This window comes from Scomber japonicus, chromosome 9 (genome assembly GCF_027409825.1).
Source record: "Scomber japonicus isolate fScoJap1 chromosome 9, fScoJap1.pri, whole genome shotgun sequence".
Classification (NCBI taxonomy): Eukaryota; Metazoa; Chordata; class Actinopteri; order Scombriformes; family Scombridae; genus Scomber; species Scomber japonicus.
This window is the reverse complement of record NC_070586.1, coordinates 24669640-24741728: the sequence shown is the minus strand read 5'-3', so window position 1 is coordinate 24741728 and position 72089 is coordinate 24669640. Positions and strand designations below refer to the sequence as shown.

The following is a 72089-nucleotide window of genomic DNA, read 5'->3' as shown; positions in this document are numbered from 1 at the left end:
ATTTTCAATATGAAATGTTTAAATATCTATAATTTACATATACCTATAATATACTCTCAAAAATCCAACTTCACCTTTCTAAATTAACAAAGTTTCATATTGATATTTGGAAGTATGAAAAAGCTATGACCTTCAAATGATCTGTAAACCAGATCTGAAGGTCTTGGGTGAGGTTTGACTTGCTATTTGTGGCAAAGTGTAGAGGGTTGTGAAGACATTTGCACAAAGTTATTGCCAATTTGAAATTCTGCAGGTAAACCTAGCTATGGTAAATGCTACCTCTGTTTCCTTCTCCCACTATATAAATGTGCGTTTGCTTTCCTTTCCTTTGAGTGGATACATGTTAATTGTGATTTGCTCAAGAAGGGTTATTCAACATGTAAAGGTTACCTCTTGGTAAACGTATTCACACCCTGACTGTGTGTGTGTGTGTGTGTGTGTGCGTGTGTGCGTGTGTCTCTCTGCTGCAGTGATGGAGAAAAGGAGCTGTGGAGGACGGCAGGCAGCAGGAAGTAGAGGTCAATGCGAGATCTCTAAGATTTTGCTCTCCACTGGACCCACATGAGGTAAGCTTGGGTTGATAAACCAAAATGTGTGTGTGCCTCTGTGTATGTGTATTAGCCTATACGGGATAAATGTGCCCAAGTGCAACACCATGTCAATATTTAGTATTTACCTATTATCCATTTTTATATCCAGCAGAAACTACCCTAAGTTAGCGTAATCCTAAACCGTATTATTAGGTATTTGTGGGTTTACTGTGACCTCTGGTAATTCAAGGACAAATCATTTAACTGAAACTCATAGTAAGCATTTTTTGCTTGCAGGTGATGATATTTTTCTTTTCAAATTCACAATTCAGAATCACTTAGCTCAGAATCATTTACTGAATACATGTCATGGTCTCTTGAAGCTTTTGGTAATTATCTAAAAGAAAAGAAAAAAAAACTCAAAGCATTGCAAATATTGTCAAAAACATCTAAATTTCTTTGTTAGTATGTGGTTTTTGACTGACTGTTTTTCCCCTCTGCACCCATCTCTGCTGATGTGTGAGTCTGTGTCTGTGTGTGTCTATTTGCCTGCAGCAAAGTTAGCCTATGTGTGTGTTGGATAAAGGCAGAGATGTTAGTAGTGGTCCAGAGGACACAGTAAACAGAATAACAGTGGTTTGAAGGGAGCTCAGGCGATGTGATCGTGGGCAATATCAAATCCCATGACCTATTCTTTGCCCTGTGGTCCATACCAAAGACAAGAAGAACAGAGGAAACAGAGGTTACTGTTCACTGTTCATCATCGCAACAACACACAACAACACACACACACGTAAGAGTAGCTACAACCAGGAAGTGATTTCAAAAATTTCCTCTAGCCATTGAAACCCATGCAGTAACACTAATTGCCCTTGGCCCTGGCATTGTTTGCGTTGCACGGAGAACATCTTGCGCTATCAATTAGACCTCCAGGCATTATTACATGTGACATTTTATATTATTGAAGAGAGACAAACATTTTAATGACCTGATCCTGCTCTCATGGCAAGGAAATGCTTATTATATTAGCTAGCAGCAGCAACTGATTTCCATCTGTGTATGCTTTACTTCAACTTTGACCCCATTTTTCTTACAACTAAGTGACCTCTGGAGAGGCTGAGGTCATGTAAAAGTGGAGGGATATTAGTTGCATACACTGTGCACAGCTAGCAACTATGATTGACACAATCACTGTACTATGGTGCCTATGCCATGTTTATTCTCCTGATGGTAAGAAACAATACCCAACAGTGGCACATGGTATGAAAAAAACAAAAAAACCAATGAAAATACTACAGTGAATACTACGGTGACTCTACATGTCCTGTGATGAAAGTTCTCAAAGTCAAAAGTTTATTTCTTGGTGATGCTACAAAAAAAAAAGAAAAAAAAAAGGGATTGAAGTGGTACGAGGTGGTATGTCAGCACCCATGGGCCTCAGTGTGCAATGGTGTTAATGATCCTAGTTACTCCCAATACTCACTCACATTTGGTGGGCTGCTCAGAAGGGCCAATTAGAAGGGCAGGGCAAGTCACTGGGTAGCAAAAGTCAGTGCTCAAATCTGTAGCCATCTTGAATATAAAGAATAAAATCGCAAATTATATTTTGTATAAAATTAACACATTTAATACCTTAAAAAGTGCTTCAAATTGAATATCTTTTAACTTAAACATTGGTGTTTTTCTGCATTTAAAGTATATATTATGTTATTCATTCCAGCTAAGCCTTTAGGAATTGCTGCATTATTGGTGATAGGTCATATTGAGTATGGCCAGGATGTTGATAGTGTTAATCACGCTGACTAAAGAAGTCATGCATGTAGAAAAAAGTGAAAATTATTAACTTTGTGAAAGAGGAAGCTGTCACCTGAAAACTATGTCTGCATAATACAGATGGGCCAACACTTTGTTTAACAGTATTAAAAAGATAACATTTTGGGTTCAAAAACATCTTGTTTAATCAGTTTCAATGGTCTGAATTTGTACTGGATGATCCAACGAGAGACAGTAAACATATCTATGCAGCATCTATGTCAACATTTTCTATACAAACCTTACAGTAGGTAGACCTCACTCTCTCAGCTAAAAGCCCAGCCTTTAAATCATGTCAGGGTCAATGAACGCCTATATCTGATTTTGCATTATTTAGTTACAAAGGTGGACTTTTTTTTTTTTTTTTTTTTTACAAGTAACATCTAATTCCCCATCAGCCACTGCCTGTGTGTAAAGCATGACAGGGTCACTGGATTGAAGCTGAAACAGGACACCAGGAGAGATTTCTGTCCTCACAGATACTGATTTACTTTGACAATATAAGGAAATGTTCCCATTTGGAATGAGAGCAAGTGCTTTTTTTTTTTTTTTTTTGGAGGACAATATTATTATTTTTCTTTTACTTTCTCTTAATAGCACAATTTCTATGATCATGATTAGTATTTTTCTCTTCTCAGGCAAAACAAAAACATTTACACTGTACATTTTGACTTAGTACCATTTTTCAGAATATTAAGAAAACACTGATTGTTTACTATACAGTATAGTCTCTGTACATTGTATCGCCTCATTGCCTATTCTATACTCATAATCATCTATCAGACATGGATATTTGCAGTACAGCTGCTTACTATTAGGCTGACAGCAGGAGTAAGTATTTATAATGTTGTACCCGCATTTGTAAAGATAAACCCTCCAGTCCTGTAGCTCGGCTTCTGTATCATCAATGCTAGCCCACAGCGATTAATGAAGTCGTCTGCATGTGTCTGCATGATTAAGGAGCGCAAAAGCATCAGTGTGTGTGTGTGTGTGTGTGTGTGTGTGCACGCATGTTGTCTACACAGATAAAACAACAAAAGAGAACAAAAGATGCAAGCATACAGGAAGACTTTGCAGTAGGTCCTTTCCCAAACATCAAAATGAACAATTTCCATAGTATAGACAGCACCTTAAATACAAAGGTTTAATGCAATATGATCAGGTAATACAGTAGCAACCAATTAGAAAAATGTTTTCTAAAACCAGGGAGCAAACTGAGGGAGAAAATAGTGCCTTATTTATGAAAATATATGAAAGGTTTTTTTTTTTTTATTTCCAATGATTTAGTTTCCATCTATAATTTTTTCCTATTTTCTATTTGTCAAGTAATTCCATATTTCATGCTTGGATGCAATCCTTTCCCCATGCTATATATTGCCGATGCTCATGCCTTTTAGCGATAGCACAATGTCTTTTCCATGGTTGTGCAAAAATTCCACAAAACTAGAACATACCCTTTTTTTCCCCCTCATTCTAATGCACTACATTATCATTGGTCCACCAGGGGATGAGTCTGGTATTTGTGAAAATCTCCTCTTATCAATTTATAATTAAAACAGATAAAACTACAGGGTTCAAAAAAAAAAAAAAAAAAAGTAATATCCAAGTAGCTTTCAGTGGACTGTGTAATAGCGCTGCGTAGGGAGGGTTTCCTCTGCATCATCATACAGTCAGAACAAAGGATATGCACATCGTAAAATCATGCAAATGAATGCAAATCGCTGGCAGCAAGGAATAGGGCGGCAGAGAGGGGGAGTTTGTATAAGCAGAGAAGGATGCCAAGGACTTTGTATACAACACTTGCTGGACAATCTTATTAACTAAAAATGTATTGGTTTTGAATCTGATTTCAAATCTCTTCTTGCAGTGTTCGGCATAAATGTAAGACTTTAAATAGTATCCTTTGCTTATAAAGACTGGATGTGTCTATTTCATCACAATGCCTAAATAATATGAAGCTTTGTGTTTTTACTCTTTTATTTTACTGGATTTTTTTTTTCATGGTGCAACAAAATGCACCGTGTTCATTGAGGAGGCAATGCTAAAATGCAAATGAACATGCGTATGTGTGTTGGATGATGCAATAGTATGACGGTACCACCTCAGAGAAATGCAGAGCAGATATTAGTAACACCGACATTAATGAAACTTTCCTCCTCACCCTTACAGTAAACGCTTCAACTGCATCAAACGTGACATTTTCATGAGTGTGTTAAATAATAGGAGGATTTGCTGATGACAACCCATGTCAGTCTCCATTTTACTCGAGCCCTAAAAAGACAAAAACATGTTTGCATTTATTTTCCGGGATGTGTTTTGGTTCTCACCATCAATATTTAAAACACTAGTCAGGTTACCTGGAAATATTACAGAGGCATCAGCACAGAATGTGCAAAAAGAAATTTGTTTGCACACTTGTTAAAAATCACTGTTTCCATTCTAAATAATCTTCATTTATATAATTCATAATACAACACAGTGTTACACAATGATTAAAATGTGTTTCATCACAAATGAAACTTTTATTAAATCCTCATTTGTAGATAAATCCTAGTATTGTGTCATAAAATCCTGTAATAAATTTGTAATGAACGAAAATGGAATCATTTTCTATGCACGTTTTTTTGTCATGAGATTCATTTCTACAGTATCTCTTCCCTTGACAAAATGCTGATATTAATGTAGACATGATTTAACAGAGGCTTTCATACAACAATTTTTTTGTTTCAAGTTGATTACACAATATATTTAAATAATGCTGCCCTCTTTGAGACACCACACACGCACATACATATATGCACACACACACACACACAAGTGGGCTTACCCGCAGACGCAATATGGTGGAGGTGGTGGTGGTGGTGGTGCTGGGGGGGGGGGCACAGACAGACATTCACAATTGTGCATAATGATGTTAACATTCCTGCATGTCTAATGCAGAGGATATTGAGACAGACTCTAGCTGGTTGGCGGTCGTGCTGCATGTTGTGTGTGTTCACGGGTATAAACTGTAGCGGTGCATAATGATGTATTAATTGTGGCCTGCTCGTGCTCGTAGTGTTTGGGCTCCTTGCCGAGGTTACTACAGGGTCTTTGATGCCATCGTTAATCTTATCAAACATATGCAAGATCACACTGCACTTTATTTTCTCGTCTGCTCGCATTACATTGTATACGCACTGTAATATGTAGAGCAAAAAAGGGCTGTTGTTATTGCTTGCTACAAAATAGCAAGCAAGTCAAATGCTACATGGTAAGAAATGGCATTGCAACAAAAATTTAAAACAGCCTCACTCTCACTAATTGTTTTTACAAGTAGTGGCTTTAAGGGTTTGTCTTAATTTCAAAGGCAAGCACCATCAAGTGATCCTTCAATACTTTTTTTTTTCTATTCCCTCCCAAAGAGAGAGACGCAAACACGAAGGGAGGGGAAGTGAATATGAAAATGGAGCGCAGGCATCATAAAAGATGGAAACAAAGGGGGACAGACAGCATACACTGAGAAGGACAGGCAAAAGATGAAGCTCATTTTTCCGTGGGCACCCAGTGGCGTCTGCATTGCAGATCGCTGAAATCCCCCTCGAATGCGTCCCTGGGCTTAAGGGGGGTGGGGTGGGGAAGGATGAACAAGGGATGGGTTTATGCTATCTCTGCTTTGGTACACTTTGTTTTTTTTTCCTCCCCCCACCGAAATATATTTTTTCTGTCTGCATCAAATGTCAAGTTAATTTCCTGGGTGCTATGAGGGATGTGTCCTCCCCTTCGGTATGTGTGGCAGGGCGGTGGATTGTGGCAGGGTGCTGTGCGCGCCGGTGTGTGTGTGTGTGTGTGTGTATGTGTGTGTGTGTGTGTGTGTGTGTGTGTGTGTGTGTGTGTGTGTGTGTGTGTGTGTGTGTGCGTGTGTCTGTATGGGTGAATGGGGAAAAGGAAAGGGGCATGGCAAGGCAAAGAGAGAGACGAGAGGTGGTGGTGGTGGTGGGGGGGTTCACTACAGTGTCTATAAATTGGCTCTCTCTGAAGGGCTGGAGAGGTGTGTTGAAAGTGTGCATGCATATGTGAGCGTGTGTGCATGTGTGTCTGGTTGTATAAGAATATGATCCAGTTATTAATAGATGCTTTTGTCAGTATCCCTATGCCCATGTGCCTGTCCTTATTTGTGCATTCACATGTTCAGTTCCTTTGAAGGTTCATCTAAATTGAGTCCCAATGCCAAAAGAGGAAAAAAAACCATACATTATAATAGATGCTTAATAATTCAACATAAAAAAGCAGAAAATCTTGCTAGACTTTCAGGTATTTCTCAACAATATAATTTTGTTCCAACTCTCATCAGCTGTGCTGCACTTCCTGGTCGCCAACAACAATGTCTAAAGCTCATTACCAACTGATATCTAGTAACATATTATGATAAACATCCATGTGTATCGACCCTCTCTTAACCTTGTTGCTTGGCAATAACACTCTTTTATATCCGTCTGCCTTCTAAGGCTGGGCAATATTTTATTATTATTTGTATGTATTTCAGGTTTCCATTATTACGGAGTAATTGTGTGCTTCTAGTCTTCTGCTGTTAGAGTACTTTCTCCTATTTCCATAGTATGCACAAATTTACTTCAGCTATCTGTCTCTCTTTTGTTCTCTTATGTGTCGGATTTTTAAAAAACTGAGTTTGTAATCTGAGTTTAAACGCACAAATTTCCTTTAGTGTCATATACACAGTGATTTTTTTTTCCAGTGACAGCTTTTTCCTTTAATGCATATGCGTCAAACAGTGCATGTGTGTGCATGCGTGACTATGTAGATGCATGCCTCCATATATATATGTTTACCTGAATGATTTTGTGCATTTTTGCATGCAGCTGTTAAGTGTATGAAGGCAAACTGTATATTTTGTACTGTAAGTGTAAAATGCCTTATTGCGGAGAAAGGGATTATGCATTTGTCAGCCGTGCTTACGCTGATGTATGCTCCTGCCCCACAAATGTCACATCCCATAACCCAGAAAAATTACACCAGTCCCACCTAATTACGCATATTCATGATGCTGTTTTGCATAGTGCTGGTAGCATACTTCTGTTACAAGCCACAGAGCTGAGGGATGTGGTTGAGTGAAAAGGCTTTCAATCCACTGATTCAGTATGTCTCCGCCACAAGCATCAGCTTGATAACACTACCGCCATGCCAATTTTTTTTTTTATGATCTGAGACCATTATGGAAAGAGAGTTTTCCCTTATTTCTTGCAGTCAGTCATATTGCTACTGCCTGCAGCATGTTCTAACCTAGTGGAAATTTTTAATAAAGAAATTAGCCTCGTCCTAGATTATGAAGGTCATTTTGAAAATAGATCAGATTTGTCATTTATACTCCATCTCGTGTCTGTACCTTTTTTTCCTATGTATATGTTTATCTTCCTCTCTTTTATACTCTTCCTAGTAAATACAATTCTCCTGGTCACTGGTGATAAACTATATGTAAATAAGCAGGGGGACTGGAGCTGGAAGCAGGGATGAGGTACAGAAAGAGAGAATCTAAATGAAATTATGGCTCTAGAAGAAAGACAAGGGAGATAGTGTTGGAGAAGGAGATTGAGGGAGAGGAGAGGGAATGAGTCGTAGTCGCTGGCTCAGTAGTTTATTGTAGCACTCGTGGAACAGACTTAATCAGACTTGGCCCGGCTGTAATGAAGGAGAGGGTCCGGGCTGTGCCACTGGTTGGGTAAACAGCGATTGTTTCAGTCCAGGGTTCCCAAACATGGGCAACAATGGTACCATTGTCCCGCCTCCCCTCATTAAGAGGCAAACCAGAGATGGGGTGAGGAGGAGAAACAGGGAGGGGAGAAAGGGGCAAGAGGAAAGAAGGGGGGTAAAAAAGAAGAGGTGTGGGGAAGTGCAGAAGCAAGTGGGAACCTGACAGGAACAGAGGATGGGGATGGGAGGGGGAGATGGAGGAAAAAAAAACAGATGGATGGAGAGAAATGGGGAGAGGTGCTTCTCTGATCCCGATCTATCTGTTTTTTTCTCACTTTCATTTTATCTTATTTTCCCACCATCATCCTCCTGCGTCCATATCCTTCTATCTTCCCAGTGTTCATACCTTTTCCTTGTCTTTTCCCCTCATCCTCTCATCCATACTTCTTTATATCAGCATCTTCCGAGCCACCTACTCATACTTCTTCCATCTGTCCTTTGTTCCTCTTCGTTTTTGCATTCGGGATGGTAAGGGATTCTTTGCCTGTCATACCACCTTTGCATCACCTTTTCCTATCGAGTGTGAAAGAGAGGGGCAGGGAGAAAACGAGCGAGAAAGAAAGAGAGGATGGGGGGGGGTGAAAGGAGAAGGGAGGGTGTGTGTGTGTGTGTGTGTGTGTGTGTGTGTGTGTGTGTGTGTGTGTGTGTGTGTGTGTGTTGTGGGGGGGCAGGAGCAAGACAAAAAGCAAAGCTGCTTCCTGCCTTAATGAATATGGGCAAAGGATGATCACAATAGAATACATTATGCTCTTGTTAGTGGAGGCAATCAATTAGCAGGGAGCACACCATTGGCACACCATCTTTCCCGCTTGGGCACTGGCTCATTCACAACCCAAACGAGTGACCCAAGGAACCCCCTCGCCTCACCGTTTTTTCCCACCCTCAATGCGCAACGGCCACAAAAGATTTGATTTCATTCCTCAGTGTGAAAGGGGACCGTTGAATTTGCATTTCCGCCACATTCACTCCACGTTACTTGAAATATTAGTCAAGTTCCATGACAGTCAAAGGTCCTGGCTTAATGTAAAATGTGCGTGTTTGAATGTGTGTATGCTGTAAAAAGTATATATATATATATGTTAACCAAGGTTAGTCCCCCTAATTGCATTTAGTCCCCATCAAAAGCCATGTGATACTGATTGGACGTCCTCAATGGAAAATTGTCCCCTGACAAAACACAACCCAGTAAAGTTTGGCTTCACAAGAAGGGAATCAGACATGACACCATCTCTGTGACTGACACTGACAATTGCATACCAAATTGTCACTCAGGTCCCATCAGCAATTCATACAGCAGTTGGGTGAAATTCCTTCATCCTTTCCCCCTCCATGTTTTCTTCTTCTTTTGTGTCAGCTAGAGGAATAGCTCTAGATAATGGTAGCAATCTATATTGTGAAAGAATGAAGGAGTAGTTCTGCCTTAACACAGGCACAAATCACCACTGTCTGACTGAGGATCTGTAAAAGTGCTGGTGATGAGTAGAACACACTGCTTTCACTGAGGAACTTTGCTGTGATTCAAGGTAGAGGTTGAAAATGGGAAAAAACTAAGGGAAATGAAGGAACAGGAGGTGAAAATGTATTAAGTCAGGATGTAGGACTTTCTCTTTTTATTTATTTATTTATTTTCTGAAGATAGTTTGTGCCAAGAGGAAGATGGCCTTGGGTTGTGGATCAGGAAATCTGTTGTTGCTGTGTTTTTCCAGGGTATTCACACTCAATAGCCATCTGGAGATTGTGTGTGTGTGTGTGTGTGTGTGTGTGTGTGTGTGCGTGTGCGTGTGTTTCAATCACATTTCTCTTCATGCTATGGAAAAAAATGTAGTGTTGAACACAATCTGTTATATAATCAGTATACACATTTCCTCCTAAATGATGTAACATGTTAGATGATGATTTTTCAGTGTTTTAACCTTAAAGCATTTACTAGCACCCACAGTCTTGTAAAACAATTAATTCTGCTTCTGTTTTGCAATGATGTGTATAGTGGACAGCATTCACGTTTTCTTTTAAATGAAAAGTGCAATTTCAGGGTATTTTTCAACATGTGCTTACTTTGATAACAGAGCATATACTGTGATGTTTAGTGACATAGTTACTGGAGATTATGGAATTCATTTATTTTCATTTCCAAGTGATGTCCCCTTCACCTCTCACCTTACATGCAAAACACTGTCTCATGAAAACATAGAAACCTTCATAAATAGTAAAAAACACATGTGTGCCTTTGAATATCTGTGTTTGTTTATTCAATTTTCAAGATAAGTCCCACTTCACTGTTTGATTATATTGCACATGAAGTACAAGGCTCCTGGTTTTATTGTCCATATGCAATGTCTATAAGAGCCTTTTGGCTAATGCATGGGTGGATAGAAAATGCATCAAAATGTACATACGTTCTGTTGTTAGCTGAGGAGCTGTAAAGTGGAACTGATCTATTTTAACATTGAGTGCATGTGTAGAAGTGTTTTGTTGGTCTTCAAAGAGCCTCAGGAAGGTACAGGGTAACGTTTTGACCTTTCACAAAGAGAGAAATTTCCTCTAAAGCTTAGTGTATACTGTATGTGAGCTTGCATGTTTGTATCTGCTGTAACATTTAGGTGCAAGTGCAAAAATGGTTATAATGTATTCAGTGTTTTTAGGCTGCAGAGGTTATTGTGTTCTCTCTCTCCACTTTGAAAGTTGAAATGTTCAGCATCTAATGGATGGGGAGCAGGAACGGTAACATAGGGCATGAGAGGGAGGACAGCATACAAGTGTTGCGTCCATCTGAGTAATGCATCTGACTATTGGGGTGAGGGCTGGGGAAATATCCTGTGTTGAGATAAATGAAAAGAGCTTTGCTTTGATGAGTAAAGTCAGATCAATTAATATTCCATTAGTGTTAAAAGAAGTTAATGATAAAAAAAAAATCACCTGTTTGCCTGTTTTCTGAAATCATTTAGAAATCACACAAAATATATAAGATTAAAAGGCAACATGTTTTCTGCACTATAATATGTCTTTCAGCTAAAATAAAAAGACAATTGGTCTCATAATGTTTTCTGTACATTGCGTACCTTTGTTTGTTTTGGGCTGTAATGTCTATTCTTGTCCTTTTCTTGTTTCTCCTTGATCATCTCCTGTACTCTCACACTGCTGGGTCTCCATGTACAGGTAGTCATGCTGCTGACATTTGTGTCCAAGCAGAGCCCGGTGACATGGCCTTTACCACCCCTCGCTGGGTCTCCCTTCACCACCCATACCCCCTACTGCCACTGTTAACCCACCAAGTCCTCTTCATCAGCGTGCCCGTTTATGTGTGTCTGTTAGTGTGTGTATGTGTGTGCTGTGGGACCATCCTGTGTGTACAGTGTCTGTGTGTTTAAGCCATGTCCAGATCAGCCACGTTTATGCCTGCCTGTAACCTGTGTGCACAGTAGGGGACACGGTATGGAGTAAGCCTCTTTCTCTGCTGGATGCAGGGTGAGCAAATACAGCCATTGCATGCTGGGAGGTAGTGGGGTATACATGTTATAGTGGATAGCTTACACTGATGTGATAAGATGATACAAATACACAAGGTCTATCCTAATGAGGATAATAATCTGAAAATATATGTTTTGCTTTTGTCAAAAATGTCCACATAGAACACTGCATTTTTATACATTTATTGGCCATAAACCATAGCTTCATTATTCACTATAGAATATTTTGTTTCTGTTACTGAATTGTGTGCACAGACAAAGTGCAAAGCCTCATTGTTCTTCTTCCCAAATACACACACGCATGCAGAAACCTAGACATGCTCACCGTCCCTGCAGCCATGGGAATGGAGAACGCTGGGGTTCAAGGTCATTTCAAGTATTCAGCTGCCTGGGGCTTTCCATTGTCAAGCAGCACATCCTTTGCTCAGACATGCACTCAAATGCACCCACAGTGAAATGCACGCACAACACATTGTAGGTAGGCAAATATTCTACACACCACATCTCACTAACATTCACATCCGAGACAGTGAAGTGTCTGTCAGGTGAGAACATGACACTTGGTAAGTCCACTTACAAACACAAACAGTCGCAGGTGTGAATCTTCAATGGAGACACAATTATCCATGTTTGTTTCACTATCAAAAATAAAAGGTATGACACCTGGCAATTGCTATTTTCTGTCATCATTTAGCCATCCTGCAAGTCATTAATATTTTTTTGTCATAATGGTTTATTCTTCATCTCTATCTATCTATCTATCTATCTATCTATCTATCTATCTATCTATCTATCTATCTATCTATCTATCTATCTATCTATCTATCTATCTGGGTTAGGGTTAGATACGTATATACAGATACACACACACACACACACACACACACACACACACACACACACACACACACACACATACACATACACATACACATATATACATTTTTTTTTCTTAAGAAACAGAGTAAAGGTGAGGCAGAGAGAGAGAGCAGCAGTGGGTGTGATTAGCTCCTTTGTTGGAGGTCTGTTGAGCTTCATTGGCTCCAGAGAATAGGTTCCTAATGAACCCAGCCAAGCTTGGACCAAACTTTGTGCTGAAGACAAACTAAGTTATGGTGGTCTGGCAGAGCGCTGGGGGCGAGCTGACTGATATACAACGCCTGGACATATGGTCCCCCCATCAGGGCCTCTCCCAGCCACTTTCTCATGTCCTGGCTTCTGTGCGTGCGTACGTGCGTGTGTGTGCCTGTGTCGCAGGCGAAACACACAATAAGAATATTTATAATGTGAATTTTTATAGTTGTTTGATAATTCATTGGAACAAAGAAACAGAAAACTGGAAAAGAAACAGAGGGGGTGAGAGGAGGTGAAAGGGGGAGATAGAAAGAGAGGCCGGTTGATGCTTACTGAAAGCGACAGAGGAGAGAGGGCTCCAGGCTTTGTCTTTCCAGCTGACCCCAATACAGAATCCTTTCTGACACGTCCTACAAGACGTGGAGTAACTGAGTAAATCAGGCCAACCTGGTTGTGGTGTCACTGCCACAGCGCCATAACAGATGCAATGTAGCAGAGGACCACATGGTATCACCACAAACTCACAACATAGAGAAGAATACGAAAGACAAAACTTCTCAAATCTCATGTTGCAAAAGTGCTATTTAATTGCTGTGGGCAGCTAATTTTGTGTGTTTCTGTCGCACATCTGTCCATGCATGTAAAGAGGAGGCGCAGGTGAGCCTGAGTGCGGTTTGAGGCTAATTGTTTGGGTCAGGGTGGGAGCGTGGGGACGGATGGCTTTCGTGTCCCACCAACAAGGCTCTCGGTAACTGAGCCGGCAAGGGGGAGAATGGGCCCACTGCAGGGCCACACAGCAGGCTCAAACAACACTTATTCTACTGGCCAAACTGTCAGCCAGAACAACTTCATTGTGCCCAAAATTGGAGTTGAAAGCAAGGCAGAGACTTGGGAGGGGAGGGGGCAGTGGGAAGGTAAGGAGAAATAGGGGAGGATGCCGGGAGAGAAGGACAGAGGAAAGAGGGGGTCTGTGGGAAACCGGGGGACTGGAAAAGGGGGAGTCCCAGAGAAAGTGCAGTCTTGGGGATGAATAGGGTCAGACGGTGTGAGTTCATTTCAGTGAGGAGAATTCCCATAGATCCAACACGAGGGCCAGACGGCCAGAAGCAAGAATGGAAATGTATTAAAATACATTCTCTGAATAGTGGAGGAACTGTACTACTTATTTTAGTGTCTTTATTGTCACAATATTTTCCCATACTATTCAACCATGATAGACACAGGTCATACAAGAACTGCTAATGTAATATAGTACACTGATGTGCATAGTGTTGCCCTAAAGCTTAGTTTTTTACAAATTTGGATCATGTAGTCTTGTGTTGCCTATCGGTTTTGTCTTCCACTATCCCATGCCAATATTGGATTATATATCTGTGAAATGTCTCAAGCCTGTGTAATAAATAACTGTGCCACACACACAGGCTACCCACAAGCATTAGACACTTCCCTGCAGGATTTCCCTGGCTTGAACCCCAGCAGGGAGCCCAGCCAAGGGCTTTGAACTGTGATTTGTATATAGTGCAACAGCAAGCCCCTTTAGACTGACACTAAACCAGTCTAAATCAGTCCTACTGCCCTCGGTAACTACTGCAAAAGAGTGAAGAAGTTTACTTAGTCACACTGAGTTGAGGGAGATGAGGAAAGTATGTGATTTGATGTGTGTGTGTCTGTGTAGACCAAGGTGTGTGCCCACTCGTGTGTGTCAATGTGTGTTTGAGTATGTACGTGTGTGCGCGTAATGCAAGGAGGACACACACACGCACACGCACACGCACACACACACACACACACACACACACACGCACACACACACACACACACACACACACACGTGTTTGATCCAGAGTTAGCCCTGCAGCTCCCAGAGACTCAACAAAAGGCCTCCTCTATCCATTGTACGAGCTGTGTGTTTCCCAGGAGAGCTTGGGCTCAGTGAGAGAAGGGCCCCAGATCGCTTTCTCCTGACATGGATGTTTATTCGCTCTATGGTCCAGCAGAACACCCTCAAAAGGACTGGCCTTAGCATTTTGACGTGCATGACACATAGTTTTGGAAAAGAGGAAAAGGGCTGGAGGGTGTGAGAAAGAAAAAGAGACAGTGAGTGTCTTGACAGATGAACAGACATACAAGACAGACAAGATAGAGAACAGGTCCTGTCTATAAAGGTGTTCTCAGTGCACTCATATGAAAAGGAATATTCAGGCTGTTCTCTGTCATTTTATTTGCTCCTTGTCTTTACACTAGTCAGCTTTCTTGTCAACTTTGTTCATGAATGTAGATCCACCCAGTGGGTGGGTAAAGGTTCCCCCCTGATTTTGACAAGCTCTCCCATCCCTGACTGCATACTAATTCCTCCAGAACTACTGAACCAGTGCAAAACAAATACAAATTGCCAGGGCTGCTCTTCATTGCTTGAGAAGCAGGGTTTTACGTGTCCCTGATTAATCAGATTGTCTGCTGTGTACAGAGAAGCTTACGGAGACAGCTGTTATAGTTGGCTATATGATATCTTTAGGAATCTGTCAATATGTCTGAGTTTTAAATCCTGAGCTGATGAAAGGAAGTGTAGAAGACCAACGTATTCATTCGCCAGTCTATTAAAAGTCTATCAAATGTTTAATTTGATCAACGAGACAATAACTGATTCTGACAATGGCAGGTTCCAGAGACGTCTCAGTATTTCACTTTATAGACGATGGTCTGTCCTCAGCTCTCTCTCCTCACCACTATATCTTAAAGTTTTGAATGCTATCTATCATAGTACTTCACCTTCTCTGTCAATATCTAAAGGTTTCCTTGAGATTGAGAGTGCCTGCGGGGTTGACCATAGATCTCAGTAGAGCTGCAGATGCTGACGGTTGAAAACAAACATGGTAGGCCGATACCATCTAATCTGTTGAACACCATTATCGTCTAAGATATCGCTATACTCCCGCTCCATACCCCGCATGCACCCACCCTCCAAACCAGACTTACTTTCTCCCTCTACACCCTTTGAGGTGAAAGCTTGTCTGTTGAGGCAGAGAGTGAATGTAAGCCATTGTTACGGTGTAACTGGACTCTACAGCAGTTTGTTTGATCCTGTTTTGGGTCTGAAAAGCCTATTTTTTTACTTGAACCACCACATCAGCTGAGAGAGCCAGACAACAGACTCTATTTGTAGTCTTCTGTCTGTCTACTTCTTTTTTTATTCCTTTTTCATCCACAGTTTGTCTCTCTTTGTCAGACTAAATCTCTCATCCAGATTAAGTTTGAGTCCGGAGCTTTAATTACCATAAAGGGGAGCGTGTACTTGTTCACATACTATACTTAAACACAAATGTATGCTTTCAGGCACACGCTGTTGCTCTCAATTCATGCCTCTTTCTCGCTCCCTTTTTGCTCTGAACAGGATCTGTTTGTGCCTCTCCCTCTGCACAGACACTGGGATTATATTTCTCACTTGCACCTCTGGTACAGTAATAGCAGAAGAAAATGTTACTGGAAAGTGTTTAGATGACAAAAGCTTTAGTAAATTGTTTTGTTCGCCCACAATACTTCCCGCGATACATCCAAGGTCTTGTTGTGTTCCTGTTTACCCAGCATCATTTTATTATTTACATTACAACATAGAACTACGCCGCTGTATTGTCGAATGTTTTGGGCGCTGACTTGCACTTCTACGCCTTTGTTACTGTTTTGGCATTGTATTCTCAATTTATGATCTGTTTGGCGTTCAGTGTGGACAATGTGCATGCAAATATCCTCGTCCCATTATGCCGGCTGTCTTTGTACGTCAGCTTTCTTCTCTAAGAGGTATAGATGAAGAGTTGGCGGGGGGATGGAATGGCGCTGTATGTTTTTGCAGGGAGATTTGTGTATTTGTGTGCACACACACACACACACCCATCTGTGCCCCCAACCCATTTCAGACGTGAGAAACTGTACCCTCATTTGCATAAGAATAATTGACACTTCAAATTAGCCTTCCAATCAAAGAGGATTATTTTTTTCAGCATATGTGCAGGCAGTGAGCACTGCCATATTGGAGAATATGAAAAAGAGGGCAAAAGAGAGCACAAGAGGGGGCACGTCATAAAAGCTTAACCCTTTCATATCCTCATCTCAGAGAAGAGGATTTGATGTGCCTTTTTATTGCAAATATAACTTGATATACAGTAAAAACAGACTTTTGTAGGGAAAAAATAAATGATTTCTTCTCTAAATCAAGGGATCCAATGACTGCCTGGTGGAACAAAACGGTGTGTCTGATTGATAGGTATTTTACCTTTGATAGCTTTAGGTGCTCTAACTGGGTTATGTGCACATTTACACATCTATATTCACCTCAGTGGCATTGGGTGCAGGCCAAGAGGGTGAGTGCTATTTAGTAGAGTATGTGTGTGTGTGTGTGTGTGTGTGTGTGTGTCAGCGTGGATGTGTGTGTGTGGATTGAGGGTTTGCCCACATTAAACCATTAAAGCAAGTGCAATGTTGAATTATTGATAATGGCTAATGAAAAGGATCAGTTCAGGATGAACTACAGGCTTAACCAGAGCCCCGAGGCTAACACACACACACACACACACACACACACACACACACACACACACACACACACATATATACTAACTCACACACATACTCACTCACACACACGCACTCACACACACACGCACACAATGTAATTTATTTTCCCTGTTCAACATCTATTTTAGCTTTTTTCAGACAAGAATTAAACTGGCACTAGCGTCTTTTTCTCTGTCTATATCTTACCCTCCATTGTTCCATTATATTCCAATTACATTACAACCCTTTCTAGTTAGAAGCAAAGAAGGGCCCAACATTGGGATAAAATAGGTGCTGCATGCTTCTAGGCCTACCCGGTTGACAAGCAAATCACAGAGAGCCTTTTTGAGGCTGAGCTGGGTTTTGGGGGAAAATAGGGACAAGGATAAGGATTCAGTTTTGGGGGAAGGGGTAGAGAATGGGGGTTGAGGGTTTGGGGCAGAAGGGGAGGGAGGCCTCGGCGCCAGCCCCTCTGAAGCGCTCAGCATCCCCCCGCTTATGGGATGGCGGATGTGTCTGGGAGTATCCATGACAACACTGCTGCATGCCAGGGACATACCACGGCAACATGGCCAAGCAGAGTTGGTGTCAGTGTGTGTGTGTGTGTGTGTGTGTGTGTGTGTGTGTGTGTGGGTGTGTGTGTGTATGCGGATCCATTAAGGCCCACATCTCTCAGTGACATTAACAGTCACCCAGTCAGACACGCTCAGCCTCAATCAGTTTGCTGTTAGACAGGCGTGTATCTAAGACACATGTATTTCAGCCTTTGACTCGTTGGTCAACATGAATATGTCAGCTGCATACATACCCTCTGACTTACAAGTGGATGTAAGTCAGTTTCTGTAGTTTGACACAGTTGTCGAGGAAAACGCCTTCCTGCTAATGGTTCAGCATGGCACAGTTTTATGCTTGTACTATACAGTTTATACTTTCACAGACACAGAAGAGTGCACCCTCACATTCACTGAGGTCATGAAGCACAGGTCAGGGCTACCTTACTCTGACAAACATGCACACAAACTAACACACACTCTCTTACACATACACACGCACACATACACACACACACAGCTCTTGCACAGATCAAGCTGTGTTATAATAATCCCATCTGGGACGGCCTGGATTTTCACTCTGAAAGTACCCACATAATGATGCTCTGATGAGTTCCTGTGTGAGAGTGTGTGTTTGAGACAGAGAGAGAGGGAATGGAAGGTACTTTATGTGTCATGGGTTATAAACTGTTTTATATTTTAAACCCACATCCTTGCCCTCACACACGCGCACACACACACACACACACACACACACATGTAGAGTCAAATACAGATCCTGTGGGGGTGTATTTTTAACCCTGACAGCCTGTGCATTTGCTGAGGGGTTAAAGGGCCGAATGGTGAATCAAGTAAATAATTCACAATAGCTGAAACTCTTTCGATGTAACCTCAGAGTGAATGGGGGAGGGAGACCAAAGAGACTTAGTTACACAGTGGTACACTATAGTCCTGTACAATTGTACTTAACTGTACAAAAGTATAGAAAAACAAGTAGGTAAAAAAGCAGAAAACAGTAAGACATGACTCTCATGCTAATTAGCAGTTCTTGTTGCATCTGTAAAACGTATAGAGCCATATGTACACTTTTTAAGCTCATGTACTATTTGTGTGTATACGTCTACACACCAATCATTATGTCTTTCCTGTGTTTTTAGGTGGGGTGAAGACCTCCTGGATGGTGACCCAGAAACAAATGGTGTAATGACTGGAGTCTCCAGGCTAAAGACTTCAAGGATATTCAGCTGATTTCTCAGAGGTAACTGCGCTCTCTAAGCCTTACTGTTTCTGCCCTCTTCTTATATGGGCTATATTTCAAAAATTCCCTGCTATGGATTAGCAGTCTCTGCATCTTTTCTTTCTCAGAAAATTCTATATGAAAAGTGTCTGTAAGACATTTTGAGTGACATTGTTTTTGTCAAATAGCTGATTGAAGAAGACACAGAGATAAATGCTGTGCTAATGAAATCGTCTGACCCACATCCTTTAGTGCTATCCATTTCTCCAAAGACACAGAAAGGGCATTTATACAGGTAAACCATGACTGGTCCCTGAAGTGAAAGTGGGGTTTTTCAGAAGGAAGAGGAGCATCCATTATTTACTATACTGGGTTGCTAGACACTTAGGAGATAATGCAGTGCTTCAAGCATACAAAACATAGAGCCTCCTCGGTGCTGGCAAGGCCATTGTTGTGTTTTTTGAACATGTCTCTTTCCATCCATACTGACAGATGAAAAAGAATATATCTCCCTAAGGTTCAGAAGCATGGACAGAGATAGACAGAGAATGAAGGAGAGAGAGTCAAACTGTGGACAGATGTGTTGTGTTTGTTCATATATTTGTGTATGTTTGCTATTCATGTCTGTGCATTTTTTTTTTACATATGTGTATCTATTTATTGCCCTCAGACTGTTTGTTGGCATCTGTATGTACATTAGTATGTGTCCACATCTCAGATTTAGATTATATAATGCAATCACATGTTTTTACCACTGTCTGCAAGTGTATTCAGAATATTCCTCCTGCACAGTGTCTATGTAAGTAGTCTCTTCCAGTTCTGATAGGCTTTAGATGAGTCGTATTCTCTGCATATCAGCAGCAGCATCAGTTTCCTCCTCATGGGGAGAGGAGGTATCTGAATGCAGTCTACAGGGAGTAGTTAGTAAGGGGAGAGCAAGGTGTACAACTCATCCACACTGTTATCAGACTTAAGGCAACACCAGACACTACTTTTTGCCTTTGTCAATCTCCCAAGAGACACTCTGACATGAAATCTTTTTTAGTGGATGACTGGAGACAACTCCCAAAAATTCCAGTTTTTTCCCCACATAAATGCGCATTGTGATAGAGAGCATGACAACCATCCAAATTTGCAGATCTGGTTTGGGAAAATCTACTGGCAATAAAGAATTCCCAAGCATAGAATGAAAAAAATAGACTATACTATTTTTTTTCTTTTTCATTACATACAATTACATGGCTACTGGGTGCCACAAAAATAATGTAAAGCAAGGTGAACTGTAAAATGAGGTCACATATCATACTCCTTTTCAACAATTTAATATAGTCTCTATATAGTCTGTATATAGTCTCTAATAGTCTATGAGGTCCCCAAAACATGTCTTTGAAGTTTTTTTGCTGAAAATAGCACTGACATCATGCATTCTAGTGTGCCTCTAAACTCCTCTGTTTCAGTCCTGTTCTCCATGGGCTGCTTCTGTGTCTATGCAAATAAGCTGATACTCCCCCACGCCCCTGGGTGTGACTTTTTTTTGGTAAGATTATATGACTGCAACAGGAGAGACCAATAGCTCTGATGACAGCATTCATATTTATACTGGAACTGCAACAGAGCTGCAGATGTGACTTGACTTTACACACTGTAGTAGGCCGCTACAGCTTTATGGTCTGAGAAAGTAAGCCGTTGGATGCTAATCCATGTTACACAACATTGCAAAGGAATTCCCGCAGTTAAATAGTTTTTCTTTTCACATGTGCATCATTACCTTCATAGCATGTCTATCAAGTACATTTCTATAACTTTACAGCAGCAACATGCATACACCAGCTAGGATCACAGAGCAGAACGGGCTAACATGTAACAATAAAGCTAGCCGTCTACAAAAAGCAACATGAAATAACTATTACCACCATCAAACATACTTCAGCCTTGACGTTCATAGTTTTTCTTGACTGTCTTTCAATAATATTGGTCCAACATTATATATTATTAGCTGTGCAACATGATAACACCAAGTTCAACATGCTAACCTGCTAAATAAACAGTAAAACAGTGGTCAACCTATGTGAGCGGGACAACTATGTGAGCGGGACAACTATGTGAGCGGGACAACTATGTTAGCGTTTAGCATACCTTCTAGAAGTATTCAGATGGCTATCACCTGCATTTGCCCTGCTGTAGCCACCGCTTATGTTTGTTGGTCTTAATGTGATCTTTTTTGTCTGCATTTCCACCGTGCACGACCGAAAATGTCCTCTTGCAGTATATGGAGAACGCAACATTTTCATTGCTGGGTACTTCACGTTGGAAGGAGTAAGTCTCCTGGAGTGCTTTAGAAAAGACTGACTTTCTCTTCAGCATGATAGCTAACCATTAGTATTGTGGCAGATTATGTCAGAAAGAGCCATAAGTGTCATAGACTAGCAATAGCCTTGATAACGACACATTGATTGATTGACACACATATAGATCAATCACTGTTGAATTCAGACATGTGGTGCATTGTTAATGTTTTTTATTGGGTAAAGTAATAATGAAGGAGACAGAACATGATAAACGTGTAAGCACTGAAAACCAATATAATATTATAATTATATTAAATATGTAGTGAAAACTGAATGCTGAAAACCAGGACATTTTAGTGTTTCAAAGATACTCAGGACATCAAGCTTGAAATCAGGACAAAACAAACCAGGACGTCTCGTCACCATAAATTTACAGCTTCCAAATTTGAGGTTGGGTCAGTCACAGTCACTATGTAAGCCTGCTGGGAGGTCTATGTTCAGAAAAATAGAGAGGATGATCTTTTTTCATAGTCTGGGGGTCTCTACGTGGACCAGGGACACAATTGTATGTTGGAAAGACATGAGTGAATTTAGCATATTTGTTCTTTAAGGATTTTTTATTTTCCCATGTTTTGGCTATTGTTGCTATTGGTGATGACATTGGTAAGAATATATCTCTGCCAGTTCGATTGCACAGGCCCCAGGATTAAGACAAATCTCAGTACACAGTTTCTAGCAAAGCAAAAATGGGTGATCACCTAGTTTTGTACTACTAACTTGTTGAAGCCTATAGAAAGCAATGCAGTCCGTGAGGAGCCTGGTCAGCAGGCTTGAGGTAACGTTGACATGTAAACAGAAACAAAATGAAAGACAATACTATATTATAACTGAGAATGACTGTGTGAAGACGAGAAAAGGGTCTTTGAACAAAGATAGCAAATTGATTTTATGAAAATACCTTTTCCCTGCTTGCTTTAGAGTTTCAACTTCCAAAGATTAGTGTTGCAGTTATTTCAGTGTACCTTATAAACACCCAACGCTAATCTCTCTGTTCAGTTAGTGATGGTCAAAGGTTTTGTCTGATCTACCTAAAACATCATACATATTGAAAACCATCAGCGAGGCCCAGGACCTGCATGCATACACTCACACACTGCGGACATCATCCTTATATATAGGTATTAAACTGCAGTGTCAGCAGAGAGGATGAGGAGGATGCAGAGAGAGGCACATGTAGCTTTGACTAAGATCAGCTGCCACAGATAGACAGGCAGGCCAGGCAGGCAGCGTTTGCCCTTGAGGTGCTCTGAGCAGGCAGGGTGGTGCGCTTGAGTTGTCTGAATTCACCTCCCTTCATCTTTTGGAGTTGGGCTGTTGATGGCCCAGGGACCCCCTGCCAACCCTGAACTGTTCTGTACTGTCAGCCAAACATCAGAGAAATTTGTTGAAGAAGGCAGCCTGGCCAAAACGTTATTTTCATACATTCTGAATTCCTGGAAAACAACTGAGGGGAGTAGCTGACGTATAGCAACTTGCAAGGGACTTGTTCCAAGACATTTTAAGCATCTAACAAGATAAATCAGGGAACTTCATTTTGAGTACACCATTAGGAAACACCCCTGTTGAAATCATTTGATCCTAAAATGACGTATTATTCTGTCTTTGTTGTCTGATGCAGACAATGACACCATACATCAGAGATTTAACTGAGCCAGTCAGCCAGGCATCCTTATTGTCGATCTCATATGACCCCAGCTGTTCTGTTCAGCCTACACATTCATATTGGCCTCTAGAATACCTCCCGTGCTTGTCAACGACCTCTATAGTTTCGGGGAAATATAATACCATAATGTCTTTCTGGAGGAAGGGAGTGTCAGGTATGGTAGGAGTAACGGTGGAAGGGCTGGAGGTGCAGGTAACCCAGGTTAGGCGGGGTGTAAAGGGGATCCGATAAGGCGTTCCCCAGACCCTACAGTCTCCCAGTCTCCTCTATGAGAGAATAATAAGCAGCTGTAACCCTGAGACACTCCCAGGCCTGTGTCCTCAGCTACAAAAACCTTCATCGGGCATCTTATCAGGTTCTAAGGATATCATGTAAGACAATACATGTGAGAAGTGCAGGGGGAACAAAGGGAGGAAAGTGCAGTGTGATATGAGGGGGACTAATGTCAGCGGCTATTGTCGAAGGCTTTGTTGCCCTCAAGTACACCCGGAACTCACAGCTCACTGAACTCCTTTCATTCAAGGATCTTTCTTTGGGATGTGATGAAACTCTACAACAAGTGCTGTCCCTCATGCTTTTGCAATAACAAACTGTACACACAGAGGTTATGTGTTTGCTGTGTATGAACTGTAGCTAACAGGTTGCTGTAAGATCCCCTCTGGCTTGTAATGATGGATTAGTCTCAAATTTAAACTGAAGTTTCTGAATATTTGATGTTGGAAATGTTGTGTTATACAGGAAAAAATGCTAAAAAGGTTTCCAGTATTCCATTGCTCTAGTGTATTAATATGTAACCCAGTGTAAAGCTGATATTTCTGGAATATATTTTAATTGTTTTAATCATTTTCATTTTTCTCTTTTCAGGTGTATCATTCCTCCCGATCAACTCGATGTGAGGCTGGATTTTAGGAGGAGCTTGAAGTGAGAGCTGGAGGCTTGGACCTGCAGTCTGCTCTACTTTATCTCTGTATTAATGTCACATGGTTGGAAAATTGTATTCTCCACTATGATATGCAAATGGTAACTCCAACATTTATTGTTACCCTAAACTGATAAGCATCAATGTATCTATTTATTTTTTATTTTGGAGAATACTTCCCAAAGTAAGCTAAAAATATTCTACATATTCAAACTTATTTATTTCATGTAATAGATTGAGTCTAACAAGTACATTATTTGACAGCTAAATAAAAGATTTTTTTTTTGCTTTAAGTGATGTTTTAGTGTGAGTTATTTCCTCCTTTCTAAGCAGTGCTTTGGCACTCCAGGTAAAGAACAATGTGCTTGACATAATTGGGTCCTATTTGGTTATGAGAAGAGCGTGTGTGATGATAAAAGCTGGCAGGGTGATCAAAGCGCCACGTGTCCCGATCAAAATCATACACCTGACACGGTTGTAGTTTATCTGGAAAGACTTACGAAATGTAGAGAAACATCTCAGCCTCACTGTGTAAAATCAACTCTGTTCCCTGTTGTGTGCTGCACTACTCTGCATCTGTAAAATCAAATGTATCTGCATTTGTAAAAAATATAACTAGGATTATTCTGTGCTTATTTTCTACAGATTGTTGATACGTAGAAGCTAATTTCATTCACTTTTACTGTATGCTTCAGGTCAGGTTTATGTTTTTGAAATGTGAAGGATCAAAAGTAGGATCCATATCTTCTTCCAACAATTAGTTTTTTCTCAATTTTCTCTTCATTCATCATGATGTACCTCTCCATCTCCCCCTCTCCTCCTTAATCATATTAATTTTCTCCATCCCTCTCTACTTAACATTCATTCTCACCATTTTTCTCACGCTTGCCCTGTCTTCATTTCCTTTACCAGCATCACTCTTCCTTTCTTTCCTGCATCTTTCCCCTCTTCCTTCCCCACCCTTACTCATTCTCTTGCCACCTTTCTCTCTGTTTCTCTCTCTCTCTCTCGCTCTCTCCCTTGTCTTTCTCTCCCTCTCAGATGTCAGATCACAGTCTAGTCTTCCGCTTGCCATGTCATCACATTTTTCACACAACCCCATCCCATAATTGGCGCTTGTATCATCATATCATATCATGTAGAATACCTGATCACAGCAAGAGATGAAAGATGGCCTCCACCTATTCCCTCAGACAGACAGACAGACAGTCAGACACACGTGTACTGTAGAAACACGCACATCAGTGGTCGTATGGGACAGGAATCCAAGCTGATGGCTGTGTCTGTGTGCGTTTTTACACCTCATGTTTGCACCAAGTTGTCGATGTGATTGTTACAGTGTGACAGGTGAGATGGTGTGTATTCCAGCAGTGTCCAATGATGTTTGTATCAACTGCTGGTGGCTTTTGTGATGAGACAAAGGATGCCCTGGAGCCAGCGGTGTCACATCTACAGGTAACCAGCAAAATAAAGGAAACATCAACAAAAAAAAAAAAAAAAGTGTCTCAAGAGTGCTGAAATAGCTACAACATGTCTCTACATCAATTTGAAGGATGCAACATGAAATCTTAAGCGAACTATCCAGACATCCCAGTTGCTGAGGCAAAGTGCGAAATGCTGAGGCAAAAATGCAGTTAACCATACAATCATGCGTTTGTTTTATATTGTGCATCTTTTTTTCCAATGACCTCTTCCATCCAGATAGGTGGCAAAAGACATAGATTAGGCCGCACCTAAAAAGTGCAATGTAAAACTGAATCCATATCGACAAGCATATGGTGTGAGTATTTGCTTACAGGCCTTTTACAACTGCCACACATCTGCGCAATCTTAATTTCTTTTCTCTCACAGTCTCATATTGCAAACAAACCTAATTTTTGGCTGATGAGTTGTGTTAGCATTTTGTCACTTGCATTTAATTAAATCTTAATGATCATGTAATTGTGGAAGGGCAAATGTTCACACAACATACTTGTCAAATAATTACTAGAGCAGAGAAACGGTTAATGTTTAGTGAGTATTGTGTAGTGTGTAGTGTGGTCTGATATATAAACAGCAGTTACTGACTACAGCTGACCAAACCTTTATGTATGTAATGTAATAGAGCAGTGGTCCCTAACCTAATTCATTTGTAACCCTTTAATGTGAAGTGATATCTAACTGGTTTAACCAAAGAGTGACTGGGTTAATGTGAATCCTTTTTGGAGGCCTAAGGAGGCAAAACTTGAACTTTTCACTATTCAACAATGAAGAAGCAAAGATTAAAGAAAAGTGGGGGGAAAAAAGTGTCATCTTGTGATGATTGTGCCTTATCTTTTGTCTACATAATCTTGTTTTGCCAGTTGAGCCTCACACACACACACACACACACACACACACACACACACACAGACACAGGTGTTTATGGTTGCCCCTGTATTCACGTTTGTGTATATACATTGTGTCACTATGGGGATCTGAAGTTTTGAAAACAAATGCTTACATACTCAAAAGTAGATAGTGATCGTTGTGTATGCAAATGTTTTATTTAGGGTAGTATTTTTCACATACACTAGAATACACTGGTAAATACTATCTACACAATAACAAAGCTGCTGGAGCCTTGCTTTGAATATACTTGTTCACTCAAAAATGCTTAAGATCTTCTGTTACTGCATAGAAGTGGTGCACTAACTTTCATTCCAGAAAAGTCTGTGTCTCATAGTTTCCTCCATACTATAGATCACTCACATCAGCTGGGAGATATTGGTATATAGTGCCATGTGCAAACAAAACGTGTGTTATAATGTAAGTGTTTGTTGGATTGAGTTTTTTTTAACACATTTTTCAAATCCTTAAGCTGTATTTTGTACATTTCTACATAACATGCTAATAGTAGAGATGAACATTTTATAATGTATGCCAAGCATGTAATTTATTCACTCACTGTTCTCTAGGCTGCTAAAAATGGTTAGGATCATGTTCTGTTTACATCTTAATCAGAGCCTAAAATAAGATTCAAGCCTGTTTCTCCTAACATGATGACAATATCAATATTGTTTAAATTAGCCTATAGGTTCCAGCATCAAACTAAATGGGCTGAAAACATTATGCATGACAAAAAAAATGGTGACCATGAATTATTTTGTATTGGCTTGTGTATTAATGTCAAGGAAAATCAAATCTATTCTTCCTGGAATCATAATGCAGCTGTCGCAGAACAGTGTGATTGAGCCAGTAGCACTTGGAAACCACAAAGATCTCCACAAAGAACTCTACGCAGCACTTACTTGATCTTCTGAAGGCAGTAAAAAAATAAATGTAGGAATTCAACTATTGACACAAAGCTTTGAAAGAGAAAAAAACTTTATTCTACATTAAAGTGTTTTTTGGCCCAGGAACATGACCTTGGTAGCTGCTGGCGAGGAAAAGTAAAGAATGAAACTTCTAAACTCCATTATGTGATAGAACTTTTTTTTTCTTTTTTGCTCCTTTCTTTGTCTCTCTCCTCTTTTTTTCCACTAGACGGCACAGTATTTCACTTTTATCTACAGATAGCAGGACTTGGTGTTATCTTATTTTGTTTGGGAGAGGATTCACAAGTACTATCCGCCCCATGATCCCAACAGACGACAAGATACAGAACTCCAAGTCTGGAAACTTCACAGTGAGAAAAATGAGTTCTTATTGAAACTACCTTGGTGTATGTTTAACTCTGTGGTTATTCCTTCTGAAGATCTGAAAACCATAGCAGTTTCACAGTGTTATAGTATTATACAATGCATCACCAGGATGTGTGTAGCATGATTTAAGATCACTACTGAAATCTAATGCCAGAAAGTGAGTGTGATTGATTTATTCAAGGTTGGTGGAGGTTAAACAGATTTACTTTTCAAATACAAATGTAGTCACAAATAAAATTGTTTTCGCTGACTTTTCATTCCTCATCAGATACATAAAAATGAAATAAAGTGTTCTGCAACAGTTCCCAACCTTGTGTTCCAAATGTGTTCATTTGAACATACAACAATATGTGCTAGCTTTTCAATTACCTGAAGATATGTATTTTAATGAATTATCTTTTACCTTTAGCTATGTTGACCATTTACCCAATATTTTTAGCTGTTTCAATTGCTTATCCATTCATTTTATTAATCTGGTAGGCTACATATATCTATTTCAGCCATTAATCCACTGTCTTTAGTGTTCTAGTATGTTTAGCTAAGTATTTCAACTGTTTGACCAATATGTTATCACATGTATTCTACTTCAATCTATTTTAACCAATTACTCATTACAATTAGCTAGTACTTTACACCTCTCTTCTAATTAGTTTTCATGCTCTTGTAGTGTTATGGAATTACTGTTGACTGAAGATGTGGATATCTTTTTTTTTTTTTTTAAATCATAATGTAGATTTTTTTTCAAATGAAAATCAACAATGAAACTAGTAGGTCCAGGACTGGAATCTGTCATCTGCACGTCTACAGGCCCAGATTACCTGTGAGATGAGAAAGCACAGATAACTCCAGGGAAGAAGTTTAAGATATCCTCTATATTTGGCTGGATTATGGAATGAGTAGCTAATACAGTATCAGTGTGTCTTCTAAAGTTTGGGAAACATTAGTGGACTGATGTCCTCTCCTTTCCTCTGTGTTGGAATCACAAAGACTCACTATAACTCACTGCCATGACACTCTGAGGCTGCCTTGCTGAAAGCTGGACAGGGACAGAAGACATCGCCTGTAACATGTTGTGTGTGAATGTATGGTTTTTTGCGTGTGTGAGTGTGACCGTGTGTATGTGTGAACGAACGTGCATGTCTTTCTCTTTGTGCCCAGTCGAGAGTGATTGATTTTGAAGTGCAGAATCTTGACAGTGTTCGGCTATCCCAGGAGGCACGAGACCACAGGGCCGAAACAGACGAGGAGCCTTCACTTTCTTCTTCTCTCTCTCTTTCTTCTTACTCACTCTCTGTCTCTCTCTCTCTCTGTCTCTCTCTCTCTCCCACCTCTGCCCTCTCTCAATCCCAACATATATCCCCCCTTCAATATAACCCCTTTTCCTACCTGCTATTTCTACCCTCCTCTCTGATGGGTTTATTGATATGTAACATTGATATTTATTGCTGGCTAAAATGAGCTGCTGTCGTGCAGGTGGTGGGTGGGGATTCCTTATATGGGTCAATAAGAGACAGCCTTGCCTGGTGATTTGCTTTGAGGGAATTCACAGCTGCGGTAGCTTATACCACTGAGATATAGCCTTTGTCAAACTCTCATCCATATGAGGAAAAAAAAACAACAGAGATGTGAAATGGAAGGGTCTCAGGGAACATCACAGATTTTCAATATTGCTTAAATAGAATAGCTTATTCGCTCTCTCTACAACCTGTGCACTCAGCTATCACTTACTATCCAGAGCTATGTGTATTTACTGTATATAGAAGTACATGGAAGAGAGTATGGAAATAAAGAGGATCTATTACATGTGCAGTGGCAAATGAATCCATATGTGCTCCTTCTGCCCTTGTATCATGTATTTGTGGCAGCCTGAAAACTATATAAGAGATGAAAACATAGAATTCAATTTACACCATCCCTTATAAAGCCATCGAGGTTAAAAAATACAAATTAATTACTTCTCAAGCAGTAGTCCCAAATATAGATTTTTAAATGAGACTAATGATTGACTGTATAATTCTACAATGTAAGGAATATAACTCTGAACAATGAACCCGCACCCAGGAGAACCAACTCAATTCAACAGTGCAAACTTCAGATTTGGATTCTTGAATTGTACTGTGTGTAGTCATCTTCAACCTGCTGGTTGTAACAAGAACTGAGGGTAACAAAACAGAGCCAGTGTTCGTCTCTGCTCCGCCATTAGTGATGTCGTGTCACCCACTCCTGGGGCTCAGGCTTTGTTTTCCCATCATGCCCTTGCTGCCTGCTGGTTGGTTTAAACAAGAAGTATTCTTCTTCAGCCTTTCAATTATACCATGCCCCGCAGCAGCACCCTGCCCGACTCCACATACACCAAGATGGGAGCTAAGAGAGTGGGAGGATTGATTTGAATTTGGTGTTTAATGGGTGTTTTGGTGTTCCTGCGTATTGGTATTGTCAATGGTTGGTTTTAACTTCCTATGACTGAATATTTTCTGTATTTAGGAATTGTTTGGAGCGGTGCACCCATACAGATAAACTGGAATATTTTCAGGTAATACATTTTCAACTCGGTTTGCGATAAAGAGTTATCACAAATAGGCTGTGGGAAAAAAGTCCTCCAAATTAAATGACATCTTTGGTCTATGCACTCCAGAGCAACACATATATTTATGATATGACATCCCTGTTGGCGGGGTGAAATCATTTGTGTGTGCATCCAAAAAGTTACATATCACTGTTTAAAGTTTTGTAAGTTGGAACACAAAAACAATCTGGTTGGGTTTGGGGAATGATGATGGTTTAGGTTAAAATTAGCACTTTGTTAAGATTTGAGAAACATTATGGTTTAGGTTAAAATTACTACTTGGTTCGGTAATGGTTCGGGGGCCTTTGTTGTCATGGTTACAGTGATAAATACATTCAACGTTAACAGACGATTGGAATTTTTTTTTAAAAACCAATGTTGTCACAGTTGGCAGGGGAAACGGGGAAACCGCAAACTCCTGTTTCACGCCATAATTACTATGGCGACTAAAGGGCTTTGTCACTTGAACTAAACATTTTACGTTTTGGGGCGATCCCTGAAAAGACGACCGTTATTTTTCTGGCGGCAATGGCAGTCTTGTCCCAATGTCAGCCAGAGTGTTTACAAGTCTAGTATCTTACTTGGGATTTCACCGTTTCAGGTTTTAGTGCATAAAAAAATATTTTTTAAAAGTCAGCGTCTACGTTGCCAAAAGCATTCTACTTCTACTGCTGTCCCACTGCTGTCTCATCAGTCCATCTCTCCCTGTCCTGCTGTCTCTGACTCCCATGGCAGCTAGACACGGGTCAAGTTCTCCCATTGAAAGGGTGAGCAGGAGGGTGAAACTCTGCAACCACAGAAGCAAGCCGTCTAGACAAGGCCCCACAGTCCTGACCCCGGTTAGACTCTGTCTCCCAAGGGGCCTATAATACCTTTGTTTCCATGTTGATAAATTCTATTTCCTGTCGTACTAGGAGCACAACAAACACTGTGACATCCAAACTTAGAAACTTGGGACTACAGGCATGTGCATAGTAGTAAGTGACTCAGTGACTTTTCAAACTTTTCAAAAATTAGCGTGACAGTTTTCTTAGAATATTGTTGTTAATTAATCAAAAAAAGAATAAAACCCATTGAGCATTCTGCTTATTCAGTGTACAAACAATTTGGAAAAATGTGCTGTTGTTCGTATTTATTGTGTTATTTATTTATTGTTAAGCAATTTCTGGTTTAGATTAAGCTTCAGTTTGTTTTACTTTGGTTAACGGAGTAGATCTGTCTTGCTTTGGGTGAGATGAATATGTCTGGTGATATGTTGACTTAGGGTCCTTGGTTCCCACGGACAGCCCACATGTCTGGATTTTGGGTTTGGGGGTGCAGTCTGGTGATTTAGGCATGAATTATCATCTAGTCACACGGCGTAAATTAACATACAGCCTTAGACAGAATATACAAGAGTAGGCCACTTCTATTCAATGGCCCACAAGGGAGCACGGTCTGCTGGCCTGAACTCCTCATAGTGTCTGTTTCAGCACATGGCCTGCTGATGGCTAGATGTTATGCTAATTAGCTAGTATTTGCACGTACATGTGTGCAGTCTGCCAAGATACACCGCAACAATACGCTGCTTCCTTTTCTGCATGCCAGCACTGTTTTATCTGACCAGGAAAATGCAACATTTAAATCACAGGGCTGTGAACAAAATTAACGTCGGAAATATAAAATAAGACAACATTTGGGGGAGAAAGGGGGAGCCACAACATGTCGTCATTCAAAATCTGTGGAAATAGCTTTATGTTATTATTCACAGTTAGTTCCCTCTCCATGGTAGCTGGCGCCCTCTCGAATAACTGTCTCTAGTTTTTACAATAGATCTAATTATTATGTAGTTATGCAGCCATGAGGATGAATGAAAACAAAGAAGCATAGTATAGTCTTTAATCACCAAGCTGTAACAAATGGGTAAAACTGCATTCATATGTATGTATGTTTTTTTTTATTTTTTTGCCACTCCCTTCAGGTGACAATGATCGGCACGTAATAACAGACTGAGGTAGCCATGCTGCATTCTTAATCAATAAGTTTCACAAAAGCATCACCCAGCATTTCACCAAACATCGCATGGGAAACCCTACTTCCTGTTTATTGTCCTCCATTTTCTGCCAACATACCAGCTCCGAGCTTGGAGCTAAAATGTACACACTAACACTAGCAATGCAGGTCTTGCTAGCTTTCCTCTATTGTTGCCACAGACTTCTTGTCCTCTCCACTCCATCTTCTGCCTCCCGGCAGAGAGCCATGAGGTGTCTGAGTCATCCTCGATTACAGTATGTATTTATAGACAGTAGAGAGACCTGGGCCCTGTGTGTGTCTGTCTATATATGTGTGTGTAAGTGGGTGGATGGGTGTTTCCAACTCACGCCGCCTAAAACTAGGGCCTAGAGTCCGATGACTCACCTCAGCTACTGGATGCTGCCACCAGGGGAGCTGACGTCACTTGTCCTGAGACTAAGAGTTACTGTTCACAGTGACCTCACTCTCATCCAGGTTAGAGAGAGAAAGTGCCAGAGACTGTCTGTCATGTCAGAGCTCAGCGTCAAAGACACTGCCTCATTTCCCGTATTTTCAGAGCACAGGTCAAAGTAAATATTGTACTTGAACAAAGGTGGTGAAGCTCATATATGGAGCTGTGCATTACAGTTGTTATCTCTCGCCCACACACACACACACACAGACACACACACACACAGACACACACACACACACACACTCTCTTTCATTCAGTTACTCTGCGTGTATCAGTATATATGTGTGTCCAGATTTGCATGCATGAATGGTCTTTCATGGTCAAGTCTGCAGACAGAGGTGCGGCTCTCATCACTGCACATGCACGCAAACACATCTGCACACACGCACAAACACAGAGCTGAGGCCTTCATGTTGTTGATGTTTGAACATTTCAATTGAGGAGGCTATAAGACCTGCAGCTGCCTGTCTCGCCTGGTTGAATAGGGGAGCCTTTTTTGGGCGGGAAGGCGGGAAGGCGAGAAGGCGGTGAATGCTTTCCCGATGAGAGATGAGGCATATTGAAAACTATATTAAATTACCCTGATTAACAATTTAGCCACGATCAGGCTAGCCATGGGGGTGCTCTGTGGGGAGGCCCAGAGACTATTCATTCCCACAGCTCCAGGGTCGAAAGGTGCCCCAAGTTCACAGGCTCAGGCCCTTTGTTATGCTAACACCCTATCCCAAATCAGCTGCCTGCTCCATGGCTAGACACAAGCACTTCCCTGAGAACTTTCAGGGAGTCGTCATTCCACTGTTCATCTAAACCCCCACCCACCCCCACACACCCTCCACCAAATGCACACATACACATAGACGATCCCTATTGCTAGATTCCATGCACAATTCAACATTTCTTGTAAATGGAAACAAAAGGGGGGATGGGTCTATGTGTCCTCAAGATGGACATTAAAAGACATATTTTTATTAAATTTTTAATATTGTTTTAATGAAGTATACAAGACAAGGATTTTTTAAATGATACAAGAATTGGGAAATGTTATGTCTACAGCATTTCTTTGCAGGTGCATGAGAAAATAAACAGCAACTCACACTTTAGTATAAAGACAAAAAATGTTTCGGTTTTTCTGTCTCAAGGGAGCGATGGATGATCAATACACATTAACATGCCAGTTGATAAGACATGAATTAGAGGTCAAGAGTCAAATGCTGGTCAAACACCCTTGACCTAAGGTCAAAGTCTTTAGCGTGAACATGCCGTTGGTGCACATCACATATCTGTCAAATCTTAACTCATGACAACAGTGTATTTATTTGGATAAGAATGTATACAAACAGGTGAATGAAACAAGATTTTTATTGTGTTTTTTAAACATTTTCAATATAAGAATAATAAATCATATTACAATATTTTTTAGCCTCAAAACATTTAATACTCATTTTTTTTAAATTATTTAAATGTTTTTAAGACATTCTGATTTATAATAAAGTTTATAAATATATTCAATATTTATGGATAAAGCAAACACACATACTACACACACACAGTTCAACCCCTTCTTACACACACTTACAATCACTGACATTAACAACAAAATTAACACCAGCAGCAATGCTCTTATTATATCATATAACATTGAATACAATGGGTTTTTTTTAAAACATGCAGTATAATCATATACCACTGACTGGAAGACACTGATTGTGTACAGCCATAGTCCTGAGTTGTAGGCGTTTATAACTGCCCTCGTCTCTCACTCACTACCGCTGAGCCAAAACCTCAACCAGGAAAGAAAGAAAAAAAAATCCTCATCAATGCAAATTAGTGCCCAGAACCTAGGGAGCCTTGCTTGACTCACCGGTTCTCCAAAAAGTCAAAATCACAGGCTTTCACTTCCAAATCTTGTTGTCATACACGACTACCGATGCTCCATATTAACACAGGATAGTCAGTCATATCCATGGATTAGTCTGCAGTCACTTAAAAAAACGTCTCCACACTCAGGCTGCCACAAGAGAAAATAAGGACGCTTCTAATTCTGCCAGCATAATTGCCTGATTATAATGAGCTTCTCCCTCTCTCTCCCTCTCTGGCTCTGCCTTTATTTCTCTGTGTGTCTGTTGCTGCTTTATGCGCACACACTCACACACACTGTAGCCTAATTCTGATATAAATCAGTCTTCAATTGAAAAGAGAGAAAAAAAAAAATCTGCATTAATTTTTTCCTGGTGCTGCAGCGGCACAATGCAGTGTTTGGTGAAACCTGCTATTTCTGATGACTTCAATGGGCAATAGAGTTTTACAGCAGGAAATGAAATATAGAATAAACAACAATATACAGTAAAATGACCCGAGGTGACACCCAGCATAACAATCAGACAATGAATTGATTTTGTGGCTTTCAGATAGATGATAACGCTGCCAAATGGGAGGCTAAAGTGATGGCAAGCTCATGCCAATGCCTTACAGTGTGTGTTGCATTGATAGTTTAGTGATTTTCTATGTGTGAGAGATAAAAGAAGAATAAAAATGATTTGAGGATAACTGCGGTAGGTAGGGGGTTGATCTGACTTAACGAACAACCACAGAACCCAGCTTAAGTCAAGAATCACACCCTCATTTGGGGCATTGCTGAGTAACCTAAAACACTATAGGTCAGTTAAATAAAATCAGTGGTACATTTTGGTACATCTTGAAATTATAATATTAAGTCAGTGTAAAGAGAAATATAAACTTAATCAATGTTTTAACGTCTCACCTGTCCCAAGTGTCATATTATAATTACATTTATAATTGTATCTTTCTAAAGGCCTGATAGCTCAAGATACTTTGAGTATGAAATATCAAAATACTACATTTAAGAGAGCAACCAAAAAGAGACATAACCATCCAAGTGTCTTGAGCCACTCTGACTTTTTGTAAGATTTTACCTCAGTTTACGAGGAGAAAATATGATTCAATTATGAGCTATTATTATCCAGTCAGACACCAGATTTTCAGTAAACACAATAAGTATTTTATATTTAAATAACCATGAACAGCTTGATTAAGTCTAATTGTATTGTAACACACTATTTTCAAACATATTCTATTTGAATTTTACAATAAGCTACAATGTGAGCAGTGTAATGTTTTATTCATCACAATATAGTCAACTATATATAAAAAGGGATTTGACTTGTGAAATAGGAGGATGGTCTACTCTGTTTATACACAAGCATCAAATGTTTAATAGCTACAAAAAAGAGAGAAATACATTTAAGGAATTTAAATTTCACATGTGAATAATTCTGTTTTTGTTATAATAAACCTGAGAATTCAAAGCTCATTGCTGCTGTCACAAAACACTTGCAATCCCATGTAAGCACATTACATTGTAAAGTCTTAGCAAAGTAATGCACAACAACAACAACAACAAAAGGACTTCCCATGACAAAAGTGACAAAAGTATCGGCTTGGTATATGGTGCAAGCTACATAATGTTCTGGGGAGGGGGGGGCATACAAAACTTTTGGAGTAGTTGTTATTCTATCTGCAGTGTTTTTACTTTGGCTATAGCATACATTGCCTTGTTCCACCAGGATTTGTTCTTCCATCCCTCTAAAGCTGTCTAAGCCCAGTCGCAGGCTAAATGAGCATGCCCACTCATGAATGCTGTTGCTTAATTACAATCCCTGATGGGAAAACCACTGAGGGAGAAGCCTGACAAAGCCACGTGTAAGGATAGAACCAGGAGCTTTTTTTTTTTCTTTTCTCTAAACAAAAAAAAAAAAAAAAAAGGATAAAAACGTATGTGCTCAAGTGTATATGAATGTCATTAAGCGTAATAACTGTAATTTTCCCAGCCGTCCTGCATGTGCTTCAATTTACTTTACAGAAAATTAGATTGATGTATTGAACAGGAATCGTGAAAGGTTTTATTAGTGTGTTGGAAGCAAAAGCACTGTAATATGTGAGAATGGGATCTAATGTCAACAGTGGTTTGGACTGACATTTACATACAGTATATAGGAGGCACTTAAATATCAGATGCCATGAACAGGGGAATAAATTAATGTTGAAAATGAAAAATAATAATTCAACCACTGTTGGCTATAACCCACAGTAACTTCAGGTGGAATTTAAACAGTTTGCTGGTGCAGTTTTGTCTAGCCAGAGCAGAACCAATTACAGATCAACACAATGTAATGTTTTAACTAGTAGGGCAAAGACATGTCTGTTGATTGATGTGTCCAGAGCTTGACTTTGTCTGAAATTTAGCAATATGGTAAACACATAGTACAAGGAGTTCTGTATTTGTGATAATGTGATTCAGAAATGGAAACTGTACATAAATATTCCTGCAAAACCTTAACAAAATTGTTGAGTTGAGTTTTACATAGCGAATTCCTCCGGTGTATTTCTGCAGTTAACCAAATGTCTGTTCCCAATACCACATTACTCTATTTAAGCAAAAAACCTCCCAGTTTCTGTAAAGGAACTCACGCTACACATACATTATTCAGTAGTATTTGCATTTGCATTGTAATTTTCATTCTTGTAGATTACAGAGAATGGAGAAGGAGGCGCTGCACCAAAGAGAATTACATTCTAAACCATTTTCCGTCTTACTGGTGAAGAGTTGACATGGATTTTTGTTCTATTTTCCTCCTCTGCTTCGAGGTATACTGCTGAGATCAGTGACACACATTTCAAACTGTTGTTTGATTAATAAAAGAAGGAAACGATGTATAATGCTCACCAGCACTCACGCACAAAAAGCCCTGCCATTAAAAATGAATTGTGACATTCAGCAATGAGTCTATTTGATTGACTAGGCTGAGATTTTTTACTGTAATCTTCTCATCATCTTTATTTATATTGTAAGGCTTGTGAGTTGAAACTCAAAAGAACCGGTAGGCACTGAGGAGATGTCATATGGATTAAACACTAGGAAGGGGTGTGAAACTCTCACAGTACACTGAAGATCCTGGCTATTATGTTTCATCTAGAAATAACAAGCCTGACTAAAAAGAACAGACAACACTGAATAGGAAAAGGGGGGAAAAACACAAGCTCCAGAGAGAATAAAGTTCAAACAGCAGCAGTGATAGTGCTGAGTGTGATATGGAATACAACGTGGAGAATATACAGTATGAGACTTCCTTCAATTATAAATGAAAAGGACATCAGTGTGAAATGTATGGAATAACCCAGATACTGTAATAAAACATTGTCAGTGTCTCTAGAGCCATTTTAGAAAACCACATTCAGATTTTGAAATAGTAAAGATTTCATGTGTCTTAATAATCTTTCTTTCTCTCATGTGAAATACTGCATGGCTTTAGCTTAATTGCATTCATAGCTGACATCATTATTAGTAAACAGCGATCTTTGCAGAGATGCCTCATAGGCCTCGGGGCAGAATGGTATTTTTTTTTTTAACAGGGGAAATGTGCAATAGGGTAAATTGAGACAGGATGGAGGCACGCTCCTGCAGTGTGTGTGTGCGCATCTACGTGGCATGAGAGGCTGGTAGGATGCATTATGGGGGTGGGGTGGGTATCCCTGCAATAAGAGAGGAGGGCTTAGCCAATGTATGCGCATGTGCAAATACAGTCTAGCCCTTATATAGCCACGTTAGTGAACATGCCACACCGTGTACAAGCTTGCAGGTGGAAACACAAACATGTGTAATCGGTGTTTGAAGATGATGCATTTGATCAATTTAAAAGTCATTTAAGTCATTTTTGACACTGGATGTTCCTCACTTCCAAATAAATACAGTATGTGAAGAGCAAAAACTCACATCCAAAGCTAAATGGAAAAGAGAAAAGCCTCCTTTTTCATCAGGAGAGCTGTCAAAATATCACCTCTAACAGCAAATTGTTGTTGAACTTCAAGCTAATTCTTTATTCAGGTTCATTTTATTGGGATCTCCACAAATTTACCACCTCAGCACATTATGAAGAAGTTCCAATCTTATCTTAAGTGGAGGAAAAAGTTTATCTAATGGAAACGTATAATAAGTAAAAAGACTTGCACTGAAAAGTTAAGCTAAATGTATTTAGTATACATGGATCTGATATAAAGTACTGTATATTAAGTATCTAAAGAATTTCACTGAATTCACTTTTAATTAATTTAATAATAATTTATTATAGAGAAAATGATTTATTGATTCATTCAGGTTCTTATGCTGTATGTGGTGCAGACAGCACTATGCCACACTGTAGCCTACACATCTTGCTCTTTGACATTTCTTACCATTGATTTGACATGTAAATGCTGTCTTCTAGCAGGTTGCAGACTACTAGGTGATCTTCAATGTCAAACAAGAAGAAACTATTTATATAAATTAAATAGTCTTACAAAACATCACAATATGAAGCTGGTTACAGTACAGGAGGAAAACCAACCCACAGCATTATCTTATTTTACACTAGCTTACTGTGAATGTGAAATGTATCTATGTTGGCACTTTTGTATGACTGAGTATGTATGTGTATGGTTGCGTGTGTAGTATATGTATTTTATCTCACCCTATACAATGACAATAAAGGTTTTTTTTATTATTATTATTATTATTATTATTACACTAGCTGACAACTACTTATCTCTACTTTCTATGTTCAAGTTATGTTATGTTTAAATGCATGCTGTGCATAAACCTTTAGAGGGGCAGGTACTCAAAGTTAAAAAGGAGCACATGGGACAAGATTTTGAAACACCAAACACAAACATAATTTACAGCATAACCTGTTGAATTATAGCAACATGGACTACAACAACAAATAGCATTACACTACATCATTTTCCCCACCCAATGATATCAAAGGGGGACAATTTTATATGTCAATAAAAAACAAAAAACCCTGAATGGTGGTCTTTATAGACATTTAGCATACATATTTTTCCTAAAGAAAGAAGCACTCATTTTAGCTCTGGAGAGGTTCAGATGTCTCATTTTACCAAAGTTAAACAAAGTTAACTTCAAATTAATAGTATTGTACTACTGTGACAACAAGATTTATGTTCTCAACAGAAACAGACAACATATCACATGATTTACACGTTTCCTATGTGTTTTCTTACTGTATAGAAATATGTCAAGTACCACAAAGTTTATAATCTGATACAGATAAGTGACTGAACAGTAAAAAAAACAGATCTAAAGGTTTAGGTTCACATCAAAGAGTATTAATGCATGTATCAAATACATGACTTACACACACTTATCTAAATACACAAGAACAAACAGTGGAGAAACGGTCACAATCAAGCAGCCAGACCTCCTGCACACAATATCAACAGGTGACCCAACAAGCACAACTTCAAATGAATCAGACTCTTTCCATGTGAGTCCAGGCAGCTCACTAACAGTCTGGCACATTATATGATCTCTTTGCTGCACTCTTGTTCAGGAGATAACAGCCACAGCCACAGCCACAGAGCAGACATTTAACCATCAGAGAAAAAATTACAAAGAGAAAATATAACTTAGTAGACTCACGCTATCTGGTGTCTTCTTCTTTCTGTCATGGAGATGTGGTGATTGAAGCTAACTCTCCCGGTTGACTAGCCGCCATATTCCCGCCATCGGTCCAGCCCGGACAGCGTAGGTAGGGAGGCCGAGCTCTCAAGCCGCTCCCCGGCGGCGTCCTGCTAAATGTTGTTGACTGACACAAGTAGCTTTGGTATCCACTGCGCAACAAAACCGGAAACAAGGTAACTGCTAAATCTGATGCAGTAGTTGAGACTTGAAGGTGAAATTTGTTAACTGTCATTGGACCAACGCAAATGTCAATACTGTATTCTGGTTGTTGTTGAAAACAATAAAGCAAATTAAACTGATATAAGAGATTCCGCCAGTCTTCCTCTGCTTTCCTCTTACTGCTTGTCCCAAAAGGTATCCCAATATAGGGATTCTACCTAGTTTTCAGGGAGCTGCCATTTTGCTTGTCTGGAGCCGGAGTCTGCGCAGTAGAGTCGGTAGCGGCATTTCTTTTTTTTTTTTCAGCTTCAATATCGCATACAAATTATATGGTAAATGGAGTAATGAAACAGGAATAAAAATCATCAAACTAAAAAATATACAATGCCAGAGATTACAGATAAATATTAAATTAAAATGATGAAGTTAAAAAATATATATATATAATAAGCTTAACAAGTAGCCTATAGGCGACCTATGGAGCACAAATTTAAAGTTTCCACAGCTTTTCTACTGCATGAGGTAGGCAATGTTTTAATATAGTGGCAATATTTTCTAATTTTCTCTCATAACTTGTTTAAACAAACAAAACAGAGTAGGGTCATAGATATAATCCGAAACAACAATTCACATAGTGTGTGTATTTAAAAAAGTACACCAATATCCTTCTTGAATCTTACTAAAAATGACTTGACGGCAAAACAGTAATGAATGATCTTAAAATAAATATCTTTAACTCTTTTAATCAGTAGATTGTTTTTTTCAACAAGTCCGAGCAAACGTATTCCATGTTGCAATTACATATGGGATGTTGGACAGCAAGGTGACAGCCGTGGGCATGGATGTATTAGAGCTGGATAGGGTGCATCACTGAGCCTTGCAGCTATTTTTTCCCAGTGGTCACTTGCAGTATTGCAGTGAAATTTCCCCCATGCAGCCCAAAAAGCATTTTCCCCATAGACCACCATTGGACACCTCCAACCGTAAACAAGGTAAATTATGGCTCTTTGTATTGTGATTTTTTGATCCGTCGAGGTTTTATGTTTATAAAACTTTCCTCAAGCTGAGAAAGGCGATTTAAAAATCCATGACATCATCCTAATATAATTTTTGGTCTGGTATCCAATACATCCATGAGTTGGATATGGCACCGCTGCTCAGTCTTGAAACCAATTTTTCCCAAAAAGTATTTTAACCATGAACCACCACTGTAAAAGAGACTTCAATAAAAACTGCTGACAGGACACCTACATCTGCAAACTGCAAACTTTTTTTGGTGCTATTGTTATAGGACTTAATGGGCACCATTTTTGGTCTGGTATCCACCTCATATAATACATTCATGAATGCTTCACACATACTGCTCTTTCCCCACTAGCCTGCCCTGCCATTGTCGCTGTTGAAACATTTTAATCAGAATTTCAAATGATACTGAGATTTGGTTATGGTTTATTTCAACCAATTACTCTTTTTTATATTTTGATCATCTCCTTCTTGCCTCTCAAAAATAGAGAAGGGGCAACCTCCTCTGCCTGCATGGAGGAGCCTCGTCTAATTCAGACACTACTGCTGTGAGGAAAAGCTCTGTTCTGTCCGTCTCTCTTTCACTGAACTGTCAGTCTGCTCCGATCGACATGTGAAGGGTTCAACTGAACCAACTGGTCCAAAATTTTTTTTTTTTTATTTATTATTTGTTTTTGTCACTTGCTCAAAATAGTAAAATGATCATTGTTGTAGACTGCTTAAATGTAACCACCTGTCTGACTGTATGATAGTTTATTCTTTAAAAAGACAAACAATGGGGTAATAAAACCATAACTTTATTCCCCCTAAAGAAATAATGGAGATGCATTTGCACCACTTTGCCTGACCAATACTGGACTTTTTGGGAAAATGCCAACATCAATAGTACGGAGTAAAAAAAGTCCAATATCTATATGTCAGCTGATAATTATATGTATGTAAAGAACATACACATACTTTTTTTTTTTTGCAATGATCCCTTAGATGTAATTATCAAACATTAGTGACAAAGATATGTAATGAAGGCCTTGATAATTTACAGTTTGACAATAAACTTTAGGCCTATTGTATAAAATGACATTAATGCAGTAAAACAGTGAACTTCACTAGGAATTTGATAATTATAACTAACTAAACTAATTAAATACCAAAAAAAAAACCCCAAACATATATATTTAACCCGAATTAAGAAAAAGGATCAAATATACATTATACTGCCTACATATCAAAAAAAAAAAAAAAATCAAAAAATCCATATTCAAAAAATATCAGCACACATCGGGCAACATATATTCCCATAACAGTACATCTGTGAATGGCCAATATTGACCTTTATATCGGTTGGGCTCTAGCACCACAGACATACATTTGTATATGTCTGCTTCTAGCACTACTTGCTCCATTGCTCAGGCACCTATGTTGGTGACTTTTCTTTAAAACTTTATTAACAGCACAGTGATATTACAATACAAACAATACAGTACAGGGAGTATTGTAGAAAAACCACATAAGCTAAACGTGTACAATGTAATAAGATGCATAATACAGAAATACACACAATAAATAAATATAACTTTAATTGAAAAAGCAATATTGCAAACCAGCATAAATCATGTGGTAATATTGTCCACATTTGTTTCTCATGAGTGGCTCTTCCGGCTGTGGAGGTCCTAGTGTTCACTTTTAGTAGCCCTTAACTAATCCTGTGCAAAATTGGACAGTCAGTTTCATTTTTCTAAAGTAAAATTTAAAGCCTAAAGGCTTTATCTTTACGCTGTATTTCTTTTGTAACGGTAGTTGTGTTTATAATTGTTGCGAGTGTGAATAATTAAATCCTCGTATTTTATTTTACTGTCACCGCACAGGCATATCTGAAGACCCCGTTTATACACAGAGCTTTAGCGTGACCTCTACTGCAGTTGAAAATACTTGGGAGCGGAGGTTGAATCCATTGATTTTTGACGATGTAAGTCATCTCTGGAAGGATTCGGTGACAAATTTGAATGAGAAGCTCCTTCTTTTTTGTGTATAACCATCGCAAGAAGGGCTTATGTGCTCCTCGCCGCTAAATTTCCGACTCGGGGTGCTCAGTGTTGTCGGGGTTGAGTCCGTTTCAGCTGCACTGCATCAACATGGTGAGTGAGATTTGTCGCACTTCATTGATAAAACATCAGCTGGCAACATCAAATATCATGTAAATATGTACTGCGACTTTGTTGACATGTTTTAATTCAAAACGACGTTTGTGTTTGCAGTGAAATGATTGCTTTATCTGTGAGCCACGGCAGGTGCTTTGCTAATGTTAGCTGCAATAGGCTCATCAGCTAGGTGAGCAGTGGTGCTGAGAATATTCAAATAGTCTTGATTAAAGCGGTGTTCACGTACGTAGTGTTTTCAGTTTATATTAAATGGTGTTTTAGGGTACATACTGAAGAGAAGTTTTAATTTATCAGCCTGTATCATTTAGTTTTAGCAGTTAGCATCCCATTTAGCTGACAGCAGGACACCTTTTTTTGAGAAGTCAAGGTGTGTTCACCTACCTGAATGTGCTCAGTTTGACCTCAGGGTGCCCTCAAAGGAACGGTGGAGTAACATTATTGTAAAATGTCACTATTCTTAATCTATTCATAACTTCACAAGTAACTGTTGAACACTATCACATTTAAATTTCATTTCTGACAAAGAATTTTTAACATATGTAATTTACATCATTTAAATTTACAGAGGGGAATCACACCTGTACATATATTTACAGTTCTGATTGCATCCATTATAGTGTTAGTAAAATGATATATCATTTTGTCTTACACCCCAATAATTTCCACAGTTTCTAAGACTGTTTTTATCTTGAATCTCAACTTAACTGGCAACATTTTAATTTGACAATATCAACAGTAACCTGGGATGAAATTTAATCATGTGCATGCTCCAATTCAACTTAATTATTGTTGATGTAATCTTTGGGATTTTTGTAAATGTCGGTTTTGTTCAGTTGATTTGTATTTCATGCTGCACATCATGCGGTCAACATTTTCACACTCTGCCAAATGTTATCCTGTGTTACAGCAGCAGCTATGACAGGTAAATAATGATTCATTTGTTTAATTAGTGTCAGTAATGGGAAAATGATTGGCAGGCGGGTAGATATATTAATTCCTCAAAGAGGGAGGGAGGGAGGGCTGATGGGTGAGTTCATTAACTGTGGCAAAGAGAACACAAAAAAGCCAATATCTTACCATAATAATGACAAAAATCGTATTGCTTATTATATGATCATATTGCAGTATTTGTATTAAACATGATGCACATTATACATCTCTAGCAGCAACTACAGCTGCAATATTGCAATGAAAAAGTCTTAGATGTCCTACTCTCAACAGTTTACAGCTAGATAAACAGACCCGAGAGCAGTCAAGATGAATAAAAAGGGAGAGCATGGATCAAAAAGAGGTTTCAAAGTTAGTTTCATGGGCAAAATAGTAGTGAGATGTTTGAGCTCTTATGGATGGTGGTTATCACTGCAGCTCCCACTCCTCGCCCCCCACAGATTTCATTTGGTTGTTGGGTGGAGGGGGTCAAGCAGACTGGGCAAGATAAGGGAGTCCATGCTGGCTCAATTTCCCCCAGGCCTGAGATCCTTGCAGGTTTCCCACAGAGAATGGTCAGCACCCACCAAACCGAGGATGTATGCTTTTGACCTATATAGCATGACCATTACACACATGGAGAAATGTCTTGAGTCAGAGAGGTTGTGTTTGGCCACGCTTCACATCTGAGCAAGGATAATTGCCAAGTTGATGGCACCCACTCTCCTCTCTGTGGCTCCAGAAGAGGTATTGACTTCTGCTTTTTGGAGCTTACACCATGCTGGGTGACACAGGGGATCCCCATGACCAATTCCAAATCTAGGTCTAGTGTACATGTCTGGCCTCATCACCTCTCCTGTCATCCTCATCCTCCTTCCGTAGCTTCTGCTCTCTGAAATAGCTTTAACCACCACTCGAAAACATGTTTACTAGTGTTAAGTACATGGGTTAATTATTGTGATGAATGTTTTCTATGTGAGCAGAATATGTGTGAGGTAAGGTTAGCTTGTTCAACTACCTATTGTGCAGTGTAGATGAAAACATTATTGCTTACTGGGTAAAATGTTCAAATATGGGAATATCAGTGAAAACCCTAACACAACTTGTATGTTTTAAGCTATTTTGAATTGAGCTTATAGATGCACCTGTTAAAAACTTAAACAAAATAGCTAAAGGTTTCACCAACAATATAGACTCTCAAAATCAACACCATGACACACTTTAGAAAATTAGCTCTTCAATTGTATATTTAAGAATTGAGTGATGGCAGAGAGTTTTGTTTATCCTGATATTGATATTTAGACTGCAGTTATACTGCATGAGGGTAATGCACCTCGCCTATAATCAAATGGACTGGGTTATAATTATTTGTCCTCTTAGAAATGGACTGAAATGCCATGATGTTTGATTAATCTCTTGTTTCCTTTCCTTCGCCATGAATCAACTGATGCAAAGCAGTCTGTATTCAACTTGTAGTAAATCACTTCCCCATACACTGTATATGGAATGGTGAGAACATAAAGAAGGTGGCAGGATTTAGTTTTGTATATCCAGGTGATGAGTTTGCATGTGTTAACTCACTGCTACTACTGACTTTTGTCAGAGAAGCAAATATATTTTATTGGAGATCAGTTAGCTAATTGGTTCTTTTTGCTCAAGTGTGTGCAGGCCCAGATACCAATGATTCCTACTGATTGCCAAAGAGATAGGCCAAGCTGCAGAATTTACCCTACAGTGAGTGGATAAAAGCACAGCATGATGGGAATGATTCTGGGCTCTTAAGCCTAAGTGAATATTGATCTAAGTGTGCCAGGTTGATATTGAGCTCCTTATGTTGCTAAATCTTTGGGTACCAACCACAGGAGTGCTGGCTGTTCATTCTCTTGGGCGCTTGGAAATCTGACATAGTGATTGATATTGCAGGCAGCGTGTCATTTAGTGAACATACTATTCACACTAATTGACTCATATAACTTAAGTTGGTTAATGTATTTAAAATAGTTATTATTTATTGTTATTAATTATTGTTATCAAGGTAAATGTGGCATTTTTTGTTTTGATGAGGTGAGTGATGTATTACAATGTACTATATGTAGTTTTAAGCCATTTTCACATATGAGCCTGGGAACATTTCCGGAGAATCACGTCCAGACATTTCCAGACATGTTCCAGAGTTGCTCTTTCACACATGTAGCACTCAGCAGTAGATTGTCCATGACAGATGCATTCTCATCTACTGGATATACTACATTTGGTTGAGGCGAGGGGATGCGCTTGGGTAGAGCATGCATGATGCAAAAAGTGCACTGCAGCTTAATTTGATTCATTTAAGCTTGTCACCGGAAATAAAACCACTCTTATGAGAAACCACAGGAAGTCCCATGTCCCATTAGCGCTAGCTTCACAGCAGAGCATTCAGGCCCAGTCAAAACAACGCAGCTTAGCTGGCCTGCTGCGTTTCTCCAGTGCCAGCTACATTAAAGAACTGTCATCAACACACTCAGTTGCTCACTATGAATTCTCCACAAAATGACATGCTGTATTCAGACATTGGCTCAATTGAACATTACACAGACTTTGTACTAGGGAACTAGCATGGTAATTTGTTATTTAATGTCAGGTCAGACTGATTCATTTGCATTCACACTTACATCTCCTCTGGATAATATCTGGAAAATTTCAGTGGCATTGCATGTGTAAAAAGAGGCTCTAGGTACAGCAGCCACACATAGTACGTTTTCTGGAAATGTGTACAATAAACCTTTAATAGATTTTATATCTGGCTAATTTAGTGAATCAAATACCTGCAAAAATATCAATCCTCCAGTATTGCCATTAAGCAGTCCTGGTCTTTGTTTTGCAGATATGCCTACAATAGCTTAATACAATGCCTTTAATTTGATAAAACATAATAGAACAATCTCTTCTGGTTAGCTCATATGTTGTTATGTCTCCTAGCACTTCTTAATTGTAATCTTGTAATCTTTAGCTGGTCAGGTAAGTAGGGAGTACTAGGCATTTAAACATTCACAGTGTTATTAACCATGATGTCACATGAGAGTTGTTAGGATCATTTGATGAAGTAATTGAGAGCCACATGAATTAAGCTGTGAATGATGTTCAGGGACTTGGAAAGGGATGTCAAGGTGGCATTGTAAGTCATCTGATAGCCTAAATGTGACAGAGGTCCTGGGTTCAAATCGATGTACGCCACAGTAACAGTTAGTAGTTAGTAGTGAGGAAGTTTTAAGCTTTACAAAGTGCACTCCTTACCTTTGTTTACAGTAAAACGAAGGTAATTCTGTGTTTGAGCTCTGTTTCTTAATCAAGGTCGTAGACGCTAATCTTTCAACAGGTCGTACAGTATTTACTAAGAAAACATCCTGTCCTGTAGTGATTGGCTGAAAGCATCTACCTTATGCCGTGTCATTGGCTGCATTATAAATCAAACATGTGACCTAGGAAAGGGCCATGTAGTCCTTCACATCAAAATGATTGATTTTCTTTGGATCATTGAAATAGTCAGAAAATTTCATGATAATTGTTTATTCATGTAACTCTTTCTTTCTTTTTTTCACTCAAAAACACAAATTTGTTCGTTCCAGGCTGTCAAATGTGGCTTTGCTGCTTTTCTTGGGTCTGTCATTATAGTAAATTTACTATTTGGAGGTTTTGGTCTGTTTGTCAGACAAATAACAGCATTAGAAGACATCACCTTGTGCTCTACAATAATCATTTTTTGTAATCATCAGTTTTCTGATGTTTAAAGGTTGTATGTGTTACTATTACGAAGCTATTCACATTTATTTATTGCCAATGAATAAAATGATTTTAACATAACTTAAAAAAATGATATCTGACTTATCGTGGCGCCCCAGGCCAGAAACTCTGAAATTAAAAAAATCAAACAGATGTGATATTTTTCACAATAGTAACGTCAACAGACAACCGGCATGATGACACAACACAACAAAAATGCTGCTATCTGACTAAAAACACCCAGCAGATATTAGCTCTCCAGCTAATGAGACAGCTAGCTGCCCCTGTTGACACCAACACATTTCCTAACAAAGGACAGCCCACTCCCATGCACACACAGATAAAACATTATTTATTAAACAAAGGACTAGAAAACAAGCCCCAAAGCAAAAGAACATAACTTACCCCATTTTGTATTTTTCTGTTGGTAGTCCAAAGGTGGTAATAAGCTCACATTTCATAACAAAACTGCAGCAAGTTGCTCCCTGGCCACAGCCTGTAGCTTCTCAGCCACAGCGTGTCACTTCACCTTCAATAGTCTCCCACTACAAGCTTAAAGTCCACAGGTGTAACTATATAAAAGGGATTTTTGATTTCTACATACAGAACCTTTTTAAAAGAGTAAACAGTTAATGGAGGAAATGATTGCTAGATAAGTAGATAATGTAAATAATTGTTAGTTGCAGCTTTAAATATTACATCATATAGGCATTAAAGAACATCTCTCGGATATAATACATAGCTAGCTCCAGGAAGCTGTTCAGAATAAGTCATATTTTATTGTAGTTAACTTCAAATACAGATGTCTTAATGAGATGCACAGATGTTTGAGAAATTGTCATGAAGATAAGGAGCTCAAGTTGGTAAAATTTTGAGTTTATTGAAAAGTTTGTTTTAGCAATGTCTGTCGTTCTAAATCTTTAAAAAACACTGTGGCTTCTATATCAACTGGGTTGTGGGACACCTTTTGCCTCCTAAAAGGTGCAACAAAAATAATGCAAATACTTTCAAAAAAGAGATGGGAGTTACATCTAGAATGCATTCAGCTGATATAGTACATAGTTATTCCAAACTATGAATCTTTATCCATTCATATAAACCTGTAGTTCTTATGTATAACTGCTTTACGTCTCGTGTAATTACTATTTAAATGTGATTTTAACCCCCCCCCCTTTTTCTATTTCCACAGGGTGTGATCGGTGTGCAGCTGGTGGTTACCATGGTAATGGCCAGTGTAATTCAAAAAATCATACCTCATTATTCCTTCGCAAGATGGCTACTCTGCAGTGGCAGGTAATTTATAATCCTGTACATCCTGTTTCACATTGCTTTCAGAGCACCACGGTTTCATTTCTTCAGTTCACTCGCATTCTGAGAAGTTGATTTCATGTAGCGTCAAGAACAATGGAGATCAAAATGTTTACTCAGACTGTTCAAAAGGGTTTGGATAGTAGAAGAAAAAGAATTATTAAGTCATACTGCAAAGACCAAAAGGCATCAAAATATTTGGAATGACCCAAGAGGACGGTGCATAAAAATAAAGTGCTTGCCTCCTTTCCTCTAATTAGTGCCACATATGGGTTTTTTTTTTGTTGCTTTTTTTATGCTTCTTGGAACACATTTAATAATTAATTATTTTTTCTTTTTAGGGCACTGTTGAAACATTTTTTGAAAACTTTTACCCTAAGTAGGTGGCCTGCAGTATATTTTGTAATTAATTTTCCATAGAAAATAAATATACAAATGAAAAACAAGATGTGCTGCGGCTCCTTCTATCCTCCTCTAACCCACAGAGGCTGACAAGAGGCTTCCTGAACAAAGTTAAGGAGGTTCAAAATGATGCTCCTGTTGTTAAGCCTCTCACAAGTGCTTTTTAGATGTATATCAGAGTAACTGATGCAAAGTAAAGCTTGAGAAATGTATTTCTGCAACTGTTATTCAGGGGTTAATCATAATGCTCCCAGCTGTTATAAGTTGTTGCTTTGAGTCATGTTCATAGAACTAAGACATAATGTCACTGCTTTCAAAAGCATTTTTCAGTAAGATTTTATACATTATTTTTTCATATGAGAAATCTAAATGGAGAAATGTAAAAGTACACTTGTAACAGTAAGTGAAATTCACTTCACTCTCACCAGCAATTTAAGTGAACAGACAAGAAATTATACAATATGTCTCTTGTTTAAAGCCAAATCAAAGCCTAACCCTAACCTACTCTTTCCATACCTCAGAGTAATCATAATAAATATGTTATTTTATCTAACAGTTGCACCGTGGGGCAGTAAATCTAGCTTTAGTCTGTGTCCTCTTTTTCACTTGTTCCTCCCCTGTACATGTCTTTGCCTGATTCCACACATCTCTCTCCTTCTCTTTGTTCACAGTCTGCGGTGGTATCAGCACCCCACGGAAGATGAGTTGAGGAGCTTAGCTGGGAAACAAAAAGGACAGAAGAGGAAAGACAGGTAGGTGTTGGTGGGGGTGGGGGGTTGTGGAGTGGAGCGGGGCTATGGTTTGGGGGGTTGGGGAAAATGCAATGGCACAGAGGAGGTACGGAAGGCAGTCCTTTCATCAGAGAGGGAAGAAAAGATGAGAAGCAGACATTTGAGATGGATGGAGACCACAGGCATGTCGGCTAAGAGATGAAGCTGATATGTTTACGTGTTTATTGATGTTTTCTTCCTTTATGGCTCCTCATCTGGGCTCAGAGCAACTCAGCTTAGAAGTGGCCCTGTCTAGTGGATGTGAGGAAAGTTGGTTCTATTTTTTTTTTTTTTTTTTTTTTGGAGCCAATACTATTTTGGCTATTTTAGGGGATGACGGTTTAAAAGGATTGCATCCACTCTGAAATCAAAGTTTCCCAAACAGCAATATATCTTCAAAGTGGTCAGATGTCAAGCTTTGATTCTGGAAGATGATTTTTCTTCAAGACTACTATGCAATAAAAAAAATCTCTGACTTTTCAATTTTTCAGGGCTGCAGGTGGAGGTTGAACCATATGTCAGTCCAATGAATTTAGTGCCTTTTCTATTGTACCCTTCTTTTTAAATGTGTATTTAAATTAGAAGTCACAACTGAAAGTTAATCCATACTCTTCCACATGGTGTCCAGATCCTAACTTAAGGCGGTTTTGTAGAACAATCCTTTCTCTGACCCCCATATGAGCTAGGTCAATGCTCTCCAGCACCACATGTTCAGTAATCCCCCGAAGAAAAAGATGGACCACTGTCCTTTTGCCAGCTCGTGCCATGCAGCTCCTTTCCCTTTGTTAACAGTCTGACTCCCTCAGTCAGGGGTGAAGCTGAGCCCCCTTTTTCCTGTCAGGTGCCTCCGAGATGAAATCTGTCCGGGGCATGTTTGGCCCTAGAGTCTTGCAGTGGTATTGTCCTGTGAATTCAGCACACACACAGGGCTGAACAAACAAAGCTCAGAACTGAAGAGTCCCGTCAGAACAGCCATCTACCTGCTGTTTGTGACTTTGTGCTCCCTATGTTTTCCCTTTGGTCATGGAAAAGTACTGTAGTATTAGTGATAATAAAAGTTCACCAATGCCTCCTTATTAAAATTTGTATGACTGAGCTGCATTAAATGTAGCAAGAAAGAAAAGTTCATGAGGTGACATCTGCTTTACTGCACATTAATTAAGGTAGGATATTTGTGTACTTTGGTAAATATTCAGCAATAATGTAAAATACATAATTTAGTGTTTATAGGCCAGAACATTGAAACATCACTAGTATGCTCTTATAATTGAAGGACAGATCACCACCTCAGACTACCATCGTGCTAAACCTGCAATAGCGATCCTTGAAATGGTAAAAGAGTGAGGGTACATGTTTTGACTGCTATGCAATTTTCAATTTTTATAAAAGGTAAAATGAGACAAAAATGACTCTTTTCAGCTTAATCCTGGATGTTCTAATTTGTATTTCTACAGAGGTTGAAAAATGTCAGTGGTCTTGCATTTGCTGTTGCATTTTAGAGTTGCTTTTTTCTCAGTTTTCCTGACACTAGTTGTTTTGCTGCTCTGTCCTCTTTGCCCTAGGAAGTACAATGGTCACATAGACAATAAGCCGCTAACAGTTCCCAAGGACATAGACTTACAGCTGGAGACGAAATGCATCACAGAAGTCGACACATTAGGTATAAATCAAAGAGGACATATGTCTACTGAAGAAAGTTTCTTCTTGAATGTTTACTCATATGCTTTTATGTGCATATGCTGTAGAGTATCCATCAGGATTTAATTATACTCTTTATGCCCCCAGCGTTGCACTACTTCCCAGAGTTCCAGTGGCTGGTGGACTTCACAGTAGCAGCGACTGTGGTCTATCTGATAACAGAGCTCTACTATAGTGTGGCTCAGCCCTCAGGAGAGATGAACATCAGTGTGGTCTGGTGCCTACTAGTACTCGCCTTTGTCATGTATCCTTGAATCAGTCACTCATTGCATCTCACTTTGCCTTTTTTAGCAACGTCAACTGTTGTTTGAATTGGTAACACATCTGTGCTGCATGTCACATCTGTAGGTCGAACGACAGATGTGAACTAACCTGTTTTCTATGAAGTCTCTTCTGCTCACATGTCAATTATTTTCACTCACCATCATTCTATATATGCTGTGGGTTAAAATCTTTGTCTATAAGAGAGACCAAATCATTCCACCTTGATTGTATTGATGCAGCAGTGGCAGCGAGAGGCTATAAAATGACTCCTAAAGCTCCCACTGGCTTGACTTCCAGCACCTTTATGCTCCACCGCTACCTGCTATTTTGCTACACTGAATGATGGTTAAATAATATGCATTATCCTCGCCACCAACCACAGGAATCAATCTTTCCAGTGCTCCTGGTCAGGCCCAGCTCACCGTGGTTAGATGGTGTGTCATTTCCTGCCTACGTTGGGAGATTGGAGGTCCAATTTTCACAGCCCAACAGACTGATATGCTTGGGGAAAAGGACAGACCGGGGAAACAGATGAAATGGGACTATGAAGATGAGGGAACATGTTGGCTCAATATATGTGTTAATGGGACACTTGATTTCAGTTTTCCTATTTCAGCCATGATGACATGTTTTAAGACTCTCGCCCTTGAGATCAGCGCTACTGCTCTGTTAACCCTCTCTGATAATACTGGAGCAGCACACTCTTCAAGTAGTTGCATCTGATAGCACATCACCCCCCCTCCTCCTTGTTTACTGAAATACATAAATGTGACTGAATGTCCTAACCTTTGGCCAATTCTGACAGGCCAACACAGGGGTATATTAATTGTAGCCCACTACATGACGGCTGTATTGCATGGCTGTATTTCTCTTTTCAACCTCATGCTGGCTAGAGCTGGTCTGGTAAGTGTTTATACAGCTGTCTTCACAGTCCTTAAAAAAGGGTCAGAAAAGAAAGAAGACTCTTTTCGATTGAATACCATTCTTGAAAGGCAGTGAAATATTGGTATGTTGTCACATGAAATGTTGCAGAAACAGTTTCACCTCCATGGTAACCAGAGTTCACTCCAGAAACTTGCTCTGTCCATACCCTTCTGATCAGGGTGGACTGGGGCAGCCATAAAATACTATAACCTTGAAGGCATGCACCAGTGCCAAAAAAGCACACATTCAGCACCTGCACATATTGTGGCATTAAGTGTCCGAGGGTTCACACAGGGTCTTTAAGTATGCATAAGTTCTGTGTGCTTGTTTAAAGACGAAACATTTTGTGTGGTGAATAGAGTGTGCGTTACTGTGTTCAAACTGTTTTATATTGATTGATGTATAATTGATTCCTTTGTGTAAAAGGCATTGAAAATGTATCCGCAAAGCGATGCTTAATATACCAGTGTACTTCTGGAGATGTTTTTCCTTGACACTGTCACTGCAGAAAGACCCTTTATTCTCTAACGGCCCACTATTTCAAGCTGGAGGAAGGAGGAGAGCGCTCACTCTGCATTACTTTTGCTTTCTTCTTTTTTGTCAAAGCCATGGCCATTCTCATTGTCACTGAAAATTACCTGGAGTTTGGTCTGGAGACTGGTGAGTGCAGCACCATGCTTTTATGTCAAGAAACTTAAACTGACCCTGTTGATAACAAAATCTTTACACTTTTGGCCCTAGTTAGTGAGCAGAATATTTCTTTTTCTAGGTTTTTCAAATTTCTCTGACAGCGCTCTACACTTTCTGGAACACCAGGGCTTAGAGTCCCAGTAAGTACATTTATCAGTATTCCCTTAGTATCATCATTTTTGTTTTCTCTGCCTTCATGAATTCTTTATGACTCATGAACCTACACTAGTTTCTCACTGTGTATATCCTCTTTTACAGGGGTCCCATATCCAAACTCACCTTCAAGCTGATCCTGGCCCTACTCTGCTCTCTGATCGGGGCTTTTCTAACTTTCCCTGGTCTGCGGTTGGCCCAGATGCACCTTGATGCTCTCAATCTGACCACAGCCAGATTTACACAGTGAGTCGACTACAGTAATAGTCTTCAGATCTGTGTTCACTCATGTATTTTTCATCTAATATGTTTGATATCGTTCCTTATCCATAAAGTCTTCTGAGTTTGACATAGCACAGAAAAGTGTGTTGTTAACCACCCTGCCAAATTTGAATGATTAAAACAATCGCCAAATATATGAAATTCGGCTTCAAAGTTGTGTAAAACTCAGCCTTTTTCTCTGCTACCAAACGCTGTGGGAGTGTCTGCTGAAACCCCGCCCCCTACCAAGTGTCACCTGTCAATCAAAGTCACCACTTCTACCAGAAACATGGATGCTATGTCTGAGAGCTTTCTGCTGCTAACTCAGCTGTTAGCTCGGTGGCTAATTTGGCTACTACCTCGGCGGCTAACTCAGCTAACTGGCTAACTGGCTAACCGGCGGTGCTTGTCAGACTCGCCCACTAAATCCTGAACACAGAAATCTTGAAACACAGTTAGTGAAGCCTAGCTCCACAATTCAAATCTAAATAGTTGAAATGCTTTTTACACCTTTTTTAGAAATACATTTATGACCTATTTAATGTGTTTAGAAGAAAAAGAACATGATGGCTTTTGATAAAAAAGGGCACATTGTTTTCAAACAATAATGACTTGACAGTTTAACAACAGATAAAAGATGTACAAATCTCTTTACATATGCAGAAGTACTCCTCAAGACCTGTAAACAAAATTTGATATGTAAAATCAGTAGAGTTCCTGTTTTAGACTAGTTTCTGGTCAGGAACAATTGTAATGTCCTATTTTTTCACTTTTGCCAGTTGCACATGTTACACCTCACATATACTGTTGACACCATATCTCAGGTGAAAACTATATCTTCCATGTTATCTCATGTTTAATAAATTCATTTTTATTGGAATAGACTTGTGTCTTTGTATTATCAAGTGTGGTCTAGTGTGTCCTTGGTTCTAGGCTCGTTTAATATATGATGTGCTCAGATTGGCCTCAAACACAGCGCTCAAATATCTCACTATCCTTTCTTAGTATAAGCATAGCGCAGTTGTACGTGTCTCCTACTATTCAGAGTGTGTCAGATACGAGAGAGCACCCTGTCAGCCACATGAAGACTTGATCATTTGGGGCCGATTTCTATTTCAGAACTCACTGGGTGGCACGTCTATGACCATGATGGGGGGTGCAGTGCAGGGAGCACATTGCATCCAGATAATCCACTTTGGCATAGCAGACTCTCCAAAATGGCCTCCTCTTCCATTCCCCTCTTAACTGTCATGAGCTTACATCCTCAGACACTGTCACTAACGGGGATTATCTCCAAGCCCTTTAAAATCTATGCTGTGGTTATCTTCTCAGCCCTCTCTGAGAAAGTTGTTCTGATAATGTGGACCTTATTTTTCAGTGTGTTTACTTGAAATTCAGATTAAATAGCAGCTATTTTAGTGAGTTTAGTTTTCCTGAATATGTGGGACTCATCAATGGTTATTCTGAGTAAATATGTCTTTATAAATATATCTTATCTTTCACCTCTCCTTTCCTGTAGGACTCTGCTTCATATCAACTTCCTCTCCCCTCTTATCATGGTCCTGCTGTGGGTGAAGCCCATTACCAAGGACTACCTAATGAACCCCACTCTGGGAAAGGAGAGTGTGCCTTTGTAAGTAAAAGTAATTATCTGGTTCTGGCAATCCTTTTAACCTGATCCAGATGTGCCCTACACTGCAGGCTCCACAGCCAGAATGACTGCTATTATTTGTTAGCTGGTAGTTCATTCCAAGATCAGTTCCAACAATCTTCGATTTGTTACATAGGTTTCAATCCAGGCATGTCATATGACTGTGATAGCATCAAAGTCAAACATGAAGACTGGCACTTGTTACAGTCCCCCTTTTTAACCTTTTTATCTCTCAATTTCACACTCTTTTACTTTTTCTCCTGATTTGTGTATGACATCTTTTGCTCTTGCTATCTTTTCTTTCTGTCTCATTGTCTCTGTCTACCGTCTAAATGATGGAGCAGTTACATGATGTGTTGAGTTCGTGGGCCAGCAAAGCTGTCATCCCTTCATCTTTCTTCGTCTCTTACTCACTCCTGTCTTTCTATTAATATCAGGATGACTGAGCAGACGTATGATACGTTACGGTTATGGGCCATCATACTGATGTGTATGCTCCGGCTCACCATGATGAGACATCATTTGCAGGCCTACCTCAACCTGGCCCAGAAGGGTGTGGACCAGATGAAGAAGGAGGCGGGGCGGATAAGTACCGTTGACCTGCAGAAGATGGTAATTGAAATGATTTGCATAATAATCCTGATTATACCATCTGCAATTCTGTACAGCTTGACTGATTAAAGCTGTGATTCCATAGTAACCACTTAGATGGAGCCACCTTGCTGGCCTTGCAGAAGTGGAGAATTTTAGGATTAAGCCAATTCCCCCTTCTTAAAAGCAAATATAGACACATTTAGGGCCCTATCTTTGAATGAAGGAGCAAAGCACAAAACTCATCTATGCACAGAGCATGCATTATGCAGGAGGCACGCTGCACACCTGCAGTGCACTTTGAAATTGGATACAGTATCAGTGGTGGTTGATCACATCATAGTCTTTATAAGTCCCCCTAAACATGAAGCACTGTTTGGTCTAGTCCAGACTCTTGCAAGTGTGATTATGTAGCAGTCAGAATATATGGAGCTGAAAAGATTATGTCAAACGCAGGAAATGTCTTTTTGGTTATTTGAGTTCCATCTCTGGAGATGTTGAAAGTTATGTGCTACAACAGGAAAATATCAGACAGGGTTGATGAAGCAGGTGCACTTACTATTGTTACATGTCACAAAATCATGATGAAATATTTAATCACATGATGAAGCTTAAAATGTAGTCTCTTACTAATGTTACAGTTGTCAATAAGCCTTCTATATATTGTATTGCCACCTGAGATGATTTGCAAGATGTTTTTTTATTAGTTTGGTTTTTGTCAAATCAACCATAGTCTTATTAGCAGTTTGTGTAACAGTTCATAGTAATGGTGTTCTTCCTCTCTACTTTTACCCAGGTTGCACGTGTTTTTTACTACTTGTGTGTAATCGCACTACAGTATGTGGCACCACTGGTGATGTTGCTACATACAACTTTGCTGCTAAAAACTTTAGGTGAGTAATTCCTTCCTACGTAGAATATGTCAGTTTCTCTTTTAAGTTGCAGCTATTTCCTCACTCTCTTAACTATAGGTGGACACTCCTGGTGGGTTTATCCTGAAGAAGACCTGCCTTGCACCCATGAAATGAACTCTGATTCTGTAATGGAGGCAGTACCAACAGCAGCCCCCACACCAGCTTCAGTGATAGAAACAGGAGCACGGGCATCAGTAGCCCAGCTGTCGATGGCCCTGGGAGGCCTGCGGACTGTCTTCAGCCCCCTGCTTTTCCGGGGCCTGTTCTCCTTCTTTACTTGGTGGATTGCAGCCTGTCTGTTCTCCACCTCGCTCTTTGGCCTCTTCTACCATCAGTATCTCATGGCAGCATAGCATCACCAACCTGACGGCGTCACCCAGACTCCAGCAGGGCTGCAAGATGTTCGGCCTGATCAAAAAAGGACTGCGTGGGGCAGCAGAGGCCTATCGATGACTCTGCTCCACAACTCCTCCTTTCCTTTCTCCCTCTCTCATAATAACTGACCATATCATCAGAGCTCCTGGTTCAACTTCCAGTGCTTCCTCCACGGATGACTCTGTGAACTCTTGTCATTGTTTTTACTACTACGACCACTACCTTTTTTGTTTGGAGAGCAAGATTTATAAACTTTAATAACAGACTAAATTGTGAATTGGAATAATAATAATACGTCAGTGGGTTGGCACAATAATGAGAAATTGGTCCAGCTTGCCGTATGAAATTTGAATGGTACTATGAAGTAAAATACGGTGTCTCTGATGCTAACAACTAATTACACATGTTAAAATGTGGTGTGGTAGTTTTGCTCATTCCCACCAGTTTTAGGTGAGCCAATGGGGAGACTTAAACTGATGTTCTTGTTAATACGTGTTGACAGTTTTTCATATGGAATGACGTAAACTCATCAACAATTTCAGATTCTTGATATACTAGTGGTAGGTACTTCAGTAAGCCCTAAGTTGAGTAATTTAGTAATGTAATTTTCATCAGAACTTGAAACGTGGCAGGAGTCAGTTTTCGGACTGTTGCCTTTCAATTGAAATCCCTTTCATTAACAATGAACTCTTAAATAGTATTTGCATTGAATTATACCAGAAACTGATGAAGAAAAACCTTTGCATGAGTCCATACAAAGTTGTTTTGTTGGTATACATGTGCAGGGCCTGACATAAGAAGAGTCACACAACTATCTATATTCCTTTCTGTATTACAGTCCAACACGGTGCTAAATTGCTATAAAGGTGCATTGCAGCCTATAGAAGCTGCATTTGGGGCACAGAATTCAATCTGGAAATGTTTATGGAGGCTAATGTGTGACATTGAAGTCCCAAATCATCTTTACCCACTCAGAGTAGTTTATTCCTCACATTTTCAAATGCTTCAGGGAACTGATAAACCATTATTGTGGCTCCCTGTGTTTTTTGATCAGAAATAGTAAATTTGTGTGTCAATAGCCCATTAAATGCCCAAATTCCATTGTCCACGGGACAAAGGTGTCTGAGAGAGTCTTAAAATGGTCCAGCAAGGACCAGTGAATCTGTCTGTAGGAGGAGGAGGAGGAGGGAGTGGCAGCCTGTTGATATTCCCCTGAATGTTTTCTGGTGAGGGTTAGAGCATAGACAGTCCGGAGCAAGATAAGATGTTAACCTCATAAACATCTCATGGACTTGAAGGTGATTTGTCTAACAGAACTTGACATCAAGGACAAAACTAGGTTCTTAAAATAAAAGGCGTTCCAATAGACTTAGATTTTTAATTTGCATTGTAACTGAGCCATTTTTGAAGAGATGAGAGAGATATAAGCTGTTTTGGAGCGGGAATGATGCTTTAAAGGGAGGACAGCACTTATAGTTCAGTGAAGGTATGTGCTTGTGTCTAAGTGTGTGTCTGCATCTATAGGATCACTGCTGAAGGTCAGCTGTAATCTGAAAGGGCATTGTGATCAAGAGGAGATGTCAACTAATGTTGATAAGCTAACGCCTTTATGTTCTCCTTTCCTTTTTTTAACCATTACCCCATCCCCTTTTACTCTTAAACTCATTTGAGAACAATCTTTTATTTGTTTTTATTGTTTTTTTTCTAATGGATCAAATTGTGGGTTTGTAAAACTTGATTTTAAAAATGGTGCCAAGTGAGTCTGTTCCCCTGTCCCCAGTTGCTGTAGATTCAGTGTCTGCCAGTGTTTGAAACTAAAATTGGACACTGGTGGCCTTATGATTTCTGTAGATCCACATGAAAAAAGAGGGAATTAGCTCTGGTGCACAACACGACGTAACGGTATTTACAAGTCTCATTGCATACTGTAATTCTTTGGGGGGTAAATGTTTGCACAAGAAGTCATTGTGTTAATGAGGCACTGGGCCAATACGATTGTCTAGTCTATTCAAGAATGTAGGATACATGGTGGTACACAATCGCGCCGTTGTCTGGCATTTTGTTTGGTTATGACATTTGTTATATCATAGAGCTGTGATTTATGAATTCCAGCTCTATGAATTTTGTACAGAATACATTTTACAGAGTCGAGCAGCACCATATCACATTTTTCAGCTCCTGATGTCGAAAGTCTTAGCTTCAGTTTGTGTCTGTTTTTAAATTATGGGGAATATGCACATAATGAATGTATCAATCCTGCCTAATTTCTAGATTTTTTTTCAAGAAAATAATTTGTATGGTGAGTTGATTTAACACCCCCCCACCTCCACCCCTCCACCCCCCTGCCCTTCCCGAGCTCTTTACTTGTCTGCTACCATCTGTTAATCTGCCTTTCCCACAACTGTGTGTGGTTAGGTCAAACTAAATCTAATTTGTCCTAATGACTTTTTTTTAAATTGATTTTTGGTATTTATTATGTTGAGGCCTGTAAACATTTCTTATTTTAACATCAAACACTTTATTTTGTTATTCGAGTGCATGGTGACTTAAATCAGTTGTTTGACAAATCATTTGCAAATTAAGCTTTTTTAATACTCTGGTCTGGTCAGTCATGAATTAGCTGAGGTACTCTCAGAATTCATTGTTTCTTCTGTTTGTTACCACTGAAAGTGTTTATTATTCATTGTTGGATTCACAAACATTGTTCTTTCATGTATTTATTTCTGCTTTAGATTTTGTCTTAAATAAATTATGTTCTTTACTCTGTCCATTTTTTTGAGGTATCTTTAAATCACATACGTACATGACTCATTCACTAGCTTCATATATACAGTAGCCTTAACAGTGGCATAACAGGGACGATGGGTTTATCTTAGATACTGAACATGAGTTTGGCACTTCAGGTATGTTTTTATTTTTAAGTTGAAGCAAGATCTGTCCTCAAAAGTAAACATTTCTGCACATTGATGGATTTATTGATCACAGTCATTAGATGCTAGTAATTGTTCCCTCGATGGGGCCAAACTCAGTTTGAGAATTTAGTTAATCCATACTCGCCTCATTTTAGAATGAACTGCCAAAATAACAGCAAGTCAATATCTTCACTGAAGTTTCATGATACTCTGGCTAATACAAAATGACAGAAAATAGTCGGTTCACTGACTCCTTGTTGAACCTCTTTCAACATCATATAAACAGGAGTACCAGTTTTTGAAATTTAGTTGAGCACAACTTTTTGTTTTTCTTTTTTGGCATTTTGCAAAACTGTTCATCGATATTTTAGCTAGTTCTGTGCTTGAAAAAAAATAAGCTTTTTTTTTTTTTTTACTTTGTACCAAGTCAGCGTATGGAAAGCTCTTAAACAACTTCAATAAAGTGCTGTTTTGTTTTAAAAAATAATAATTTTCCTTATCTTTTTTTAACTTCCCTTTTTGTAGAATGGCCTTGGCATGAAATTCATGTTTCAATGTGCTTGAAGAAAATTATATGCCCTACTCAAATTCACAAATTGAATCCCAGGTTACAAAATATTCCCATGCAGCCTCAGTGCTCCATCTCTCTCCATCTGAAATTTGAAATAAGCACATATGGTCCTCTTTTGCAAAGCAATGCCACCATTGCATTGGACTTTAGAGCTAATGTGCAATTATAGTAGCTCCTTTTTTGGTCTTCAAGGTCTCACGCAATATTTAAAATTGTGTCTTTTTTACTCAACTCAATAATAATGTAATTGTGCTTTAGCATCACTACACTTATAAAGTGTGTCCTCGTGCAAACTGGCATTGATTCAGGCAGTCAATGGCCATCGATTTGCCATCGCCATTCTTGTGGGAAAGGTTAGTGGAGTAGATAGAGGGATGAAATGACAAACGCTTCCAAACTCCTCTTAATGCACGCTATTCTGTGGGAATAACATCGGGCCAGTTAATACAGGCCTTGAGTGCCATTGTCCACATGAGCGGGAAACTGGGCCGATGCATTCATTCATAGGTAGACAGATCAATAAGACAGCTTCCAAAACAAACCAGTGGAGAGGTTCTTTTATTCCTCTTGAGTGGGTCCTATTCATCGAGGTTCTTTCTCCATAGAGCGGTGTGGCGCTCCGCTTCAGGAACGGGAGCAGAGGACCCCCACCCCTCTGTCCCCAATGTAGCCAGAAGAACTGAGAACCTTCTGCAGGGGCAATGTTATAATAGTGGGCTTTCTGTGTGACAGAGAATGGTGATCCCATCCTCATGTTGATTGTGAGAAGCAGAAGCCCAGACTTCATGATTGACCTGACCTTGTACTGTGAATAGCCTAAAAGAGAGCACTTTACATAGCTTGAACTCCTCTAACCTGTTTTTAAATTTTACTTTTTTTTTCTTTTCTTTTTTTTCACAATGATACCTCCAAATTATGACAAAGATAAAAAAAACTGAAAAGGTGCCCCCACTGAATTGAGTGCCAATTACAGATTGGTTGACTGAGATCAGCATGTTGCAATCACCTCAAATGTAATACATGCAATTATCATCTTTTCATTACCATGACAACAGCAGAAAAGGAAGCACACAATATTTAAGTGTCTATAGCTGCAGCGAGCGAGTGGGCTTTTGAAAAATTGACGGTTTTATATATAGAATTGTTTATACATTCCACAAAGCTGCATAAGAAAAAACATAAATAATGACACAACTCAATATTTTATTGCTAATTTAGATATAAGTACAGTTTATTGACAAGTAGTACAAATACATGGAGAATTCACAATGTATTTATGCTGGTTTAACACAATACATTAAAAATATTATGAGGTGTGTGTGTCTGAGATTTAAATTAACAACATTTTAAAAATGAAGAAAGTAATACACACTAGATTACAAACTGTATTGCTGTTTTTGAGACTGTTGACTAGAAAGTGTATCATCCTGCAAGGTGTAAAAGTGGGTTTCTCTGTAGCAGAGGCAGAACATAATACAGCTGCAGTTTTAAATATCGATTCATCTGTCAATAAATTTCTTGATTCATGTAGTTCATGCTATACAATGACAGTAAATGGTGAAAAATGTTCATCATCATTAAGCAAAGCCTATGGTGCAACCTAAAATATCTTGATTTGTCCTGACCAATTGTCCAGTCTATCATAGAGGACATAAGGATATATTTACAGAAAACATTTACAATTAAGAAGCTGGAAGTACTGAATTTTTTTTTTTTTTTTTTTTAATGAATCCAATCAAAACAATGAATCCATTATCAAAAGTTGCCAATTAATTTTCTGTTGATTGACTAATTGTAATAATACTCTGCAACGCTGAAGGTGTCATAACATTGTGGCATTCTCTTTCATATTTTACACTGGTCCTCTATAAAGCTGTCTGTGTATATGACTTTAATTGAGTTAAACTTGCACCAGTTACCAGTGCAGAGTGGGGGAAATGGCAAGGAGAGAGAAAAAAGGAAACAAAGATACTGTAAGCCTCTCATCAGGCAAAGTAAATTTAAATCTCGTCATGGTTAAAATTTGAGGTCCACTGCCTCCTGCTAGAAATATGAAATGGCCGACTGCCCTCATGGTAATCACCGCTGCTCTTACATTAATTCTTCTTGAGATGAACATTGTTCCTTTGGGGTTTCCGTGCTTCATTGTTGTAGTCCTTTAATTAGCGGCCCCCTGATAGACACTATACTACCACAGACACAGCTCTACAATATAGCTGCTTCAAGAGTGTGTGTATACATGTATTTTGTGCTAAAATGAATTGAAACCAACAGTGACAATTTTCCTTTTTAATTTAAATGCATGTAGATTAAACTCAACTTTATTATTTCTAATTAATCTAGCCTTTTTTTCAATATTAAGGAGAATTCAACCAAAATGTGTTGCAAGTGCAGTTTAAGCGGCTTCAGAAAGCCTCACACACTGACTGAAGATGCATTTTTTTTAATTGTGTCAGAAATATTGCTCATTAACAGTTTTAGCACCAGCAAAGATCCCTTTATTAGAGTCAAATATCTCATGATGTACCATTAATATTGCACCTTACTCTGGTTTCACGTTCTCTGAGTAAGAAACATTCACCCTGCCAGACTACTGTATTTTATTAAGATGTGTCTGGTTCATATAATCCACATTTCACCACCAAACTGTTTAACATATTAATGGTACGTTCCTAATTAATTGGCAAATCAGTACCACTGTGCACAGCTTAATGTCTTTTTTAGTACTTCGACGGTCCAAAAGTAGAACATTAAACCCACAGAAGCCTAATAGATTTTTCAAATAATCAACATGAATGAATCAATTAATTATATATGTATATATATATATATATATATGTATATATTTTTTAAACCTTGCTCTGTCCCATTTCCTTTGATGAAAATCCTACTGTAGATGCCCCCTTAACAATAACAACCAACAGAGTGGACTGCCCCCTAGTGCCACCAACTGAGTGTGACAGTGCAGAGAGGGGGAGAGGGTAGAGCCTGCCTGCTTTGAGCATTAGCAGAATGCCAGCTTTTACAGCGCCATCCAATCAGAGAGCGCCTTGGTAACACGTTCATACATCCAGTGGAACTAGGTGGAGAATGCAAATGCTCTGAGATCAAGGTTTCTCCTTGGCAATGGTGTAGCACTTGTTTCTCCCCTTTCATGTCCAAATGATGATGGTGATAATAAGAGGGGAGGACAGGCCTCAGACTGAGCCAACGGGGGGAACTAGCGTCGATGAGATTTTTGATATGGAATGCTGCATCATATGATATTAGTGTCATTCATGGAGCAGTTTGATTGACAATTTATTAGAAAAAACTTGTGAGAAATGCACCATTGTCTTCATCCATTTTTCATGTTTGAATTGCTGACACTTTGATGCACTTTGGTGAATGTGGTGCTCAAACTAGGACAAAGGAGCTGTAGCCTACATAACTTTTTCTTCTCAGGGTTTTTCTCCTTTTCTATTCAGTAACAATAATAGAAATAATACAGTAACAAACACATTTCTGTAATTGCTTGCTTTGTGGTGCTACGCTCTAACAAACGCACTTATATAAACACACACGTATCAACATGTATGCGTGCAACTGAAACCTGCATCGTTTTGCTTTAGGGATCCTGTTGTTCTATGTGCTTAAGGTTCAACAGACTTAATTTTTTGGTGTTATGCTTTATTAGGCTGATGATGCACATTGCATTCACAGAGCACTTCAACCTCCAGGTCTTCCCACATTGCTTTAAAGCCAGCCTATGTTCTTAATTAAGATAATGTAACTCCACGCTGTTTTCAGGAAATGTGAAACTGATTGGAATGAAGGCAGCAAATTCTGAAACTCTGGATAAAGGAAGACATTTATTTAAGCCTGTCAATTAGCTTGTACCTTAAATATGATGAATGGCTGCTGCAGGATGGTGAATACTTTTCTTGCAGATAAGATCTGATTCTATTCAAATCATCATATACAATGCAGTGATATTTATTTAAGGAGATACAACAAAGACATGTTTCGAAATACATAAAATACTAGAACATACAAAACATAATAACATAGCATTGTGTTTGTGCCTCTGTGGCTGTCGATCACACATGGTGTGATATTAAAGGGGCATTTCAACAACATCTGAAAATATCTTTGTTCATCCTTTTCTATCCTCTAGTCTGCTGGATTTGTATTGTAAAGAGGAAAAATAACATTTATATTTACATTTATAGTGTATATAGTTGCAAAATATATTTACTTGTAAGTAGTGGTTTGTCCACTGTAATAGATATGACAAATTCAGACAACAAAATGCATTAGATCATTTCAATAAAAGTGTGTAATCTGGTCAATCCCTCATCCAAAAGACAATTCCAAACATGAACTTGTTCAGAGAGTTAATTTTCCCATTTGATCCTGTTTGAGAGGATCACATATTGACACCCTGTTGCTTTGAATGACCCCTGACCTCTTGCTGCAACCTGCTGCAGCGCATGTCAACCACCGAGGAGGGCAGCAGGTCAGTCATTGAGAGGAGTCCCGAGGGAAACTGGCCCCTGGACACTGGGGCCTCCAGCTTTTCTCCGTACAGGCACGCATACATACATGCCGTAGCTCAAGTGTCTTCTTCCGCACTGTCTGCTGTGGAGACATGGAAGTGTGAATGTAAAAAAAGAGAAATAGCTGTTTGAGACATGGAATACATATTTATGCTGTATATGCATCAAGAGTGGATGTTTTTGGATGTTTGCAAAAAATGTGTGGTATGTGTATGTCTGTCTGTGTGTGTGTGTGTGTGTATGTGTGTGTGTGTGTGTGTGTGTGTGTGTGTGTGTGTGTGCGCGAACCCCTTTTTTAAGTTCCATATACACTCAGAAGACATACCTATGGGGAAAAAAAGCTGAAAAAAGGCTTGCAATATTTCACCCTGGAATATGAAAGAGGTACAGCTATAGAAAAATCTAGCACACTTTCATCATTATCAATTTTGCTTCTAATGAAAGACTGAGAATTATATATCACTTTTAGCACATTAGGGAGAGAATATAACATAAAAATGCTCAATTTCTTTTGAAGGTATTTCTTTTATTCCTCCTACAAAAAGACTATTATCTGGTAGTGGCAAATGCATATTAAGCAAGAAAAGCAACTATCATTCATCTTCCACAATGCATAGCTGTAAATTATGGCATTATCTCTGCTGGCATAGAGGGAAGAAGTGCGGAGGAAAGAAGGGCCGAGGTGAAGAGGAGGGAGGGAGGGTGTGGAAAATAAAGTAAAGGGTGTGGAAAAAAGACAAACACACATACATAGACACACACACACACACACACACACACACACACACACACACACACACACACACACACACATACCCTTCAGCCTGTAGCCAATGAGAAAGATTATGCTTGCCCTTATCCAGTAGGGCCTGTCAGATTTATTTCCAACATCAAGGGACTCTCTGCTGTCTCCAACCCCATCCATCAGTGCCCTGACTGGGTTTCTGTGTGGTCAGAGTCCTGGACAGAGGCTGGGAGTGGAGAGCTAAAGGAGGCTGAATGTGTGTGTGTTGCATGTGCGTCAGTGTGTGTGAATATACGTGTGTGTGTGTGTGTGTGTGTGTGTGTGTGTGTGCGTGTGTGTGTTTGTGATGGGAAGGGGGGCATCTGAAACAGAAGTGGTTGCCAGGGCACACAGGCCCATGGCATTCTCCACTGTCTGGCATCCCAGGGTGCAATGGGAGCAGTAGTCCTCAGTAAGTCACCAGTGGAGGTGAAAAGCACTGTCACAGAGATGAAAGGGGGCTTCCCCCCTTCCTCTGATCTGTGAGAGAAATATGAAAAAGACAGACGAATATGGGGACGGAGCGAGGGAGAGGGAGAGAGCTAGAGAGAGTTTTAGAGAGCGTAAAATCGCTCTCACTGTATTTCATGTCAATATGTCTCACATTTGAAATCCTTATTATAGATTGGGTGTGGAAAAAAGGGATGTGCTTTCATTGTTCGGGGACATGTCCCCTCACACACACTCACACATGCACATGTATATTCACACACGCTTGCGCACACGCACACACACACACACACACACACACCATTCCCCTCACCCGGGCGCCTGTGCCACACCACCCACCCCTGTCGTTCTGCACGATGTAACCTAGCAACTATTTAATTAAAATAGCATCAGCAAGGATAGAGGCTTTTTCCCTCCCTTGCAAGGATTTCCTCCAATCTCAGTGCTTTTCAGCACACTATGAATCAAAACTGACGCCATGTCTGCCACTGTATTGTGCCCCTCACACCCATCTTTGTTTCTGCATTTGGATATTTCAACAAATCCTATAGCTTGCATCACTGACACCTGATTGGTAGGATGTGTCTGGTGTCATATATCTGGTGTGCTGGCATAATATCTATGCTTTAACTGGCCAGAGATTTAAAGCAGGACATTATTATGCTACAGAGTTGTACAAACAAGGCCATCACCTCTCTGTCCTTCAGAGTAGTCTATCGGGAATAATAGAATGCCTCCTCTTCAAGCCCTTCTCCTCCTCCTCATCCTCCTTCTCTTCTTCTTTCCTCCCCATGCCTCTTTTTCTCTTTGTATGCCAAATCACAGCAACCTCTGTTTCGACCTAAAAAGAGGCGCCTCTTACTATGCTCTACATGTGTGCCAAGCTCGGGCAATGCGGAGCAATTAGAGGAAATGTGAAGCAGCTCTACATGTCAGCGTACATCGGACTCACTGTCACTCAAACCACATTCATGACTCTTCTGCTCTGAGAAACAAAAAAATAGAGCAATATTCTGGTTCATGGCTGTCAAAACAGAAGGCCCAATCTGTATTTCTCTCTCCCTCTTTCTTTTTTTTCTCTCTCTCTCATGCTCTTTCTGCAGCTAATGGATACCCTGATGTGTCACAGAGCAGTGAAGTTATCTGTCCTTTCTTGATTTTCCGTAATGTAACGTTCTGTATAGTACAGGTGCAGCAGACATATACGCACACCTCTTTTCACTTGCTCTTGATAGGAGGACCTCTGTCATTACTTAAGAAGCAATGCAGTGAAAGTCATGGTAAATGGATTTAATGATCCTCCCTCCAAATGGCCACATTATAGGGTTGACCTCCACTTCAGATACATTCATGCTTTCCACCAAAAATGACATATTTCTACCTTTTATGTGCCTCTTCCCATCTTTTCTCATGTGCACTATTTCCATTTCTGCAGCACTGCAAAACCACTTCAGACACTGCAATTCAAACGCAGACATTTAAGACCAGTGAAAAAGGAAAGAGTTAAGAAATGTAAAAGGATAAAATCACATATGCACTTCTATCTAATAGTCACTGAGAGAATCACTTTAAACCCAATTTAAGGGGGTGCTGGCATTGGACCATTTAGTGTGATCTTTTCAATAAAAATATCAATGGAGGAAAATCCTCTTAACTTGAGGAATATATTCAAATTTGAGTATGTGTCTGATTGACTTGAAAAGGACTGAAGGCCAAACAGGATATTTATATATTTGCCCTAAATACAGATTTTAAAAGTTAATGATATGGAGATTTTTTAATCTATATTTTTATGGAACGATTTTAACTACACTAAAGAATTAACAGTACAAAGCTCCCTCTTTTTGTGCTTAAGAAACACAAATGTTGAATTAATCAGCCTTTGTACAACACTTGTGTTGTTACAGATAATATTTAACCTTCAAGAACAAATGTAAAATATTCCTTAATTTTCATAAATGTGCATGTGCAATATGTATCTATAAGATTATTTCTGTAATCATCTGTATCCACTATTGCCTATGGCTTATATAGCCTATGTAAATCTTTGAGAGTGTGTGTTCACACAGTGATTTGCATAATGGCACATGATTTTGACAGGCAGGACAAGAGAGAGGGAACCCTTGACATTTTTATAATGGCACTTTACAGGGTGGACAAGGTTGGGGGTGGGGTGGGATATGTGAGCCTGTACCAGTGGAACAAAATATAGGGACCTCCGATGTATCTAGCACTCATGAAGTGAAACAATGACCTACAGTACCTTCTGTTATTCAGCACACTGTATTTCACACAGAGGTAACTGCCCGAAGGAGCAGAAATGCATGTAGGATGTTGCCACCGCTAGCTGAAGAGTATTTTATTTTACAACAACAAAGAATCAGTATGCCTCCACTGTTAATGCTACTCCACAATTCCATCAAACTGATGGCTTTTGCACAGAAGAGGAGACCTTAAATTGCACAGAACATATTCAAAGTAGCTGTTTAAAATTGTATATAAGCTGGTTGAGGGGGAAAAGTAGAGCATATTTCATTAGTGTATCACATCTGTATTGGGTCACATCCTCTGAGATATTAATGTTGATGCTCCAGAAAATCATTTTAATTCTTCAAAGATGACAATTTCACATTTCAGGCATAGTAGTAATTCTCTCACAGGCCATAACCTCAGAGCGTTTAACCTAATTTATCTCCGCCCCCATTGAGGATATACTATTTTCATACATGTCGGTAAAGCATTTTCTAACAAATGTCTACTTATGAATTTTCCTCCTGGGTTACATCAGTCAAATTGAATGTAGCAAACATGTCCCTTGTCAATACTGATGAGATTGATAGAGTCCCAAATCACAGAATGCGGCATGTACGGCCGACACAAAGGTCTGTGGGAGAGGCCACTAGCAAATTAAAAGGTCATGGACTTGGATGGCTCTCCCTTTACCCTGACACACGCCCCTATGTCTTGTCAGAGTGACACGTGCAACAATGCCGTTTTTTTTCATTTAGCCCAAACAGCTCAGACAATGCTGTCCGTGGGAACGCAAGGCAGACAGAAAAGGTTGTCTGGGGTGAGGCCCTTAACAGATCACCAAGGATAATTTTTTGTCATAGTCTGGGATGTGACAGACAGCACTTATAAACAGCCATCAAGTAAGAAAGTGAATCAAACAGGATTGCTTCCATGATAAAATGATCCAGACAGTCCAGGTTGTAGCTGAAGAAGTCCAAATAAAAATTATATGTATTAATGATAATAATTACACTTTTGGCTTAGTGCAATATAATCATGATACAATTTTGTATCAGTATTAAAATCAAAACTACAAGAGATACAGAATATGTGTGGGTGTACAGCTAGTGGCTGTAGTGTGTTTTACTATATTTTTAATTAATTTTATAGAGCAGTGAGATGATATTGGAGACAGACCTAGATTCAAAAACAGGTAATTACCAATAAATTATTTTGACCTTATTCCTGGGTGTGTCTGTTCTGATCTGAGCCCCTATTTTTAAACCTGGCTGCACATCCGTCTCACTCCATGTTTCAAGTCCCTACCATCCTTACACACAAACACACACTCACACATACACAGATACCTCATTAAAATGCATAAAACCCTCATTCACACACACCCACCCCTGCCGTATGCATTAATTAGCACGCTGGTAACAAGCTAGCCTCTCCATTCACACCCTGAGCCTCTTTTATTAGCATGACAGTGGCTAGCAGCGGCCAGGGGCCCATAGGCTGCAAGGTTCTCTCCTCAGGGCCCCTGATTAAAGAGAGAACCCCTAGGACGCAAAGCTCTCAATTCCTTTCATCACTGCACCCATGTGGCGTGTCTCGGATGATCCCCGGACCGCAAACTGTCAAGTATACCTGTTTCTATGGGCCCTGCCCCCTTTCCATCTCTTTGACTCTCCTCTCCATCTCTCCACACTCCATCCTTCCTCAGCTCACTCTGACCCACTCCAGTGTACTTTCTTCTCAATCTAATTGTCACCTCCTATCTCTCTCCAGACCCTTGTGGCCTCCTTTTTTCCTCCAGTATCACCCCTAATATATCTATGCAAAAGGGGGAGGCCTGGCTGGTGTCGGTTTTCTCTTTGCACGTAGATGCAGATCACAGAGGTGTGCTATTCCAGATCAGCTCTTGGATTTACAATGGCAGCCCCAGGTGACCCAGAGAAGGGTGCTCATTTTTATAAAGGCTGATCCTCATTTCTCACTCCTATAGAAATCACCTTTCCCCTTCTCAGTGGAGAGAGATTCGGACAGCCTTACACCTGATGTACAGGGTGGCTATCATCTCCAGGCCTCGCCCATCAGGGTCTCCCCCTATCCAGCCCGGATTTCAAGGCAAAATGTCTCATTAGCTGTGGTCCTTGAAAGAAGGGCACTCCATTTCAAATTCAGTTACACATTCCCTTTGAATGGAACTAGGAAGCAAAGGAGAGAAGAGAGAGAGAGTAAGGAGAGAGAGAAGGCATGGGAGACGGTCTTAGTCGAAGGCTGAGGCCTTGGACCCAGAGGGAGGGAGACCAGAGAGGGGAATAAGGTCTGCTGAGGCAGCCATAATTTCACGCCATCATTACCTCTATGGGTGGAGATTTATGCTAATGCCATTTCAGGGAAGAAGTGCTGGACAAAACGGGTTTAGAGGGTCAAAAGAGA

At 39.6% G+C, this 72089-nt stretch overlaps 1 protein-coding gene across 1 annotated transcript; it reads left to right on the top strand.

The window, feature by feature from the left end:
* Positions 1-43225: 43225 nt before the first annotated feature.
* Positions 43226-60491, top strand: tmem161b (transmembrane protein 161B). Its single transcript, XM_053326057.1, has 12 exons — positions 43226-43446; positions 49346-49449; positions 50538-50618; positions 52199-52296; positions 52422-52578; positions 54031-54182; positions 54292-54352; positions 54471-54611; positions 56146-56259; positions 56715-56889; positions 57665-57761; positions 57840-60491. Exons 1-12 carry the CDS (start codon positions 43444-43446, stop codon positions 58133-58135), a joined length of 1479 nt encoding a protein of 492 aa, XP_053182032.1. The 5' UTR covers positions 43226-43443; the 3' UTR covers positions 58136-60491.
* The last annotated feature ends 11598 nt before the right edge of the window (positions 60492-72089 follow it).

Bases quoted from the DNA above. Each gene is read 5' to 3' on its own strand.
- tmem161b (XM_053326057.1), top strand. The intron at 54,353-54,470 runs GTAAGTACATTT...CCTCTTTTACAG, and splicing joins CACCAGGGCTTAGAGTCCCA to GGGTCCCATATCCAAACTCA. The intron at 54,612-56,145 runs GTGAGTCGACTA...CCTTTCCTGTAG, and splicing joins ACCACAGCCAGATTTACACA to GACTCTGCTTCATATCAACT.